General features: G+C 32.5%; 6 protein-coding genes across 11 annotated transcripts; 2 read left to right on the forward strand and 4 right to left on the reverse strand.

Annotated features, from left to right (window-relative positions):
* Positions 1-2731: 2731 nt before the first annotated feature.
* On the reverse strand, positions 2732-8080 carry LOC108469720 (protein ROLLING AND ERECT LEAF 2). 3 transcript variants are annotated; one of them, XM_017770724.2, is made up of 6 exons: positions 7612-8080; positions 5459-6636; positions 5179-5250; positions 4653-4861; positions 3961-4184; positions 2732-3830 (listed from the first exon to the last, which is right to left on the reverse strand). In XM_017770724.2, the coding sequence occupies exons 2-6, from the start codon at positions 6567-6569 to the stop codon at positions 3008-3010; spliced, it is 2439 nt and encodes an 812-aa protein (XP_017626213.1). In that variant the 5' UTR covers positions 6570-6636; positions 7612-8080; the 3' UTR covers positions 2732-3007. The 3 variants fall into 3 exon arrangements, with proteins under 3 accessions (XP_017626213.1, XP_017626214.1, XP_052887534.1); XM_017770725.2 differs by lacking the exon at positions 7612-8080 and adding an exon at positions 7372-7576; XM_053031574.1 differs by lacking the exon at positions 7612-8080 and adding an exon at positions 6870-7359.
* Positions 8081-23516: 15436 nt separating this feature from the next.
* LOC108468855 (60S ribosomal protein L30-like) lies at positions 23517-25023 on the reverse strand. The gene is made up of 5 exons (XM_017769714.2): positions 24873-25023; positions 24645-24750; positions 24253-24354; positions 23816-23884; positions 23517-23720 (listed from the first exon to the last, which is right to left on the reverse strand). The coding sequence occupies exons 1-5, from the start codon at positions 24891-24893 to the stop codon at positions 23680-23682; spliced, it is 339 nt and encodes a 112-aa protein (XP_017625203.1). The 5' UTR covers positions 24894-25023; the 3' UTR covers positions 23517-23679.
* Positions 25024-25283: 260 nt separating this feature from the next.
* Positions 25284-30969, forward strand: LOC108469573 (serrate RNA effector molecule-like). Of its 2 annotated transcripts, none has more exons than XM_017770472.2 (12): positions 25284-25907; positions 26752-26864; positions 27420-27477; positions 27655-27741; positions 27841-27915; positions 27993-28040; positions 28214-28282; positions 28382-29185; positions 29275-29323; positions 29421-29698; positions 29774-29950; positions 30442-30969. In XM_017770472.2, exons 1-12 carry the CDS (start codon positions 25501-25503, stop codon positions 30500-30502), a joined length of 2226 nt encoding a protein of 741 aa, XP_017625961.1. In that variant the 5' UTR covers positions 25284-25500; the 3' UTR covers positions 30503-30969. The 2 variants fall into 2 exon arrangements, with proteins under 2 accessions (XP_017625961.1, XP_017625962.1); XM_017770473.2 differs by having other exon boundaries at positions 27667-27741.
* Positions 30970-31070: 101 nt separating this feature from the next.
* Positions 31071-35686, reverse strand: LOC108469572 (protein FAR1-RELATED SEQUENCE 3-like). Of its 3 annotated transcripts, none has more exons than XM_017770470.2 (6): positions 35263-35686; positions 32435-34798; positions 32238-32327; positions 31971-32120; positions 31543-31659; positions 31071-31370 (listed from the first exon to the last, which is right to left on the reverse strand). In XM_017770470.2, exons 2-6 carry the CDS (start codon positions 34676-34678, stop codon positions 31326-31328), a joined length of 2646 nt encoding a protein of 881 aa, XP_017625959.1. In that variant the 5' UTR covers positions 34679-34798; positions 35263-35686; the 3' UTR covers positions 31071-31325. The 3 variants fall into 3 exon arrangements, with proteins under 3 accessions (XP_017625959.1, XP_052887535.1, XP_017625960.1); XM_053031575.1 differs by having other exon boundaries at positions 31971-32069; positions 32435-34777; positions 35263-35685; XM_017770471.2 differs by having other exon boundaries at positions 32435-34777; positions 35263-35685.
* Positions 35687-38846: 3160 nt separating this feature from the next.
* Positions 38847-41725, reverse strand: LOC108470238 (L-ascorbate peroxidase, cytosolic-like). Its single transcript, XM_017771522.2, has 10 exons — positions 41579-41725; positions 41347-41478; positions 41082-41256; positions 40865-40930; positions 40032-40080; positions 39839-39924; positions 39657-39736; positions 39450-39552; positions 39275-39333; positions 38847-39172 (listed from the first exon to the last, which is right to left on the reverse strand). Exons 2-10 carry the CDS (start codon positions 41463-41465, stop codon positions 39157-39159), a joined length of 753 nt encoding a protein of 250 aa, XP_017627011.1. The 5' UTR covers positions 41466-41478; positions 41579-41725; the 3' UTR covers positions 38847-39156.
* A 1180-nt stretch (positions 41726-42905) lies between these two features.
* On the forward strand, positions 42906-45593 carry LOC108467715 (L-ascorbate peroxidase 2, cytosolic-like). The gene is made up of 10 exons (XM_017768459.2): positions 42906-43166; positions 43261-43384; positions 43474-43648; positions 43748-43813; positions 44354-44402; positions 44510-44595; positions 44698-44777; positions 44907-45009; positions 45126-45184; positions 45287-45593. Exons 2-10 carry the CDS (start codon positions 43266-43268, stop codon positions 45300-45302), a joined length of 753 nt encoding a protein of 250 aa, XP_017623948.1. The 5' UTR covers positions 42906-43166; positions 43261-43265; the 3' UTR covers positions 45303-45593.
* Positions 45594-71577: the final 25984 nt, after the last annotated feature.

Genomic DNA, 71577 nt, shown 5'->3' on the forward strand with positions numbered 1-71577 from the left:
TATCTTACAACTATTTTCTAAATAAATAGTAAAAAATTGTTAAAAGTAAATGTTATAAAACGAAACATATATATTCATAATATGGATATTTTTATTAATTAACTTAATACTATAGAGTTTAATTATAACATAAAGTAGCGGGGAGACAAGGGGACTGGTAGAGGCCTGATCTCTCTAAAATGGAAAATTTTTATTTAGGCTCTTTATAATTTATAAAATTTTAAATTAATAATAGTAAAATTACACTTTGACCTCTTCAAAAAAAAAAAAAATTTAATCCTTTAAAAATTATAAAGATATATACTATTAGAATGGTGAAATTATATTTTATTATTGTAAAAATATATAATTTAATTTCGCTCCAAAAATTTTTTGACTCTGTCATTGACATAAAGTTAGATGTACAAAATCCTACAATTAATTATTTATAAAAATAATTTAGAATTTTAAACATATAAGCATCTAAATTTTTAATAAAAATACTAATTTGCATCTAATTATGGATATATGTTGGTAACTTTAATTTTATTATTAGTGATTGAGTGTAATAGTAAAACATATTATATTTTTAATGGGGTAATTAAATTCAAGTTTTGGAGACGATATCATTAAAAGGGGTATTCATGAACCCCGAATATAAACTATAAAACTAACATAAAGAAGAAATTTCAAGAGACGATATCTTCAAAAAAGATAACTACGAACCCTGAAAAATATACATAATTTTTGAAAAATAATTGCTGATATGAAATGATTACTACTGTTATAAAACATTGGCATTATGTACTGAAAAAGTTCAAAGGTTTCACCATCATCATCACTTCATTGACCTTAAAAATTTGACCACCGCCTCAATTATTATGATTCTCATTTCTTCCAATATTTACACGTATACTGTACATGCGAACAAACCCTAGCTACCTACCTATGAAACTATCCACCACGAGGACCATGTAAATATTATTAGATTTATCACATTTTTCCTTTTGGTGAAAACAAATATATAATAAATATATTTATTTATATATAAGCATGAATTTAGAGAAATTTTAAATAGATAAAAAATATTTTATTATTTTACCATATTATAAAATTTAAATTTAAAATTATTTATACTTAGTTTGTATTCCCGTATAATGACAGATCGATTGTCTATATTAAATATATAATATTTTTATAATATTAATTTTTGTTTAAAATTTTAATGTTTTTTAAAAAATCATTAATAAATTGAGAAAATAATGTAATTGCAAAATATTTAATAAATTGAGAAAATAATATTTAATGTTTTTATATTATTTTTAATATTTTTATATATTAATTCAAAGATAAATTTCAGGAAGAAAAAAATTTATACCATGTAGGTGGAAATTTTTACAATTCATAAAAGTGCTTGTTTTTATGATTTTGTTTGTTTTGGTGATGAGAGAGTAGATATAAATTGATAAAGCTAGATCTATATTCTGTATACACCTATTAGTCATCACCTAACTTCCCATCTGCTTTGCTTCCATTCAGTAACCAATTTTCAATTTTAAGTTCTTTATTGTCAATCGATATATCATCAAGTTCCAGAAAAAAATTCGGCTTAAGTTTTGACCTTTCAACTACTCTTCTTTCTTATTTGGGTAATTTTTCTACCCAATCTAACCATGTCTTTTATTTTAAAGTTATTGAAATCTGACTTGGGGCTCTAATTTCATGTTTTAATTTTCGTAGACATTATGTCTATTTGAATATCGATGGTTGTGTAAGGTTTTAGAATGACTTTGCTTCAGTAAGAAGAATTGTACAAAATTAAGTTGAGAGTTGGATCTTTGGTTAAATTGTGAGACATCTTAGATGACTTAGACATCTTGATTGACCGAGGCTACGATAATGTGCTAGTTAAGACGGATAGTCTTGAAGTGGCTACTATCGTACAGGAGGGACTTATAAGAGAACTAAATTCTGTTTTGTTTAGGAGAATTCTTCAGCGTGTTCCTCGGTTTCAACATTAAAACATCTATCATAACCCCAGAGAAGCGAACCAAGAAGCTGATAGACTCGTCAAATTAACTCATCTATATAGGTAAAGATTACGAGTTTTCCAAATATCCTCACCTGGGGAAATAAGTTATGTGATGTAATTTGTCCTTTTTATTTTCTTCTTTGTCATCAAAAAAAAAATTACTGATATCTAATAAAATGTAAAAGGTGTAATATTTTTATTGGATATCCTAAAACAAATTGATACGAAAATCAATGTAAAAGAAAATATTAGATGTAATTTGGGAGCTAATTCTTGTGGTTGGAACAAAGTCTTGTTCTTCATATAATTATATGCAACTTAAAGCTTATGTTAAGGGTGTTGAACTCTTTTTAAGTTGAAATTAGATTGGATTAATTAGATTAAAAATTGGAAGAAAAAACCTAGTTAACCTACAAATTTTAATATAAACTACTTCAACTGATATAAAAACACCAGTTGAGCTAACAATTGAACATTTTAATAGTTCAAGGTTAATGAGTTTTTAATGCATTGAAGCGTTTTCAAACAATTTCAATTAAACTTTTATACTTTATACTTTTTTACACTCAATTAGTATGACAGAAGCTTTTCGGACCAATTCGCCCCAAAAACATTGGTGTTTTCCTTGTGATTTATTTCCAGTTTCCAGTCACAGGCTTGGCATGACTGGATAATGAATACTTTGAATAACACAATTCAATCATAACCAAAATGAGAGTATAAGGGGTGAACTTTTTCCTTTTTTCGGTATCGGAGTTCTTATGCTCACTGTTGGGTGAGAAAGAGACTACAAGTTTTGTTTGAAGCCTCTAATTACAGCTTTGGCCTATAAATCACCCCCATTTTACAAAATCATACTTTCTTTATTAACTTACTGAATCTAACACAAGGATACCTAACCCCATACCCTTTTTATTCCCATCTCAAATATCAAAATGCCTCATGCTCTCACATTTTTCTTCAACACAATCCTACCAACATCTTCTCCACATGATTTTACACTTGCGGCTTCGGTTGTTGATCGCTGCCACTTTGGTTGTTGATCTCTGCGTTATTTTCTTCATTGGCAACCTCGACTCCTTTGACAGAGATTCCATAATTATGCTTGGCTTGTCGAATATCCCCGTCAAGTTCTGCGTACATCTTCACAGATGCTTCTGCAAAACTCTTCAATTGAGCAATAAAGAAAACTAGGCTTGTCTCGAAAGAATCCTTCAAAGCATCATTTCTGAACATGTTATACGCAGAATCACTAATTTCGTTGGATGCAGATGTGCTCTCTTTCATAGCCTCGTCTCTTGACATATTGATTGCAGAATCAATGTTGGAATCATTCCCCGATGCTTCATGTGGTCGCTTGGCATTCTTCCCCTCATTCTTTTCTTGGTGCGGTAAAAAGCCAGATGTATCAGCTGCCAAACGTTTGATGGAGTCTGAGACTTGCTTTATTGAAGGCTCCAATGCTTCAAGCTTGTCATACCAACCACCACAGGTTACATAAATTGGAGGGCCGCATCGTCTCAAATATTGGGTAACTTGGGTTTCAAAGTTTTTCTTCTTTGATCTTTTCCAAGATTTTCCAATGGTAACACATTCACTGAGCCAACTGTTTATGGCTTTCAGATAAGCTTTCAGGGCACCAATCCACTTTGTAAAACTCGAACACAGCAAGCTTAGTTCATGTTCGAGATGAGCGGTGATATGTCGATGTGATTCTGACAGCACAGAGATTCTCATGATGCCATTCTTGTATGCAACTGAGATGATTTGAAACTGACGCCTATGACATTCAGACATTACTTCCCACATTCGACTCAACCTGTGTTGGCATAATTAGAAGAGTATTTCAGATCCGAGCAAGAGAAAAACTATTTTAGGAAGTATAGGCTCCACAGGCTCATAAAAGCACAGCAGAAATTGCAAATAAGACATTATAGATGAAGACATACCCTTCAATCAACTCCTCAAGTTGTGGTTGCAGTTCATTGTCTCGTAAATCCTCAATCCTTTTTGATATTGAGTGAATTCTTTGGATTGCAACTCTAATTCTAGAGTGCAAATCCTTGACAACGGCTCGAGTCTTGTCAATTTTGCTTGGACTCTCTGCCCTTGACTCCAGCTGTCTTAACATTTTACACTTCAAGTCATACTCACTACGGACTGCCTCACTGGCCTTGAGTTATGAGAAAAACAACACAAATAAACTATCAGCAATCAGATATTCTAATGCCTCATAACACATCACCACTTGACTAGATAACCATAAGGATTCAAACACCTACAGGAGCAAAGCTGGATAACTTTTGACCTTGGAAAACAACAAACAAGACACGACCAGACTCGGATAGAATTACAGTAAACTATTTGAAGTGCCAGATACATAACTGTGCACGTCTCCACATACAGGCAAAGTTCATAAACATAAAACCAACTACAAAAGCATTCATTTTCCTAGGACTTCGAAGTTAAATTTTCAAAGGATTCCTTTTTAAATGACAATCAGTAGCACAGAAACAAAGAACGAGTACCTAAGCAAGCACATTCTTGGGACATCCTATTTCACCTAAGCTGGATTAAATATCCAAACGTGAAGGTACATAACGAAAGGGAAAAGAAAAACAAAAGGAAAAATGAATAATACCTTTACTTCATCATAAAGCTTCCTCTCCCATGCATATAGTCTATCCAAAGTTGAGGCATGACTGCCTGAAAACATGCAGGTATTATAGAAAATATTGTTGTTAAGTTCCTCAACATCATCCTTTGAATTTAATCCCAGAGGATTCCCAGAAGAAGATGATGACGTTGTCCTATGCCAAGTTAAGTACTTCACATCACTTTGAGGAGGTTCTATGTAAAATAGGAAAGGATTAGCATAGGATTCAGGAGCCAAGAATCAAGAACAAAATAAAAACTAGAATCCTTATGAAGAAGAATCATCGCAGAACTTGCCCTAAATTTTAAGATATAATGACATAACCCATTTATTACCTTTGCACATAGCCCTGTCTGCCAAGTATATGCTATTCGGTACATAGAACATGCAGTCACTACCAAGACATGTATTTCATTACTAAACAAAAATGCATGGCACTGAAATTTAAGGAGCTCAAACCGCTTCAACATGGTCATGATTTCCTAAACTATAATGGTTTGTGGAGATTTACCTTCTTTAACTTGGCTTGGATCTTCTCCACATGAGAAACATGCTCTGAAGAATGTGGATGCCATCAATCCACCTGAAACGGTACAAAGTCCTCTTACTAATAGCTTTCACAAATTCTAGCAGTATACAAAAACTATCAACCATTTTACAAAGACCCTTCAATGGAACTGAATGAATGGTAATTTCTCCTCAAATCTCCATAAGTTCAAATTTTATTTTACCAAATTTTCACATGCCAAGACTTCTATACATGACAGAAGAGATAAAAGTCTAGATCTAACCTCCTTTTCCAGGAAAAATAGGACGGAAATGCAACTTATTAGCCTCGAGCATCCTAGGAACTTCTTTTCCAGAGTCTGAAGCTTTTACAAAGTGAAACTCAATTTCTTTCATGACAGAAAGGAAATCTTTAGGGGCAACCTTGTTTTCGGAAGCATCTTCTTTTACAGGCATTTTCTTTATTCCAATCGGAATAGAAACACTGCTGGGTGTCCCCCTTAGCGGTGACAAATTGGGAGAATTGCTCTTTTCCCTACTGACAAAGTCCGTTTCTGAAGCTACACTACCAACAGACGGAATAGCTGATGGTCCATTGACTATTTTATGGTCATTGACTCTGTTCAGATTTTCAAAACTTCGAACCAGAGTATCTGCAGGGGGCTCATCATCAAATTCATCTTCTGAACCCTGAGTTTCTTCTCTATCATGTAAAGAAGACCCCTCTTCATCTTCCAGCTCAGGAACAACCTCGTCTTCCCTATGTTGTCTAAAATCATTAATGGCTTCTGGACCTTGGTTCAGCTCCTTCCCTTCTTGAAATGACAATTGATGGTCAATTGGATGCCAAAGACCAAAGAAATCCCATTCCGGTGTTCCTGACGGCAAAGAAGAAGCTTCAAATGGTGATGATTCTGGTTTTCCAGTGGAACGAGGAGTGGTACTCTGTGGAGTACTTGATGAGGTTACCAATCTGATATCAGGTAGCGGGGGTTTCTCTTCGACTTTTCTCGAAGACGTAACCCCAAACCTCATATGGTTCACCTGAAAATGACTAGAAGTGGGAGGAGAAGGTGATGGAGAAAAGGTTTCAGGTGCATCAACACGTTGTGAGAAAGATGGAGAAGAGTATGAAAAGTGGGAAAGCGACTTTTCGGTTAAAGCAAGGGGCTCAGGTGTAGCATTAGTTGAAGTGTAAAGGGAAGACTCGACTGGCGCTTCAAGCTCGACAAACTTCCTAAGAGCAGTTCCTGAACTTTTTAGTGTCTCAATGTATGCAACGTGAGCGGCAGCCAGTAAGCATCTTCCATCAAGTGCCTGACGAACATACTTCTTCCGCTCCCGGCATAACTGCAGGGCCTTATCCTCTTCCATTTTAGAGGCAGAGGCCCCCATATTACTACCCTCTACTGATGGATATTCCCCTTAACAATCAATCAAGATTCAACACGCAAGGATTCTCCTGCAAAATAAATCAAGCTTATGTCAAATTAAACGAACATCTTAAACCACGTAGCAATAGTAACCATGAATATGTTTATAAAACTTCATAAGCTAAACTAATTCAAAATCAAAGCTACCTCTACCGAAGCACATGCTAAAGAAACATTAAAACAATCAAGAAAGTTAAACTAATTCTAGAAGAACATGGGATGGTAAACACCTCATCCGACAACAAGAAGAAAATAGAAATACCAGTTCAAAATTGAAGCCAACAAAGCAAAAGACAGCAGGTCAATTAACAAGTTTAATCTCAAAATTGGGAATTGAACATGAAAACATTGCCTGAAAAAGGATTTGAATTATGATTGTTAACCCAAAACCTATAATAAACTCACAACCCTAGTGTAAAAGTTAAAAGAGCAAGTATGATTAAAGAATGCTCAGATATCTTTTAAGCGTTCACCACAAAGCAACATCAAAGGTGAGGAAAAATATAAAAACAAAAAGCTGCAAAGTTCAAAATTTTTAAGGCAGAAAAAGAAAAAGAACAAGAAAGGGGAAGATGGTAGGGAATCTATGTGGATATTCACGTGTGCAGCTTTCAAGAAAAAAACCCAGTATAATTATACCAACAATAGCTATCAAACAACATAATCCTAACATGATTTAACTTTTCTTTCAACTCAAAAACATTTCGCAAGAAGTAGTTCCTAATTTTAACAAACACAAAACCCCCAAAAGGAAAATAGTTTACTTAAAGAGTTTGGGACTCAAAAAGTTGAAGCAAAATAGAATCAAATTCAAAACCCAAAGGATTAGATTAACCCTGAAAAACAACAGGCAACAAACACAGTAACAGTTAGAATCAAAATTCATGAACAAGCACCAATCGTTAACAATAAAGAAAAAGCATTCAATTCAATGGAAGAGAAAACCCAGATAATAAAACCAATAAAAAAAACTTAATCAGACCCAAATCAATAAAAGCAATTACCTTGAAGGACAAAGCATCAAATTTAGAAAAATGAAGATTCATAGATGTCAGGCATAAATATGGAAAACAAAGAAAAGGCTTGGATTTCAGAGCAGGGTCGTCGTGTTCATGCAGAGGGATGAGTCATCTAGACACAGTCATCAGAGAGATAAAGGAGGGGCGAATCTGATGAAGGTTTCCTATATATGTATATTATTATTTTAATTATACTTGTAACTTTGGGTGTAAGAAAGAAAAATACAATGGCAATGGCAGGTTGCTTCCATGCAAAAGGGCACTTGGAAAACAAAAGGCCCATCCATCTATAGTCTCTTGCTTTGTGGATTGTGGTCCCACTTCGCAGGTAAAAACAAAAACAGAGGGTAAACATAATAAACAGCTGCTGCCTAGTACTGTAACTTGTTCTAACAAAAAACAAAACTTAATCTGATGTCCTAAACACAAAATCAAACCACTAACCATTTGTATAAGCCGTTGAAAGTTGATACCTCAACATCTATCTATATATTTTATGCCATTTTCTGACAATGAAAAGTACCGACAAGCTGTTCTAATGGGTAGTAATCAAGATTGTACATGATTGGGAAGCTAAAATTTGTTTTAGTGGATGAAAAATTAAATTATATATTTTATAATTTTTTATTATTTTAATAGCTTATATCTTTATAGTTTTAAAGGATTAAATCAAATTTATATTATTTTTTAGAGGTTAAAGTGTAGTTTTACCATTATTAATTTAAAATTTTATAAATTATAAAAGAGTCTAAAGAAAAAAATTCATTTTATGGGAGACCAGGGCACTTGCAGCCCTAGTTGTCTAATATAATTTAAATATATTTTGGTAACTTTTATATATATTTCATTATTAATTTTAAGATTTTGAGCCCTCTTAATAATATTGTCTTCAATTTTAAAGTATGTATTCTTTTATATTTATCATTACATTTAATAATTTTAAAATAAATAAAAAATATACTATAAGTAGATATTGAAATTTTCCATTATATTTTGTTTTCATTTATATATGTCATTATTGTTTGAAGTTATGAGTAAATTTGACATTCAACTCTTATGCGATTAAATTTTATCATTAAATTTTGAATTTTATTAAAATTTGTCACAAATTTTAATTTTTTAATTAAATTTTATCACTCAATATTAATTTTGATGATTTAAAATATAAATTAATAAGAAAAATTCTTTCAAATATTTTATTTTAATAGCTAACAATAATTTAACTTATAAATATTAAGAATTAGTAAACTTAATTAGAATTTCTATTTAATAAAATAAAACTTGAAAAAAAAGTACTTATATAGTAAAAGAAAAAAGTAATTTTATTTTTATAAAAAATAATTTTATTTAATTTTAATATTATATTAATTTATTATTATTAACTATTAAATTAAAATATAAAAATATTTATTATAAAAATTATCTTCAAATTATTTTTAATTAAAATTGAATAGCAACATTTTATTAAAAATAATAATTTTAGTGGCAAATTTCAATTAAATAAAAAAAGCCACAAAATTCAATATAAAGTTAAAATGTGTAATGATAAATTTATCTCTAGTTTATAAGAATAATAGTAAATATTTTGCATACTAACCTAATAAAAAAAATTAAACAAATCAATCCTTTAAAGGTTGGGTTATTAATTTAGTTAGGTGAATAATGAATACCTTGAAAGTCTCTCTCTCTCTCTCTAAGCTATTATATCTCATGAGGTACAGTAGTACCATTTTATCTGAGAAAAAACAGCTGGTTTCTACTGGAATTTTCTGAAATTATTCATGATTATTTAGGACCAAAGATCATCAATGGATCCACTATCCTGAAAATGTTCTTTTTTTTTCTTTCCAATTAAAGTGAGTTTGGGTTCTTTTATTTAATTATTTGTTTGGAGGATATATTTATATATAATATGATGATAAAAGTGAGAAAAGGAGGAGAAAGATGCATTTTTGAAGGGCTTTTAGTTGGGAGAGAATAAAGTGAGAGAATTTAACAAATCTTAATAGAATAAAGAAAGGGATGAAATAAGAAGAGCATCTTCTTTTCTTACCTCCTTTTGGAAAACACCTTCAAATGCTTGTTTGACACTACTTTTAGAGGGGGGATTTGGTTAAATTAGGTTTTAAGTATTTGTTAAAAAGTTTGACATGAAACCACTTCAACTATGGGTTCAAAGAGTTTGACCATCATTTTCAAGATTGGAAAAGAGATGTATGAAAGTTTATATACTTTGAAGTTGATGTACCAAAGTTAAGAGAAGCTTGTAACATGTCAAACAATTGGAGTTTAATTTTTCAAAAGGCATGAATACAAACTTCACTCTCAAACTTTTATAACTTGTGTTAACTTTTTATTTTAAATCAAATTGATGAGATTTTAAAAGTTTAATTAAAAAAGTAATTTTAAAAGTGTTGTAAAATGTATAATTTGTTAATTTCAAGTGTTTGATATTATTATATAAAATTACGGTAAAAAGTTAAAATATTTTTTTAAACATATTGTTGGAAAATAAAATTCTAGTTAATGGATAAACGAAGTCAATAGTTGCAAGACCAGGGAAGCAATGCTAAGAGAAGTGACAATTGCATTGTGAAAGAACAACAATGAACACAATGCAATTATTTACGCAGCTCGATTTTCTTACATTTGTGGGGTCTTGCTTAGGGAGATAATCCACTATCTTTTAACATCGTACAATCAGTTATTTAAGTGGCATTAAGCCCCAATATATCAACGTCTTTTTTGTACCTTAGATCTAGATCTCTCTCCACTAAATTTTTCGTCTTGCAAACTTAGTTTGTAACTTAAGTAACTCACTTGTTTACTTACAAAAATGTATTCACAATAATGAATTCTTAATGAACAGATAAAGTGCTAAACTCTCAATACAAAATTTATACAAAACTATAACTACCCATAAAGGCTATTTTTAGGACCTTGTTTTCCATAAACCAAGTCCGTAAATATTTAATAGACATATTCACAGAGTTATTATATTGATGAATTGAAATTTGGTTAAGTGATTTAACTAAAATTGTGAGTAATTATGACTCAAGGACTAAATTGTAAAATTATAATCGCTAAAAATTTTTAATTAGATTAAGGCTTGGGGACTTAAATAGAAATTAACCGAATGACTAAAATAAAAATAGAACTATTTTAAATAAATATTAGTGGATGGCATGATGTATGTTAATTAGTTCAAGTAATTAAAGTTTAAATTAACTAAAACATAAGTAATTAAATTAATTAACGTTTAATTAAGTATATATATATGAAATTAGTGGAAGGAGAGATGAATTTCATCTTCTACGACCATCTAAAATTTCAAAACAAAGGGGAGGATGCCATTGTAGGGTTTTCAAGCTTTTTTACCTTCATTTCAAGCAAGTCTCTAGTCATTTTTCTTTGATTTTTTATGGAAATTGAGTAATGAGAGCTTGATTTAGTTAAACCATGTACCAACTTGTAATTTTTTTAAAGTTTTATAAAGTTGGCATGATTGAGAATTGAATGATTTAGGTGTTAAAGTGTTAGAAATTAAGCTTAGTATATGACAAGAATTAATTTGTAAAGCTTGATTGTTTATTTCGTACATTATGGACTAAATTGAATAAAATACAAAACTATCATGAATTAGAGATAGAAAATAGAGGGTATCTAATGAGTTTTGGTGGAATCGGATCCCAAACCAAGGCCTTAAATTGGAAGTTATGTTTGTCTTGATTTTAGGGACTAAATTGATAATTTGAAAATTTTGTGAAATATGATAATTGATTTTGATTCTATTGGAATTTTATAATTTGGTATGTTTTATGATTATTTGTAGTTAATGACAACACCAAAATATCCAGAGGGAAAGGAAAAGCGAAAATGATTAAAGAGTGACGTAAGACCACGATTTGTACATTTATGATTTAAAGTAATTTAAATTGATTAAATTTTCATGTTAATTGCAAATGGGAGTGTCAAGGTGAGTATTTAGTGATAAATTGAACTATTTTATTGAGCTTGAATATGAATTGCTGAAATAGAGGACTAAATTGAATAAAATGTAAATATTATGAATTGTTTGAAATATGTTTTGTATTATGGAATTGGGTGAAAATATGTATTGAATGATATGAAATACATATGATATGTTAATGAATTGAATTATGATAGTGAATATGATTAGAAAATTATGTGTAGTAAAATGTAAATGGAATTGAATATTGACACCCCATTAACTAGTCGGGCAGAGTTGGATATAGCTAGTGTGCCATAAGATTGGTTTGTGTATGGGACTATGCATCACGGTGCACCTTGCATGCCAAGATGCACCTTGTGTTCCAAATATGTGCTTTGTGTGCGCTCTATGCGCCAGTGTGCACTTAGGTGTTAGTTTACCCTATTTCAGTTTTTCCAGTGATGCACTTTGATGCTAGTTTGGTGTTAGTTGGACGATCCAAGTATCCTTCTGAGTCAAGTTAATAGAGTTTATAAATTGTAAATTCAAATGATGCCAAAATGAGTAGATATATAGATAATTCTAAGAAACAATTTAGTAGTTTTTTTTGTAAAGTTTATCTTAATGCCATAAATTTTAAGATAAATATTTGATATATAAGTGGTTGAAATTTTTAAATCTACAGCTGGGATTGAGATGTTTTCATATGTCTTATTTATTTTTAAAACACATGGTAAAATCTTTACTCGACTTGTGAAGTTAAAAATTTCCACAATCAATTTATCAAATATTTATCCTAAAATTTATACTTAAGCTTTTGCAAATTAGGAACTTGGATTTTTTTTTTTTAAATTACACTTAGATCAAAGTACAAATATAATTTCGTTAAGAAAAAGTACAAATATAGATATTGTGCCAACAAAATCAAACCATTATAGCAGAGTCAAGGACAAACACAAATATATTTGAACAGATAGAATCAAATTATTACAACACAAATTGACTAAGAATTGAAAAATCCAAACTAAGCCCACTAACCAGACTAAAACTCACGTATGGAATCAGCGCATGATGTAACTTTTAAATCTATCTATATATATATAATCGCATATGATGAATTTCAAACATAAATATTCAAAATAACAACCTTAAATCACAATTAAATCTTAAATGTTAACTCTTACTAAAGATTCAAAATTTTACTCTAAATCCTTGTGAATTTAAAAGGACAGTAGAAAATTGATAATAAGGTTTTATTAATTTATATTATTCCATATAATATTGGATTCAACCTTAACATTGAAATACAATATTTGAGAAGTACTGTAAAATAAAATAAGGTATGTCCTTGGGAAACATTGTTTGGAATTTGGCATTAAAATACTAATAAACAAAAATGTTCTTTTTCAGATATTGGAAAAACATATATATAGCAAAAAGAGAAGGTAAGATATGATCATGATGATACATTGACAAGGAGACATTTTATGTAACATATTTTAATTTGTAGGGTCCATAAAGTAAAATGGGTATTGATAACTATTACTGACTTGTGGGTCCAAGAAACATTTTTATTAAAATTAATATATCACGGTTAATCACAAAATTTATTTTCTATAATTTATATGTATTTATTAAAAAATTCATGGATTTTTAATAAAATAAAATAATGTAATAAATATTAAAACTATACATGAATTTTGATTCTATGTACAATGTCATACATGAAATTTGATTTTTCGTGATCTTATATATGAAATTTTAATTTTGATTCAATTTTCACAAATTACTAACAATATTATCAAATTAGCATCATTTTACATTGATATATTACATACACAAACAATTATATTTATCAAATATAAAATAGATGTATGTATTTATTTTCTTAAATGTGTATAATTGAATCAAAATTAAAGTTTTATATATACATATAAACCACAGTTCAAATTTCATGTGTATAATTAAACCAAATCAAAATTCATATATTAGATTGCAGATTGAATCAAAGTTTATGCATAAATTTGATATTTATTCCCAAAATAAAATAATAAATTTTATTAACTATTGTACTAATTTTTTTTTTGTCGAAATCAAGGTATTCACCACAAATAATAATGTTGTTACATACTCACTAATATTATCACTTCATGGGTTGATTTTTATCCTTTTAAACATCAACTATAATATTTTAATATAAATATTGATATAAATATGTTATGATATTTTCCATTATTGACTTAAAATCCGAATATAATTCGAATTACCACCCCGATACCCGTACATTAGGGGTTCGCGAAGAGGGCTTGCAAGCCTAGTTTGCATGTCCCTAAGTGTTCATAGATAGATGGTGCGAAGTCAAATGAGTGGACCAGCGAATACGTGTTAAGACTAAGACAACATACGTGTTGGCATGCATGAAACCTACCAAAGACGTATTTCGATGAACTACCTGATTCTCCTCGTCTTAAAGACACGTAGCAAAATATTCAACAAAATAATATATTTACCTATATTAAAAATAGATAAAATCTTTAATTATTATTATTATTATTATTTTATGTTTTAATACCAAGATTAATTTTAAATTTTAATATTTAAATGAAACTATGCAACTTCTCAATATTTTTATGGACATATAATTTATGCTTTACAAGATTCATTCACTGTGACATTCTTAAACATATGATTCCATTCTTTTTATCAAATATTTAACATATGATTTTTGTCTCCAAATCCAAAGTCAAATAATTATATATAAAACTTTATCTGCAATATGATATTGCTGTTTGACTCACTTCCAAGTGAGCTTATATGGGCATTTTACCTCTTAATTTGTGTTTTAACCTACTATCCCAGGAGTTAACATCAAAAACTTTGTTATAGTATTCATGTAACTAAAGAAATTGGTTGCGACAAGCTGACGTCAGTTGAATTAAGGGTACCAATCCTAGATAATTTTTATTTTCTATCACAAATGGCAGACATACTTCATGGTAGGGTAGAGTTTGAATTGAGTTAATACAAAATCCAATTTTTTTTTATAGATTATCTGATTTGAATTCTATTATTTATTGAAGAAATAAATACAGTGGCAAAATAAGGGGATCTGTGGAGGCGAAGGGTCGAGGGCCGAAGTTGAATTCATATAGAATTTATTCTTCTTCTATTTGACTTTGATTAGAATATGGTTGAAAAACATTTAAACAGATATAGTAAAAGCTCCTCTTGAATTATTCATTTTTCAACATTAGTGAATTTTTTCTACTTTACCTATGATTTTTTTCCAAAAGGATTTTTAAGTAAAATCTATGTGTTCTTATTGCTTTACAATCGTTCTATCACTATTGTCGATATTTATTATAACAGTTTTTATATTGCGATAAATTTATTTCGAAATTTGTACGATTAGATTCCATCCTAATTGTAAAATGTATTCATATTTGATTTGAATGGTTACCATTATAATTATAAGCAATATAATAATAAATTCTTGATTTAAATGAGAAGGAAAAATTTCTAATATATATAAATAAAATTTTAATAAATATATTTATAAAATTGATTTATTAAAGCAAGAATTGGCCTTCTAACTAACAGGGATGAGCACATTCATTCCCTCATTAATTTATTGCAGGAATTAAGGTGTGGGGAAAAAGTTAGAAGCATACACAACACTTGTCCAATTATAGCTGTTTAAATGCTCCAATTACAAAAACTAATTGGCGTTCTTCTGTCAGCTTCTTACAATAAATAATTGGGGTTGGAAAATACATATGTTTTAAAATAATTAGTCATAAAATAAAAAATAATTAATATAGATTTAAACATGTAATTAAAATATGAATAAAATTCTTATAAAAATAAGATTTTTTAAAATTATATATTTGATAAAATTTTATACCAAGTTGAAAGCTGAAACATTTTGGATATCGACCAAAATGAAAGTTACTAACAATTTTAGTTTTTGAAGTTTATTAAAAGTTATATCTCAATATTTACATTTCTTTTAATTTTTATTTTAACATTTTGTTGTTTTTTTTAAATTTTATTTAAATTATCCCACGTAATATTTATTGTGTCATTTAATAATTAAATTAACTATTTTACTAATGAAATGACTTGATTAATATAACTCGATAGTTTAATTATGTAATTAAAATGTTTCAAATTTGAGAATTAATTTAATATTAGAGCCATTGTTTGGGGACATGTGATGCAATTAACTCTCTATTTATTTAAGATGTGAAGAAAATTTTAATCGTGTCAATTTCACTATAATTATTTTATCGGAGTAATTTGACGCTCAACTTTTTATTAGGGATGAGTATTTGATCGAATCAAGTTGAATTGAGTTAAAAATTTGAGTTAATTGAGTTGATAAGTCTTATTTTATCATCCTAATTCGATTTGAATTTTTTTAATCAAGCAAAGTGAAATAAAATTGAGTTGAGCCAAATAAAATAAAATTATTTGAGTTAAATTAAAAAATTAAACAAGTAATATTGAAATCTTGTTCACAATATGACAAAATTATAAATTAAGGAACATAAACAACATATAGATTTGAAAACTCTTTTAAAATAAAATAAGAGAAAAACAAGAAAATTAGTATGATAAACTTGATTTGATAATTTATTTGTTTAACACCTCAAATTTATCATTTTAATTTTTAAAAATATCATTTAGCATTTTTATATATTTTAAGATTTCATAGTAATTTTAATTTTTATAACATTTTTGGAAAAATATTTTAAATATTTAAAATTGTTATAAAATAAAGAGAGATGGAGAGAATAAAGAACAAAGAAAATATAAAAGCAACAGAGAAGGTAATTTATTCATCAAAGTCTCTATTTATAGATATAAAAAGTATAAAAGAAGTAGAGATCTAATTCTAATAACTATTAGAATTTAAAGTACATCAAAACTTTATCTTGATCATGATAGACATCTACTTAATAAGATATTCATAACACGATTATTTTAATTTTCTTTTCGATAATTTTTGAGAGAAACCAATTCGCATATTTTCAAATTTGTCAGAACCCAAGTGATATTTACATTAAGTTGTTATTTGAGATATTCAAATTGTAATATTCAATTCAACCTAAATTTAAAAACTTAAATTATTTATTTAAATTTATTTTAAAAACAAAATAACTCGAAAATTTAAAAAATTAACTTTTTAATCTAATCAAATTTTAGTCACCTTATTAATTGAGATTTTAATGAAATGTTGAATCAACCCTTAAATGTTTGACAGCTTTCTCTAAACATTAACATGGCAAGCCCACGTAGCCACATTTTAAATGATATGGCATTCCACGCTTACATGTGGGAAAAAAATTAAAAATCCAGAAAAGCTAACATGGAGAGAGATAACTTAAAATAAAGAAATGCATGATAGAAATAAAGCGATTTCCGCCTCCATACTCAACAAATCGAATCGGAAAACGATAGACAGAGAACGAGCCGAAAGAACGAAAGAAGAATAAAATACCACAATAGCAAATAGAGACGTGCCACAAAAGTATATTATAATATATATATAAAATAACCACGTCACGTTATTTGTATTTATTTTTAATAGTTTAATATTACATTAATATTTTTATTCTAAAAAAATTAAATCTAAATAAAAATTTTGAAATTTAAAATAAAATTACCAATATATCATTAAACTATTGAAAATGAATAATATACGTATTTCATACTATCTTTTCTTTTATAAAATATTAGGAAAAAATTACTAGGACTTATTTTTCACTTGTTGAGTAAAGTAAAACTCATTGTTTTGTATCATAATAACTTTTATTTTATTTTACAATTATAAATTAGAATTTCTCTGATCAAAATCAATTATTATAATTTATAAATATAGGGACAAATCCTAAAATTATATATGAAATATGGTTTAATGTGCAATTGTATATATGAAATTTTGATTTGATCCATTTATTATAAATTATTAACACAATTATTGATATAACATCAATTTATGTTTATATTTGTATATATAAAAATAATTATATTTATCTAATATAAAATAAATTGATGTATTTATTTATTTAAATGTGCATGATTAAATCAAAATTAAAGTTTCAAGTATATATTTAAACCACAATTACAGTTTCATGTGTATAATTACACCAAATTAAAGTTCATATATACAATTGCACATTAAATCAAAGTCACTCAACTTTAGAAAAATGACAAAATAATAACTAACGTTATCAAAAAGTGACAAAACAATCACTTATTAACATTTTCCGTTAGTGTCTTAACGAAACCACTGATGTGGTAAGTTAGCTAGTTGATGGGGCCAGTTAACTTGCTACGTTGGTGAAGTAGCTAAAGGGTCAAGGTTTGGGGTGGGTTTAAGGAAAAAATTTGAAGGGTTGGGTTGGTTTAGGGCAAAACAACAGAAATTGATTGTGATTAAAGAGAGGAGGAAAAGAAAATCTGAAGAGCTTGATTCTCAGCAATGAAGCACTGAAAATCATGGCTCAGTCGTCTACATTTCCCTTCTAAATACCTACTCTTCATCTTAAGATCTTTAACATACATCTTCTTCCTTTCCCTTGATCTCATAGTTGCATTTTTGTTTCTCGACTACCTGAAAAAGAAACCATTCAAATCCATCAATTGCAGTAATACCATTTATTATCTTCAGTTTTGGGTATTCGCAAAATACTTGCGTTTGTTTGAAATTTGGGAAGATCGAACAAGCTTTAAAAGAAAAACGAGATTGAGCTTGAGTTCCTCAGGTAAGCCATTACACCTCTTTTTCAAATTAGACATGCAACTTACAAAATAGAAACAAAATGAAGTTTCAAAGAACAATAGACAAAGACGATAAATTGGGAATATCAATTTATACCTTCTCTGTTTCTTAGCAATGGGATCATCTTTATCGACGTCAGTGTGGGTCTAACTCTGTTTGTGCAAACCACCATCGTCCATGCCAACCACATCCTTGTTGCTATAAGGAGGTGAATCAACTAGTAAATTGGCTAAGAAATCATCATCGGGGTCTCAACCCTATGATCAAAATTATCATCCTTCATCAAAACCTTTTTGATCTCCTCGATCCAAGAAGACACCATCAATTCTTCATCGGGATTCTGGATTGAACAAGGTTGAAGAAGAGGTTCTGTTACTTGTTCTGGTTCATTATCTAAGATATTCCCGAAATCGGGTAAGTCAACCTCAAGCAAAAGGGTATCCCAATTGATTTCCCCCTTGAAAACCCAAAGATTTATGAAAAGGGAAATTGAAGTCTAATAGGATTTACAAAGGAGGGAGTATGTTTTTCATCTGTTTTATCTCCAGGCATCTCTATTTTTTTTTCTCTTTTCCTTCTTCTTCTCCTCCTCCTCCTCCTCCTCCTCCTCCTCCTCTTCTACTTCTTATTCTTTTTCTCTTATTATTTTATTGCATAAACCCTAAATTGTTGTTGATATGGTTGTTTAAATTGGTGCTAACCGGCCAGCTAGACGGTTAATGACACCAAGCAAGTTGTTATCTGCCATGTCACTTTGTCTTTACGTCTGTAATGGAAAACAACAAAAAGGATTGTTTTGTCATTATTCTAAAGTTGAGTGACTGAAATGAAACTAATGTAACTATTATGTTAGCTACCTCAAAATTGAGTGGTTGTTGGTGTGATTTAACTAATGTTATTTCTCTCTTTAACTTCGTTCTTTTATCTTAAAGTTTTTCTTGCATGTTTGGACCACAAATGAAAAGGCTAAAAGAAAGTTGAAATTTTAATTTAGTCTTTCATCATTAACTTTGATAAACTAAATTAATTACTAAAAGACACAAAAGAAAAGATATTTGAAGAAAGATCCAAGGATAATTGATCAGAAAAGTAGTTAAACAATATTATAAAGGGTAAATTAAGCTTATCAAAATTTTAGAGTATTTTTATTTTAGTCACTTAAAATGAAATTTTTGTAATTTAGTTATCTAATCTTTAAGGTGTTTTCATTTTAACTACCTAAGTGTTAAATCTCTTACAACAGTTAACTGTACACACCATGTCATATTTTGCACTTTTATTTTAGTCACCCAAAAATATCTTTTTAAGTATTGATTGAGATAAAAAATCAATGATTAAAATGAAAAGGAGGTAGAAACTAAAATAATACACAAAATTATCAAATTGTACATGTTTATCCCACGATTCTGAAAATTCTAAATTTGAGTTTGGAAAAATAAATTTTTAAATATTACGATTCATAATTATAGTAACAAATTGGTTGACATTATCAATAGGTAAGTAATTTTCAACATTTTATTTAATTTATTTTGATGTTTTGAAATTATTTTAAAATTATCGATGAAAGTTATTGTCTTTAATAGTTCTCATGAATCCAAATTTCTTTTGATTATATGATCTTGGATCTTGCATGCTAAGCTAAAAGCAAACAAAATCCTTACAAGTAATTAAATTGATTAATTTTGACTTCCATCCCTAACAAAACTCTTAATTTTTCATCCCTTTTACCCAAAAACAATAAATTATTTGTCAAAAAAAAAGAAGAACAATCTATTGATTAATTAATATTATAGTAATAAAACGATTGACATTATCAATGGATAAAAACTTTCAACAATTTATTTGATATTTTGAAATTTAAAATATTAATTAAAAATAAAATTTAAAATTTCCGCAATGGGATAAACAAGTACAATTTAACAATTTTTGTTTATAGTTTTAGTTTCTATCGCTTTTTCACTTTAATCCTTGATTTTTTTACTCCAATCAATACTTAAAAAAATATCTTTTGGGTGACCAAAATGAAAATATAAACATAACGTGGCATGTACAGTTAACTTCTGTTAGAGATTTAACGTTTGGTTGATTAAAATGAAAGTGTCCTAAAAGTTGGGTGACTAAATTGCAAGAATTTCGTTTTAGTTATCTAAAATAAAAGCGTATTAAAAGTTGGGTGACCAACAAGGGAATTTACCCTATTATAAAAGAGAAACATGGTTTTTAAGTTTTAAATCAAAATTAGGGTTTTATATTTTAGCATTTTGCCATGCATGCTAACAGAATCTGAAGATAATATCAGCTTCTTCGGCATTATATATTATTTCAAAACAAAGGATTTTATATTTTAGTATTTTACCATGCATGAGATCAGCTTCTTGGGCAATAAGTTAATAAATTCCATTTATATATTATTTACTGTCAGTGGAATCTTTGATATCTTTAAACTATTAAAATCTCAGAGACCTTGCTACTTTTGCACATGTTTTTTTCTTTCTTTTTTGTGTGTTAAAGCATTGGGATTAATCTAAATCCTGTGTAGTTGACTCTTTAAGTGCTTGTAAACAATAATGAACCCAGGTTTTCTTCATTTTTATTAGCTTTCTTAGGCTAATGTGGTGAAATAAAATTGACAGTGAAGTTATTTTAGATAGACAAATGGGGGCCAACTCGGAAAGGTTGTCAATTTTAAGGGTTCAACTATTTAAAAAGGTAGGGGGGTAATTATGGTGAATGGTAGGTAAAACAGGAAGCATTCAAAGAGTTGGGCCTCTCTTTTCATGAAGAAGAAGTTGATGAATTTATACTGAAAGTATGGGAAGTAATAAAGGGGTAAATTAGTCTTTTTGTTAAAGTTTATCCGTTAAATGATGGTATGGAAAATTAACTTAAATGGTTAATTACTAATTTGATCCCTATAATTAACATATCATTTTAAATAATTAATTTGTACGTTTCAAAATGTAGAAAGACTAATTTACTTATTTTTCAGTAAAAAAATCGAAATACAATCCATCTCTAAGTACAGGGACTTCCTTCCTATATTTACCGAAGAAAGGTCAACAAATAGAATGAGAAATAAAGGAGCAAGTAAAAGGCTTTAAAGTTAATGTTTTAGTGACATCAAATAAGTCAGTCAGCTCAGTTTGTCAATCCCTAAACCTTTTTCTTTTCATGCCAACTAATGAGGTTTTGGACTTAATTTCTTTGCTTTCAGTAGGTAGGATACATGGGTCACTGCTAAGGAATCTTTGCTTGTCACTCACACATGGGTTGATGCCAATTTCACATGAAGGCAAAAGCCAATAAGGAGTGCTAATTTGGGTTATAAAGCAAAATACGTATAAATAACTGCATCATAAATATAAAATCTGACGCATGGTGAGAGTTGGTGTTTTTGGAAGGTGATCTCGATGGTCATAATTAGGATTTAGAAGTGGTGACAATGGGGACAAACCGACCCACAAATATGTTTGGTCCAATAATTGCGGTTTTCTTTCTTCTTTATGCATAGCATGGCTTATCTTTGATTCACTGAACCCTTTTTCATGGTGTTAATGAACTTGACAGCAAGACTATATAGGTTCCAAAGTTAAGAGGCACAATGGTTGGCTAGCTACGTGGAAAAGTGATGAGCTTCCCTACCTCTTGATTGACCTTTCGTTTAGGTTTGAACTTTAGGTCGCAATACGTTTATAATTGGCCCAAATCTAAGTACCAGCACCACACTTTCGGCAACTGCTCCACGTACTTCTATAGATCACAATGTCTATCGAGATGCATGAGAACTACCAACTCCAAAGCTTCTCTATTTATCAGAGAATCAGCATCAGGTTGAGGTCTCGCTCATTACCATGAAAATGAGCCTTTTAAACAACTTTGTGGACCTTGCAAGGTCTTCACTGCTACATCAGTGATTTGAGGATCTAAAATTGGCTCTACCAAGTACATTTTTTAATCATTCAAGAATTTGTCATACTAAATGGTTAATATCATATTACTAAATGGTTAATATCATATTAAAATCTCTATGTGTACATTTAAGAAAACATTTGGTTCATCGAATCTTAAATTACAATCCATAATAGGATTACAGTTAGAATGTGAGATTATTATTTCATTTGGCTGGAATGTAATATTGAAATGTTTAATTAATGAATATAAAATTACCTAAAACACATTTTACTCAATTGTTCTTATAGAATTTATTTTTTAAACAAGTTTAGTTCATTTAATTTTTTAATCTCAATTTTCATAAAATTATGATAAATTATTACAATTCTTACTTTTTATTACCATTTATATATTAATAAATAAATTACATTGAAATAAATTTATAAATCATAATTATTATAATTGTAATTTATAACATCTACTAGTTCTTTATTAAGAAGAGAAATACATATTTTTATTTTAATTAATCTTAATAAAAATGCACATTAATTCAAAATTTAAGATTGCACCTATTTTACAAAATTACTTAAAAATAAGGCGATTAACATTTTATATTACAAGATGGCCATAATGTGATATTACAAAATAATTAAAATGTTGAAATTCAAACACTATAATCTCATTTTAAAATATAACATTACATACCATAATGTTACATTTGATGAACCAAACATTTCATTAGTGATTTTAGAGTTTTGAGTGTACTCAAATAAATGAAAAGGAAAAGGAAAAAGACGAATGGAAATAGAGGAAAAAAATTTAACATACTTGGTAGGAAAAATAAAAATTAGAGATAATAAGAAATTGATATTTTTATTTAATACATAAAACAAATCATTCCTAATAAAAAAATATAAAGTAAAGTAAATAAATGTTAAAAATTATGTATTTTAATAATTTCTTTTCTCTTTATTTTTCAATTCTAAGAAATGGATGAAAAATTTACCTTTTTCTTTCAATTTTGAAAAATGTATCATGTTTTCTTACTACTTTTTTTACTCTTTCCAATCTTCTCCATCTTACTGAGCAAAGCTTTTAAGGCCTTCAAAAATGCAAGGAAATGGCAGAAACAATCAACCTTTAACAACACTACAAATGAGCAAATTGATAGCAAGATAGAACAGATTATCCAGATGCAGAAGTAAACCAGAACAAAATACAAAGATGGCAATAGTCTTAAAACGAAATTGACTCACAAAATTTCCAGAACATAGACCAATAATATCATCATCACAAGTCGAACATCAAGATGGCAACAAAGAAAGTTCTGAATTTCAGAGTATCATTAATGTTTCAAACTACCCAAAAAATAGAAGAAACTATATCAGAACAAAACCTATGAAGATATGTCATCCGCTGTAGCTTAGTGATCACTAGGCATGCTCTTAATAATATCAGAGTCACCTGGAAAACACAAGATGTTACCAAAATCAGAACAATATATAGATAAAGAGGATTATGAAAATCGATCATGTTATCATCAATGCCCTTATATTTACCAGGGTCAATAATGCTGAGGCAGCACACTCTGAAATATTTGCCACAAGCAGTTCCCAAATCTACGTTGTCTGCAAAAACAGAACACACATTTTTAAGGGAATCGTCAACCATTAAAACCAACCACCATCACAATTTACATGTGAAAACTAGAATAACAGTTAGCTTCCATCAAGATACAATATTACCAATTAAAAAAAACATCGTCCATATCAATAATTCATCAAATGGCTTCTAAGTGACATACAGATTAGACGTTCCTTCTACCATTTCCATCAGCAGCACTAGAAAAAGCAATTCTATCTGGCTTTTCACAAATAACTAAAACTAAAGAATTGAAAGGGCCAGGGAAGGGATCGTAAAATGGATTTCGATTCAATGTGATATGAAAAGTAACAATTGATTCTAAGTAATTATAATGGTGGGTTAAGGAACATACTTCCATTATAGTGGTGAACTCCAACTTTGCACAACATGGCATAATACTCGATCTCCGACTTCCTAAGAGGAGGGCAGTTGTTGGCAATAATAATCAACTTACCTACAACACATAACAAAATAAGTATACATGTCTTCCAATGCTCAATCAACATTAGATTAGCAACACAAATGGAAAAAATCGATTTTCAAACAGAATCTGTTTAAACACTATCTCCCAAAATGGAATTCATTCACTTTTAGTTTACTATTCAAAACAAGAAATCAAACCCATCATTTTTCATATAACAAAACAAACAACAAGTGACAGAGATGTTCAGAAAAACAACCAGATTGCTCGACATTTCAATATGGGAGAGGAATAAGTTCAATTTTAAAGAAACAATGGAAAACCTTTGGAGCTTCTGAGAGATTTGAGAACAGTTTTGTAACCCAAAGTGTATTTCCCACTTTTCATAACGAGAGCCAATCTGTTGTTAATGCTCTCATGGGTCTTCTTCTGCATCAAAATACCATCATCAACAACATAAAAATGAATTAGCATGTTTTCAGAAAATTTAGGTTAACTATTCAAAAAAAAAAAAAAGAAGAAGAAGAGAAAACGAGTAAAAGTGTCTTTACGGTCTTCTTGGCGGCAACCATTGTCGTCGGAGGACGGGAGATTTTCGGCGAAAAGGGAACTGCGGCAGCTACAAATGGTTCAGTTTCACCACATGCATAACAAACCCTAAAATCTACAACTAATAATATACTGATTCTGACACAAAGAGATTTAGGTTGTGGGCTAGAATTAAAGGCTTTGTTTCCTCGATCCAACCCAAAATTAACTTTTTACGGCCCAATTGTAGTTGTAGACCCTGAACCAATGTAATAAAAACCGACAATTGGTGTTCAATTAATTGAACTAACTGTTGAATCATAAATAACTAGAAAAAGTTGATAAAATCTTAAAAAATAGAAATGTCGGTAATTTTAAATTGATTAAAATTTTCAAAAAAATATTTATCTTTTTATCGCTTAATCTAACTTATTTAAATACCATAATTTTTTTTATTACAGTGATGGGTGTAAAAGAAAAAAAGGGTAGATGAGGAGATGTAAAAGATAAATATTTGATTTTCTCGAGCGGATCGGCTACTCATTTCTAGTTACTGAGGGTCCTCAGTGTCCGCAAAATAATTAGGAATAATTTAAGATTTTGTTCTCTATATTCTATCTTTCTAGGGTTCCGTTTAACCAACCCAACCCCATGGCCGAAGTCATAAACATGCCGGTCGATTCTCTAGATCGCCGCAGGGGCGGCGACCGTAAAGATAACAACAATAATAACAACAGAGAGCTTGCGCCATCTGACGATCCCAACTCCTCTCCCCCAGCTCCGCCTCCTCCTCGACGCCGCGACCGAGATTCGCGTGAGCGACGGGACCGCGACTACTACGATCGCAACCGCTCTCCTCCGCCTCCGCCTACCAGAGAGAGAGATTACAAACGGCGTAGTAGCATTAGCCCTCCACCACCGCCGTTGAATTACAGGGATAGGAGACACTCGCCTCCGCCTCGGAGGTCTCCGCCTTATAAGAGGTCTAGGCGTGAGGATGGAGGGTATGAAGGGAGGAGAGGGAGCCCTAGAGGCGGATTTGGACCTGGAGATAGAAGGTAATGTTTTATTTTTTTTTAGATTTCTGTCTGTAATTACAATTACAATTAAAATGTATTGATACTAAATTTGAATCTGTTTTCGAACTGCTTTTTTTTTTTTAACCGTCTTAGGTGTTTTGGTGTGTTTAATTCATGGACTTATTTCTGATTTATTAAACATTGTATTTTGCTTGGCTGGTTAAAGCTTGGAAATTTGTTAATCAGTAGTTTAAGTGCAGACCTGTATAGTTTTGTAGTATATACCTTGTTCGGCCATGATTGACTATTTGGAATGCAAACACTGCTAAGGAATCCTAATTGCTATTGCTTAAGCTGCAAATGAACCTTAAATGTAGGAGATTGGTCCATGGGGTATGTTTCTGCTAGATGTTTTTCTTTTTCCTTGTTAGGGTAACATTTTTATGGTCAATGAAGGGCGTGTAAGTGTTTGCTCTGGTTTCTTGAGGGTTTTGTGTATTTATTCAACTTTTGATTTCATTTCTCTCTTGATAATGCATGCGTGTTTCATGGATACTTTGTTTTTCATAACAACAATTGACTCTCCTTTTCTTATTATTGAAAGCTACATTGTTTTTGCAAAAAATACCAGAGTTCCTCTGAATATCTTGCATTTATTTGTTTTATGTAATCATTTAACGTTACCTGTGGAATGAATCATGCATTCTGTTTTCTCATTTTGCTTTCTATCCGGTGTGTCTTCTAATACGACTGGATTCTGGAGATCTGTTTATGTTCGTATTTGGCTTATATGTAATACATTCATATATGAATTATTATCTTCACTGGCAGTTTTGTTTATATTCAGATTTGCTCACGCTGTAACACACTTTTGATGGTCTAGGTTTGGTTATGATTATGGTGGTGGATATGATCGCGAGATGATGGGCAGACCCGGTTACCCTGATGATAGGCCTCATGGTCGGTACTTTGGTCGCTCTTCTGGTGGTTATCAAGGTGATCTTTTCCGGGAACTTCTTAAATGCTTCTATATTTCTTCTGACTTCAATTATTGCACTTGGCATAATCTTGAAGCACTTCTATTTTGACCTTTGTATTTTCCTTCCTTCTGCCACTTATTGTTACTATAGTTTGAAAGGTCCAGTTTTAGACCCATTAGTTTTTTTTTTTTTTAGTTATTAATATAAAATCTTGATTTATTATTTTTAATGATAGTTATATAAAGAATTTACTTTCCCAATATCTTCATGCGATTAATTATGATAAATGGAGATTAACCATGGGTTTGCACTTAGATTTCCTTTTTCCCCCTTCTTTAGATAGTATTGTCACTTGGAAAGTAGATCAGTTGCCAATGACCTATGTAACTTTGACCATCTATCAAATGATGCATAATTGCTATTAATTATGACACTACAATGAGTTGGTGTGTTCCTTCTAAAATTCCATCGAGTGATGATGCACGTATAATGCAGCAGCAGTCAACTTAATTATCCAACTTTTCAATTTATGATGTTTTATTTTAGTTGCTGAATGATGTTGCTTTTGCAGATTGGGATTCAGGCCGTGGTAGATATGGTGATGCTTCTAATTCAGGGACTACTCAAAGGTTGGCTTCTGTCTTGTTTTTGGGCTCTTGGTTTAGATAAGGTTTTAATTATTTTTCATTTCATGGCATTGTTGGTATCATTTATGTCCTCTTTCAGTTGAGGTTGATTTCGGGGTTGTTCATATCATCTAATTTTGGATCTTTATTTATCTGATTCAATGGTATGATATGATAAAGTAAAATTTTCAGAGAAGGATTGATGTCATACAAGCAATTCATTCAAGAGCTTGAGGATGATATACTACCAGCTGAAGCTGAGCGCAGGTGCAAATGTGGAATAATGTTACCATTTTGGTTTTTTTCATGTATGAGAATTGCAGCTTAATCTGGAATGTTTAGTAAATGTGGCGTTTTGCTGTGTAGGTACCAAGAATACAAGTCAGAGTATATATCTACCCAAAAAAGAGCATTTTTTGATGCCCACAAAGATGAGGAATGGTACATTTTGTTGTTAAGTGAATTTTCTGCCTCTGTACTCCCCTCAAATTTCTAATTGGACTTGCTTATGCATGTAGGTTGAGAGACAAATATCATCCAACAAACTTGGTCACTGTTATTGAAAGGTTAGTTCTACTTGCATATTTCATGATTTTCAGTTCATGAATTTGTTACTAAGTTGATGGATTTATGTCCTACATTATCCAGCATTGTGTTGTTGATGGATTTGGTGTCTTCTATCATGCTATCATTGGATTCTTTTCTGAATTCCATTTTCTTTTTGCCATTTATTTTTTAGGAGGAATGAGCTTGCACGCAAAGTTGCGAAGGACTTTTTCCTTGATCTGCAGAGTGGAACACTGGACTTGTAAGATCAGCTGTGCCCACTTATTTTATGTGTATATTCAACTTGGCTTTGTGCAAATTTCTATCCAGCTGCTCCCAATAATTTATGTTTGTGGTGCAGAACACCTGGTGTCAATGCTTTGTCATCAAATAAATCCGGACAAACCAGTGAACCTAATTCTGAAGATGAAACAGACATTGGTGGGAAAAGAAGGCGGCATGGTAGGGGACCTACTAAAGAAACTGATATTCTTTCTCTGGCTCCAAAGGCTCATCCAGTCAGTTCTGATCCCAGAAGAATTCAGATTGACATTGGACAAGCACAGGGCCTCGTACGTAAACTGGACTCTGAAAAAGGAATTGAGGAAAATATTTTAAGCGGGTCGGACAATGACAAAATAAGTAGGGACAAATATCATGGTAGTTTTGCAGGCCCAGTGATTATTGTACGTGGCTTGACTTCTGTAAAAGGCCTGGAAGGTGTTGAGCTTCTTGATACTCTTATAACTTACTTGTGGCGTGTCCATGGTGTGGATTACTACGGTATGATTGAAACTAGTGAAGCTAAGGGTTTTAGGCACGTGAGAGCAGAGGGAAAGAGTTCTGATATTACTAGTAATGGGTCTGAGTGGGAAAAGAAACTGGACTCATACTGGCAAGATAGATTGAGAGGTCAAGATCCTTTGGAAGTGATGACTGCTAAGGACAAATTAGATGCTGCCGCTGTTGAATCTTTGGATCCTTTTGTCCGGAAGATAAGGGATGAAAAGTATGGTTGGAAGTATGGTTGTGGTGCTAAGGGTTGCACAAAGCTCTTTCATGCTGCAGAATTTGTGCACAAGCATCTTAAACTGAAACATCCGGAACTTGTGATTGAGCTAACGTCTAAAGTGCGTGAAGAGCTCTATTTCCAGAACTACATGAAGTATGTTAGGTCTTATATGCTGCATATTACTTTTTTATATTTTTATTTGAAGAATACATCTATAAGATATTCATTGTTGCCATTCACAGTGATCCAGATGCGCCTGGTGGGACACCTGTTATGCAGCAACCCATACCGGTATGCTATAATTATTGTTGTTTGGTTTTATGATTGCTTAGAGTGCTTTTCTAATTTCACTTTCCCCCTTTTTTTCATAATTTGTATCTTCTTGCAGAAGGACAAGCCTCAGAGACGTAAAATAATGGAAAATCGCTTGAAAGATGAACGTGGCTTACGCAGAGAACGTGATAATCGAGCTAATGGTAGTGACAGATTTGATAGATCTGAGAACCCTCAATCAAGTGATTTTCCGTCCAACAATGATGGTCCTGATGGGGGGAACCATGATGATCCTATGTTTGACTCTTTTAGTGGACAAGGGATGCATGTTGCAGCTCCATTTTCTTCAGATATTGCACCTCCACCAGTATTGATGCCTGTTCCCGGTGCTGGGTAAGTCTTGTGCTGTTCTGCATGGAGTGGTAGTTAACTTATTATTTTTGTGATAACTTATATGTGTGATCGCAGTCCATTGGGGCCCTTCGTTCCAGCTCCACCTGAACTTGCAATGCAAGTGTTCAGAGAGCGGGGTGGTCCTCCTTTTGAAGGCAATAGTAGAAGTGGACGCCCTGGACCTAATTTAAGTGGACCGGCCCCCTTTCTTTTGCCTCCTGGCTTCCGACAAGATCCTCGGCACTTACGTAGGTAAGCATGCTTACTACTGTTCCCAAACCAATAGGATGTTTCAGCCATTGAACTTTCAGAGCATAAACTTAACTAAAATTTATAATTTGATAAATTCAGAAAATGTATGTTTATCATAAATGGTGTTGGGATCTATGCTGTTATTCCAGCAGTGTTTTTTTCAAATATAGGTGGGAAACTTGTTATTTATAAATTTCGAGGTGGCTCGTGTTCCATGTAACTATGGAATACAAAGGGCCGTATTAAATCTATATTCACATCGCAAGGTGGTCGCATGACTCCCCTCCCCTCTTCACTTTGACTCGTCGTTTCTTTCTCATAAAATCCGATTATCTATACTAATCAATGCAACAAGAGCGATATCCATTTTGATTTGTTTTTTGGAAAGAGAGAGGTGCTATGTTAACTCTGCATCAGCTCAGATGAATATTGTGCATGTTATTTTGGTTACAGTCAGACTAATAAACCTTCCCCTTTTTTCTTTCATGCAGTTACCAAGACTTAGATGCACCTGAGGACGAAGTCACAGTTATAGACTATCGGAGTTTGTAGGTACAAGCAATGGAAGGAACGATGCACCCGACTGAATCAGCGAGTTAATTCGTCAAACAATCCAAGGTCAAATGCTGTTATTTCACGATTCAAATGCTGAATCAGCGAGTAGCGTATTGACATTGCAGCATTTCTTAAACTTCGCTGGTGGGTGGGTACTATAGCTGTGCGATTAAGAGTAGTCCAAGTCTTGTGTGTAATTGCTGCGACCAGTCTTATATATTTTTTTGTCCCATATTAACCTACTTGAAAAGAGAGATTTATGAACAGGGGGATAGCGTGGGACATACAATGGTTAACAAATTTGTATTTGGTGAAAAATGGATTTTTTTTTCTCTTTTTAAGCTGAGTAGGTTTTCCGGGTAGAGGTAGCTGCTTATTGGTTTGGTCTTTGGATCTTCGTAGTGTTAAATAGAGGTGACCATTTCATATACTTGATAATAAAATGGTTCCTGCCTTTGTTGATATTTAGCTGGCTGTTTCTTACTTTTTATGAAACTAAAATCTTAAATAAATGCATAATTACGATTCACAGTTCAACTTCCCAAAATGGAAAAAAACCTGATCCTTAAAAGTAATGGTTGTATTCACATTATGATTGATTCACCTTTTTTCTTGTTTTCTACATGTATGTTGTATGTTGCACAACGTGCTTACCCAAACAGGAACAAATTACAGAGAAAGGGCAAAAAAATTCCATTCAATACACAAGCAGGAGCACTCCCATTATCATCATCATCATCATCACCTTGTTGCTATCTGTCACTGACGCACGATGGCATGGCATGTAGACGACCACTCATCCCCAACTTCATTGCCCTTTTTATTTCCTATGCTTCTTTGGTAAAGGCTCTGCTTGTGGTTCGCACTGCAAAAAAAAAAAGTAAAAATTAATTAAGATTATAATATGAAGGTACATTAAGATTTAGTAAGGGCCGGAGGATCCTACAATGAAATAATACCACGTATCCATTGCATCGTTTACGCCTATGAAATTCTAGGGTAAATTGCAAGTAGTTAGAAAAAAGGAGGATGCTTACAACACTCGAAAGCTGCTCCCGGATGTACGCCATTGATCTCAACATTGCTCCTAATGTATCCCTGGACACCTGGAATTTAACCTCCGACTCTCCTGTACTAGTCTCGGTGTCTTGAAGCTGTAAGAGAAGATGAAATAAAGGAAATTCTAGTAAGCAATAAGACAAAAGGGTTATCAAGAAAACCATGCTTTTGTTGTCCAAGGGACAAAGAATTTATGCACTAGAAGCAACAAAAGTAACAAATCTTCGAGACATGTTAATTGCCACTACATCATGAACAGAAATGTCAAAGCAAGACTCATATCGTAGATTCAACATAAATCTGTTTGAAATCCATAGATTAGTACAAAGTACACAACACCAGAAAATGAATCGTAAAATATCATAATCATTATGGAAGATTATGGCTTAACTATGGATTAACATACCTTCAAATTGATGACGGCAACCCTGTTAGCTGGGGTAGAAAGCTGTTCACTGATATAAGCCATTGACCTCAACATGGGTTCTAAAGTAATCCTTGAGAGCTGAAACTTAACATCCATTTCAGCTGATGGACTATTGCTATAATCTTGCAACTGTATCAATTATATATCAGATATGCATAAGAAAATGGCTTGACACAAGTAAAAAATTAAGTTGCAACTCGGGATTTTATGTACTCACTGACTATTAGAATTCTACTATGCATATACCTTTAAAATAATGACTGCCAACCTATTTCCAGGTTTAGAATTCTTGTTCTCCATTAACCATCTCATTGACTTCAAACAAGGAAGAACCGGCTACATCAAATATACCCATAAAGGTTCATTCAGTATACTGTTCTTCAATTCAAAACCAATGGATAAATGAATGACATTAAAGCAAAATGAATAATCATTTATTGTACCATGTTATCAGGATGAGTATCATCCCGATGAAGGGAAACAGGTGCCATGCGTGGCAGATTCAAATCTGAGACAGATTGAGCTGGAGTACCAGTGTCATTAAGATTGAAATGACGTGTAGTTTCATCTTGCTGCGGCCATAGCGAAGGGGCTGTATCTGGTGCTGATGTTGAGCTCTTCTTGTCATCATAGGCAGCACCAGTGGCCAGTGAGTCGGGAGATGCAAGTTTTGCAACAGTTTTCTTTACAACAGAAACCTTCTTCCCAACTTCGTTAAGAGCCGCCATTGCAACATTGTAAGTCTCAGTAGCTATTGCCCCATCTTCTGCATATTTGATTGCTTCCCGACACAAACTATTATACCTTGATGCCAAGGACTCCTGACCATGCAAGTCGCCACCACATTCATCAGTTCCAACCCCAGACTTTGCATTTCGTGTCCATCGTTTCAGAATGTAATGTGGTGGTAATGTAAGTACATTTGTCACAGTGAAGACCGTTAAAATATGTCTACAAAGGATGCCAGAATACTCAAACATTTGGCAGCTACAATTAGCTCTTATTTCAGGGTAGTTTAATGTTACTATGTACACTTTGTTGACATCCTCATACTTTGCAACTCTGAATGTGCTGATAGCTCCATCACCTTCAATTCTATTAGCAGTGTAAACAAAAGTTTCAACTAGTTCTTCTTGAAATTTTGTGAAAATTTTCCTTGTATATAGATCAGCTGCCTGTTTCTCCATAGGTGATGGTGTCCGCAGGACTGGTGTGGTGCATATTGTGTCAAAATCAGCTTCAATCTCCCTTTCAAACCAGTTCTCTATTGCTAGTTCATACTGTCTAAAGAAGATAGGTAACGTGGTCTGTTGATTCACAAATCCATCAAAAAAAGAGCCATCAAATCCTTGATTGGGAGTTATTGCAGCAAAAAAGGAATCCCGAAAATAAACAGGGACCCATTGAGCTCGAGCATTATATAGTGAGTGAAGCCAATCATGTGCCCCAAGATTATACTTTTCAATAATAGAACTCCAAGATAATTCAAACTCCTCAATAGTTTCAGTCAAATTTATGCAATTATACAGTTCCGCCTGAAAATTAGGATGCACATGAAATATATGTGTCAACTTCTCTGGGCCTTCTCTTAAAACATGCCACTTATTAATACAGTGCCGAACACCAGGAAACACCTGAGACATTGCTGTTTGTATGGCTCTGTCTTGATCAGTGATTAAGGAGACAGGTCGACGATCATTCATTGCCGTGAGAAATGTCTTGAAAAGCCAAACAAAAGATGCCTCAGAGTCATCAAATAGTAATGCACAACCGAATAAAATCACCTGACCATGATGGTTCAGCCCTGTAAATGGAGCAAACGGCACCCTATACTGATTTACCCTGTAACTTGTATCCAGTTTAACAGCATCACCGAAATGCATGTAGGCTGTCCTTGACCTTGCATCAGCCCAAAACACATTAGCCATACAATTATCCTCATCCAGCTGTATTGCATAAAAGAAACCAGGGTTCTCAGCCTGCATTTTCTTGAAATAATCAAGCAGATTTTGAGCATCCCTCCCCAGCGTTCTCTTTCTGTTAACTGGCCTAAGTACATAGTTCAGTGTCCCAACATTCTTGCCTGAGCAATTTGCTTCTGCTGGAGGAGTTTTCCTAATGCCACGGTTGTTTGCATCCATGGAGACATGGTTTCCATCCATAGAAACATACATCATACCACTAGGTACAACTCCAACTCCTTGGTAACTATCAGCCATGGTCTTTGCAGCACCAGCAAAGTGCCTGCGGGGACGAAGGTAATGCACTTTCCTGGAACTCACCACTGAATGGCTATGCTCCTTCACAAACTTTATAACAACCCACTTTTCTCCTTTTAACTCTATCCTAATCATTGCACTGCAGCTTTCAGCAGACCTTTTCAAACCCTCTCTGCCACAGACAAACTCCCTAGCAACTATTGTCCCATCAGTTTTATACTGTGAAGAAAAATGACCGGCTTTGGAGCTAAATCCCATACGTCTAGCATACTCATCATAGAAAGTTCTAGCAGCATCTTCAGAATTAAATTCCATGCCCACATATGGTTCAGAAATCCCATCTTCTTCACAAGCTAAAGAATTCTCCACATGATTTGCTTCTCCACCTTCACTAGGTTCAGCATCCCCATCATCTGACATTCCATGATGGCTCAAGCCCCCTTCTGAATCAATCACATGAAAATCCATACTAATCCAGCATTTAATACTATCTCACCATAGTGCATTACATTATCCCTTGGCCCTTAGAATATTCTATTATTTTTTTAAGCATTCTTCATTTGTTTTCTGTCAGACAATAAGAAGCAACTGAGTACAACATTATCAAAAGTCAGCCCTCTCATGAACACACACATAGACACAAAACTAAATGGGAACTCGCAATGAGTAACAGCTACCTAATCAACAAAATGGTATGAACACAACTTTCAAATAGAATAATGGCCCTAAAGTATCACTAAAAAATTGTTCTTTGCATAACTATGATGCAAATGAACACCAGTGTTCACATAAAATATATGAAAACCAAGGAATTGATATTTTTATATATAAAGTTCTTTCCTTTTTACCAAAAAAAAAAAAGTCCTTTCCTCATAAATAACAGCAAAGAAACCAATCAAGGTGCTGAAAACTGAAACTCCATGGATAAAGCATGAAAGCTAAATTCTGAAAACCCATTCATCAGAATCATCTACAACAAAAACCCATGTCGAGAAAGAGCAGAAAGTTGATCGAATTTTCCATGGAAGGAAATGAAGAGCGTTAGGCAGTACCTGGAAATGTAAATCTCGAGAACCCTGAATGACAAAACTGTGAGTTGAAAGGGGAGAGGAAAGACCTTCAAGTAAAAATAAAAATAAAAAAGGAGCCTTCGAAGGTTTGGGAGTGAAATTCTTTTTTCAAAGTTAGAAAACCCTAAACTCAGGCTTGTTTAAACATTTCAAATTTGCAAAAACAACCCCTAGGTTCTCTCGCAAAATTATAATGACATTGCTAAACAACCTTCAACACCAACAACAACAACAACAAAAAAAAAAAAGCCCGTTATTCTCGACCCGGTACCTATCTTTCCGGATCATTCCTACCCGGTTGCATTGAGTTAAAAAAACAAGTTTTCTTGATTAGTGTACAACATTCAATTTGAGTCGTCCTATTCAGTGATGTTATTATAAGTTACTTAGTTTTAGAAATTAAAAAATATTTAAAGCTAAAGAAGTCTTGGTATTGATGAAAACATGGTTATTAAGTTATGGTGTTCAAATGATTGATCCGGTTAATACTTGAATCAATTATTATTAATTGAATTATTTGAAATATAAAAATTTTTAACCGTTAATTGAATCAATTTTTTTAAACATATTAATCAAATTGAAATATTTTGGTTAATTTGATCGTTAATTGAATTAACCAAAATTTATATATTTTTGTCTTTTGATTAAAATAAATATTAAAAATATAAAATACACTGCTAATATTTATTTTCTTTTTAATAGTTAAATTTTTGTTTTAAAGGGGTGAGAACAATAAATAAGACATTAGAAACACAAAATAAATTTTAAAGTTAACAACCAAGCAAAAGTTAACATTATATATAATATATATGATTTATTTTGGTTAATTACTCGATTTCAAACTAAATTAGCTTATAACCAAAATTTTAAAAAGTCATTAATCAATTTCCGATCGAACTAAATTCGGCCACCGAAAGATTAACCGACTTAGATCAATTCGGTTTTAACCGAATTATGAACACCTTTAGTCTTAACTATAGGTTTAAGACCCATAATGTGTAAGTAAAATCATGAAATCCTGTACCAAAAACCCTAATGTTCCCACCAATGCTGCACAGAGGAACAAAAAAATGAAAGAGGCAAGTGTGCCCAATATACTAGCTGATGCTATTAAAGCAGCCAGAAAACGGGAAGAAAGAATAAGGGTTGAAGAACAAAAAGTGTTCCGAGACCCTAGCTGCTTCAAATGTTATGTCAAGTTGATCCTTAAAAAATTAATAAATGAACAGAATATAAATGTGGGGTCATTTGGAGATCATAGAATTGATCAAAATTTTCACAATGCAGGCTTGTTTGGTTCAGTCTGCTATGTAGAGGAATTATAGTTGAAGGCCACCCCTTCTACCACAAGATGTTTGTTCAAGGCAAGCGTCTTAACTTTGGTCCTGAATAGATTCATATGGCATCAAAATTGTCATACTCCTAATCTGGTTGAACTTGATGAAACTGTAGACCAAACTGCAGCAGCCCTCACAGACAACCTTCATCCCACTTGGCCTGTAAAGGAAATTGTCCAGCATGCTTATCTACCATGCAACTATTGTCCTACCCCTCTAATCTTCCAAGTGTTAGTTCTCTCAAAATCCAAAGATAGTTATAGCCAATGAACAACAAGAGAAACGAGTTCATATACTCAAAGCGTTCTCGTAAGTGGCTTGAGGAAAACATGTCCTAAACGAGTAGCAAGAAGCTTCTGACCATGAAGAAAAACAACTTGCTGAAGAAGTTCTTCCCCCAAAAGTGTTCACTGCTACAGACACTACTCCTATGTCTAAGGGGATGAAAGCTAGAACCATTGTTGAACTCAGTGCCGCCATAGACTTCAATCAACAATTATGTGACAGACTACGAGCAAAGGCCAAAACAGTCTGGGTGAATATAGACAAACAAAGGGCTCTTTTATCTGACCCACTAGCCCAGGATGATGAAAATTGATTTGACAGATTTGTTAAACAAAAAGGGGGAAAAGAAAGTTGAAGGGAAGGCTGGAATTGAGCGGGAGGAAGATATTTTTGTGGACACTCTTATTTTGGTTAGTTTTTTTTATTACAATTGCTAGATAACTGTATATTGTTAATACTCTGATACCTTACCTTTGGCTATGATAGTTTTTGCAGCTAATATGGACTATCTTAATTTTGATGCTTAATGTTTTATCTCATATTTACTTAGTGATGCATCTTCATTAATAGTTAATTCACTAAGTTATTTGCTAACTAATAATGAGAACATGCTCGGGGGAGCAGATAATTCATGTTAGATATAATTTTTGGGATTGTATAAGTTTTGTTTAACAAATTGTCAAAGGGGGAGAATGTTGAAAAATATGAAATTGGCCAGCTTCCCAAGCATGAGAGTTGAGTGACAATTTCCATATTTGAGTATTGACAAATTATTAAATGATTTGAATGAGTCGTGCTAATTGTTTAGAAGAAGTATAAGCCAACAATGATCATATTAGTTAGGAAATTAACATGGAAGATTAGATCGAATTAAATCACCCGAGACAATCTCTTTTAACATAGAAATTTAGATTGGATTGACACGCTGTGAGATTAGCTGCCAAAAGTCCATATTTGGTTTATTTTCTATTGTTCTAAATATATTATTATATTATTGTTTAAATGGAATTGTTATAGAGCTTTTATGTTAGTAAGTCTCAAACATAGATCTATTTAAGGAAGATCTGTATAGGTTTTTGTACTGAAAATTTTTAACACTTATCTTATTTATGTTAGGGAACTTTTCTTAAAGCGCAAATTGTTAGTAAAATCGGTTGTGTTGTAATTTCATTTGTTGATTTCACAGGGGTAAACTTAGTGGTGAAAGTATTGTTCTTCAAAATTCGAAAGTGAGAAGAATTATCACAAGATATGTGATAGATTAGGTTTACTTATTGTAACTGTTGAAGAGAGTGAATATTTTTCACTAAATTAAGTTTCACAAACATAGAGAAACTAAATTGTGTAAACAATTCTTATAATCTTTGTGCTTTCAATTTTTAGATTTAGAGTCAAAAAAGTACTCAGGAAATCATATCACTCCTAGTGTAAAATCACTACCAACGATTTAATAATTACAATCTACATTGCATTTTACATTTAATATTAAAAATTTGTACAAATTAACCTTTATAAGATAAATAAAAGTGTAAATTATTATTTCTATTAAATATTCCATCAATTTGTGTTTTTTTTAATAATGTGAAACTAAATGATAATTAAGATTGAAAATTTATATTTTCAATTACCCATTTGTCTTTTTAAAAGATTTTTTCCATAAAATGAAAAATTTAATTTAATTTTTTCAAATAAAATTAATTATATTACCTTCCATCATTGTTTAACAGTGAAATTTATTAACAAAAGAACTAATTTGCATTTTTCTTTCTAGCATACAAAAATGTAATCCTAAGCCTCCAAGTACATATAGCATGGAAACGGATCTTTGCTCCAACAGAAAAGTGGGTAACATTGCTACAAACGCGTGGTAACCGATTATAACGGTTCTCAAGTAACCAATTTGATACTGAAATAAGCATATCGAGTCACTGACCTCTTTTCCAGTTATTTTCATCAATGGTGTATCATTTAATTTATACTCCGCAAATCATTTCAACAACGGATAACAAGTTTCAACACAACGTCTACTTTAAGGAATGCATTCACCAAACATATCTATGGAGCATCCACTAATAAAGAAAATGCAACAGCTACGAAAAACAAGATGGGGAATGTGAGTTTAGAATAAAATTATCGAAAAAAGCTTGTCTCGGAAACCTCCCCAAATTCATTCCTTAAGCCAACTTTAGAGAGAAAACAAAACCTAAAACATCTGTGTCGTTGGCTTCTTCCTATTTTTGCAATCATCATCAGCTTATGCATCAGCAAATCTGGAAGTAGACGGAATAGATACTATCAGTACTTCTCATAAACAAAATTGAAATCAAGTACAACATAACTGAACTTCCAGTTGAAATGAATGCAAAGATTACCCTAGCTCAGAGAGCTTCAGGTGAGCTTCAGTGTAATCAGCAAAGAAAGCATCCTCATCCTGCAAATAAGAGATGATAATCAGAATTAACATTTAACTTTTTAATTGGTGATTGTATCAAAATCTTGATTCGTTGTAATGGAAAGAAAAGATGTCAGAAGGAAAGAGTTATGTACAGCTGCATATTTGTCAACCAATGGACGGAAAACAGGGTCGGAAAGGAGAACTTTGTCAGTTGGCAACTGTAACAGGCCATCCTTCTCTCCAGTCAAGAGCTCCCTATAATATATTATCCGATTAGCATAAACTTAAATCGATTCTAGGACAAATTGTTCATCACAACTCAAGGGAAAAACGCACAACTCATAAAAACAGAAACTCACTTGAAGTAAGAGTTGTCGAAGATAAGAGGGTTGGTAGTCCATGGTCCCTCAAATCCAGACCTCTCCTTGTGGCACCTTCCCTGCATCGAAAGCAAAGAAAACGTATATCATTGTAAGTGGGTAGAAAATTTCAACATTGCAAACTTCAAGAAAACAAGACAATTTGATATTTTAGAACAGACCAGGGTATGGCCACCAGAAAGAGCAACAATGTCCTGGTCGCTAAGACCCATTTGATTACTAAACACCTGCCTCAAGTGATCAGCTCCTGCAAAATATTTTTCAAAAGATTAAACCAAGATCATTACAGGCACTGAGATGTGTTTTAATTCTGAATAGAACAACAACATTAGAAGACAAATCAAATAGACTAACCCTCAGTAGCATTGGGAAGACGACCCTCAGGTGGTGGGTGAGGCTTGTCCTGCATTTATTTCCAAACACCTTTAGGTATGTATTAAAAGCAAATTTTTACGCCCCGAATTAGTAAGCTAAGTCAAGTAACGCCTCGTGCTCGACTCCAGCGACGGTCTCGGGTAAGGGGTTACCTGACTTAGCTTACTAATTCGGGGCATAAAAATTTGCTTTTAAAATTAATTTTTCTACCTCGGATTTGTGGTTTCGCAACCATTGTTCCGTTTAGGTCCTATTTCGGGATGTTACAAGGTAAATACAGTAACATTGAAATATACAGTTAAGTGTTGACAACATGAACAATTGAACAACTCAATTAAAATCCATTTAAGTGTTGTTGCTCAAAACAATAAACCATGCTCTAACATTTAACCATTTTATAATGAAGAAAATCTACAGAAACTAACTGACAAATCCCAAAACTAAACTTTGATTCATTGTATAATGTGATACAAAAACATTGATTTGCAGCAACTGCATAAAAAAAATTTTGGTACCATTTATCCAGTTACTTATGTGCCATCGTTTTATCATATGAACAAATAATAATATTCATCCGACATGACAATAATTTGTTTATTTGTCGTGTCTATGCTCTATAATTAAATTAAAATCAAAGTTTTATGGGTATAACTACACCAAATCAAAAGTATCACACTGCATATTGAGTCGAAGATAAAATGTAATTTGGGGATATATCCTAAAAGCACAGCATTATACACTAACCAGACCACATCATTGAATCATACATTAACTGTTGCTGAAAGTAGTGTGTAGTAGAGATATAGACTCACCTCTCTTCCAGGATGGAATGGAATTTCAGGCCCACCGGTGATCTCAACAGCAACAACACCAGCAAGCTACAAATTTTAAAACGCCAAAAAGAATACAGTCAAAACCAGTCACACTCTCAAACATAAAAAAGAATACAGTCAAAACCAGTCACACTCTCAAACATAAATCGGTTAAATCTGAAAGCAAGAACAGAAAATCCGATCAAGAGTTAGATACCTGATAGAAGTCAGCGTATGAAAGGATAGGAAGCTGCTCCTTGATCGGCTCGAGAAGCCTGACTGCAATATCGAGACCGTTGTTAGCAGCATGAGCGAGCTCAGCAGGTTGCTTCATGGTTCCAAATGGACCTCCGGTCTTGGTCTTGACATCAAAAGTTCCAGCTGAGTGCCACCTGTCCCCACCCATCACCATAACGCCGATCAGCTTCACGGATCTCAAAACCAAATTTCAAATCAGACGATAAAAAAAAAGAGAAGCTTACGCTAGACGGAGCATGAGTGGAGCACAGTTCTTCTCAGCGATGAGACCTCTTAGCTTCCTCTTAGCCTTTTGAACGGCGTTTTGGTAGTCCTCGCTAACGGTTGGGTAACACTTGGTCATTTTTCTCTGGTTTCTACAACAACAACAACAAAAAAAAATTCAAATAAACAATAAAATTTCAAATCATATCAACAATTTCCAAAACAGGATCCAAACTCAGATCGAAAACGAACCTTTCGTCGGAGAGTGTGAAGAAATGAAGATAGGAAAGCCACGCGATCGACACGGGTAGAGCACAAGCACACTCTGGTGAAAGAGAGGAGGATATATATATAGGGGAGAGTGAAGAGAGGAAATGGTGTTTGTTTTGAGAATGGACGGCTTTGATGTGGGTTGAAAATTAATGATGTACGGCTGTGCTTGTGAGTTAGGTGGGCTGATTTTTATTTTTTCTTTTTCTCATTCGAATAGTTGATTGGTCAATATTTTTTCTTACAAAAAAAAATATTTATTTTATTTGAAAATTCCGACGGGATTTAGGGAGAGCGAATTTAATACAACATATATCGATACCCATTCAATTATCAAACTTTTTTATTTTAGATATTCATTTTATACAGTTTATTTATTTTAATTATTTTTGTTAAAAATTTTATCGAAAATATAAAATGATATTTTTATCTTATAAACTAATAATCAGATGCTACATGATACAATTTACTACATTATAAATGTTTTTTATATTTTGAAGGACTAAATTATAATTTAGTCAATACTAATTATTAACCAAAAAAAAAAAATGGAATTATCAGTGTGAACACATTCAACTAGAGAAGATGCCTTTGGAATTGAAGCGATGATTACAACACTGGCAGTAGGTACGCCAACATTTATGACCCATTTATTTCTATGGTGGTAATATCTTGCAAATACATCGCCTTGAAAAACTTATTTTTAAAAATCAATTCCATATAGTTATATATTCATTTTTAATTTTGTGATTATAGACAAGTTTCGAGAATAATTTTATTTTTATAATAATATTTAAAATAATTATAATATTTAATTTAAAATTAACATATTTATATATTTAAAAATAATTATAATTTAATTTATAATTATTATTTAAAAGTTTGATGTAAATAAAGTTGCTAATTTTAAAATAAAATTATTATTTTAATAAAATTTAAGTATAAAATATAAAAATGTTGTGGTAATTATAATTTAATTTATAATTTTATTTAAAATAATTATAGTTTAATTTTGATATTATTATAAAAATAGATTTTTAATTTAAAAATTATCTTATTTTATTTATATAAAATAAAATTATTAATTAAATAAAACTCTAAATATCTTAATTATCATTTAATTAATATTACATTAAAAATATTACTATTAATTAATTAAATTTTAATTAAATTAATATAAATATTATTATTAATGCAGTAATACATGAGTTTAAGTTATTCTTTGAACAACAAATATTGAATCTGATAATTAAAATTTTAATTAGTATGTTTTTAATTTACTTTTTTTTAGAAAAAAATATTGACCAAGCTTTTTGAAAACCAGCCCACCTAACTCACAATACAGCCATACGGCATTAACCAAACCGTCCTCTCCCAAAACAAACGCCATCACTTTTCACTCTTCACTCTTCACTCTTCACTCTCCCATATATATTCCTCCCTTTGGCCAGAGTGTGCCATAAAATTTTTGGTTCAAGTCGTGTCCATAGTCAGGCCAAAAAGAAAACAAAGAACTCGTGTCCATCGCGAGGTTTTCCTATCTTCATTTCATTACACCCTCCGTCGAAAGGTTTATTTTCGTTCCAAGTTTGGATCCTGTTTGAAATTGTTAATATGATTTGAAATTATATTGTTTATTTGACTTGTTTTTGGGTTGAAACCAGAGAAAATGACCAAGTGTTACCCAACTGTTAGCGAGGAGTACCAAAACGCCGTTCAAAGGGCTAAGAGAAAGCTAAGAGCTCTCATCGCTGAGAAGAACTGTGCTCCACTCATGCTCCGTCTAGCGTAAGCTTCTCTTTTTTCTATCGTCTGATTTGGAAGTTGGTATTGAGATCCGTGAAGCTGATAGGCCTTACGGTGATGGTTGGGGACAGGTGGCACTCAGCTGGAACTTTTGATGTCAAGACCAAGACCGGAGGTCCATTCGGAACCATTAAGCAACCTGCTGAGCTCGCTCATGCTGCTAACAACGGTCTCGATATTGCAGTCAGGCTTCTCGATCCGATCAAGGAGCAGCTCCCTATACTTTCATACGCTGACTTCTATCAGGTATCGGGTTTTCTGTTCTTGCTTTCAGATTTAACCGATTTATTTTTGAGGGTTTGACTGATTTTGACTGGATTCTTTTTGGCGTTTTAAAATTTGTAGCTTGCTGGTGTTGTTGCTGTTGAGATCACCGGTGGACCTGAAATTCCCTTCCATCCTGGAAGAGAGGTAATCTATGATACACACTGCTTTCAGCATCGGTTAATGTATGATTCAATGATGTGGTCTGGATTGGTTAGTCTATAATGCTGTGCTTTTAGGATAAATCCCCAAATTATATATTATCTTCTACTCAATATGCAATGTGATACTGACAACTTTGTTTAGTGTTGTACACAAAACTTTGATTTTAATTTAATTACAGACATCTAAACGACAAATAAATAAATTATTGTCATGTCGGATGAATATTATTATTTGTTTACATGGTAAAACGATGGCACATAAGTAACTGGATAAATGGTACCGAAATTTTATGAATGCAGTTGCTCCAAATCAATGTTTTTGTATCACATTGTACATTAAATCAAATTTTAGTTTTGGGATTTGTCAGTTAGTTTCTATAGATTTTCTTCATTATAAAATGGTTAAATGTTAGAGCATGGTTTATTGTTTTGAGCAACAACACTTTTAAATGAATTTTAATTGAGTTGTTGAATTGTTCGAGTGTTACTGTATTTACCTAAAGGTGTTTGGAAATAAATGCAGGACAAGCCTCACCCACCACCTGAGGGTCGTCTTCCCAATGCTACTGAGGGTTAGTCTATACGATTTGTCTTCTAATGTTGTTGTTCTATTGAGAATTAAAACACGGCTCAGTGTCAGTGATGATCTTGGTTTAATCTTTTGATAAATATTTTGCAGGAGCTGATCACTTGAGGCAGGTGTTTAGTAATCAAATGGGTCTTAACGACCAGGACATTGTTGCTCTTTCTGGTGGCCACACCCTGGTCTGTTCTAAAATATCAAATTGTTTTGTTTTCTTGAAGTTTGAAATGTTAAAATTTCCTATCCACTTACAACGATATGCATTTTCTTTGCATTCGATGCAGGGAAGGTGCCACAAGGAGAGGTCTGGATTTGAGGGACCGTGGACTACCAACCCTCTTATCTTCGACAACTCTTACTTCAAGTGAGTTTCTGTTTTTATGAGCTGTGTGTATCCGTCATTGTTCCAAATACAAATCCATTGAGTTGTGATGAGCAATTTGTCCCAAAATCAATTTAAGTTTATATATGCTAATCGGATAAAACCTTGTAGGGAGCTCTTGACTGGAGAGAAGGACGGCTTGTTGCAGTTGCCAACTGACAAAGTTCTCCTTTCTGACCCTGTTTTCCGTCCATTGGTTGACAAATACGCAGCTGTACATAACTCTTTCCTTCCGACCTTTTTTCTTTTCATTCAACGAATCAAGATTTTGATACAATCATCAATCGGAAAAGTTAAATGTTAATTCTGAATATCATCTCTTATTTGCAGGATGAGGATGCTTTCTTTGCTGATTATGCTGAAGCTCACCTGAAGCTGTCTGAGCTAGGGTAATCTTTGCATTCATTTCAACTCGACGCTCAGTTATGTTGTACTTGATTTCAATTTTGTTTATGAGAAGTACTGACAGCATCTATTCCGTCTACTTCCAGATTTGCTGATGCATAAGCTGATGATTGCAAAAGAGGAAAGCCAACTACACATGCCTACACAGATGTTTTAGGTTTTGTTTTCTCTCTAAAGTTGGCTTAAGGAATGAATTTGGGTGGTTTTATTTGGGGTGATTTCCGAGACAAGCTTTTTATGATAATTTCTTCTAAACTCACATTCCCCATCTTGGTCATTATCGTTGTTCGTTGCTCTTCCATTGATATGTTTGGTGAATGCATTCCTAAACTTGTCATCCGTTGTTGGAATGATTTAAGGAATATAAATTAGATGATACACAATTGATGAAAATATCTGGAAAAGAGGTCAGTGACTTGATATGCTTATTTCAACATCAAATTGGTAATGAGAGCCATTACAATCGGTTTCCGCCCGTTCCTAGCCGTGTTACCTACTTTTTTGCTTGAACAAAATCCATCCCCATTTTCATGCAAGTTTGGAATATAGCGAATGAAAAGAAAAAAGTGCCCACAAGTGAAATTTGAAGGGAAAATGGAGAGAAGTAAAAAATCTAATGTCTCTTTTTGCGGTCTTTTTTATCTTAAAAATACAAAAAATATATATTTATCAAAATGCTATCAATTTAGAAGTATTTACTGAAATAATACAAAAGGAATAATGTTTCTCGAGTCTTATGCTATATTGTTTTCGACAGAAGTGATTTACTTTTATTTTCCTTGTCGATTTTCAGATATCGACAAGTCACATTGTCGAAACAATTCTATATTTTTGAAACATTAAATTACTGCTGGTTACATATTTTTACTTTTTTGTAATGTTTTTAAAGAGTTCGTCATTTCCTTTTTTCTTTTTTTTTTTTAAGATAAACATTCATATCGCAAGAAAAGGCTCCAGTAGAAACCGCCAAAAGATGCTAAAAAAAATACAAGCATGAAAAGATCAGGCCAAAAGGATCTGGCATTTGAGGCTCTTATCACTACTATGCATGTGAACTTAGAAGGGAAATCAAACTCAAGGTTTGTCAGCCGCGGGAATCCATTCGTTGTTTTCGGCTCCCCTAAGGGCTCCTTAGTTCACTAGAGAGAGTGAGGCACAAATGATCGTCCGATCCACAACAAAAGAAAGAAAACTAAATGCTATAGACTAGTCTACTAAAGGTGGGCATTAAAAGCGAAAGCCAATAATTGTCAATTACGAGGCGTTTATCATCTCATGTGATCATACATACTTCGAGGAGCCCTAAATATGTTCACCAGACTTGTAGATTTCAACAATGCGAGACATTTCATCTAATTCTAAAGTGGGATTCCGAGTATTGAGATGATGAGAAGATTCTTTGAAACTTGTCCAAAAGTTGTGGGAAGTGAGGTCAATTCTGAATTTCCCTTTCTGGAGTAGATTCACTCGACTATGACTCTTGCCTGTTAGTCGGGCCTCTCACTCTTTGAAGAGGCTTAAGTCACTTGACAGGGTTTCCATTAGAATAAGGCCTTCAATGGCCACCTCTGTGATCGTTTCCATGCTTAGGAAACTTGGTGCTTCCCATTACTGCTCGCCACACTGTACCAAACACCCACTTTCCACATCAAGCTTGGATTTTCTTTTCACAATCTTAGTTCGGCCTCCAACTTCCCCTGGGCTTATTAAGCGTTTAAGGCCCATTAAGATTATTACCTCGGCTTGATCCTGAGTGGGCTCAAGTGGCCGACCCACATCGCTTTCATAAATGCTTGGCATGCTTGACTTTCCCTTAATTGGACTAAGAATATTTTCCTCGGATGTAATGTTTGCATTAATTACTCTAGAATTGGTAGTTGGCTCGTGTATTAAGAGATTTTAACGTCTCTTGATTTTTTTGCTGTGTGCACCTTTACGTGCGTCTTTATCCTATTCCTCAATAAGAAATTTTCCTTTTTTTCCCGTTACATTTCCATGATGTTACAATTTTCTCGTAACCTACTTTTGTCCTCAATCAGGGTCCAAATATCTTAGCATCTTTCCATCTAATTTGACAAGCATTTTCGTTCACCATATCTTTCGGCGACCACAAATATAGTAAAAGTCCGAGAGCCTCTCGTATTGAAATGAGATGTTGATGCATAGATCCGAAGACAACCTTAAGTGGTTCATCAAATGGATTGTCACTTTAATACTTATGACTCCTCCACATTTGACATTCTTCAAGTTATCAACGTCTGTTTCAATGAGTTAAGGAAAAAATTCACCGATCCTGTGGACTGTGGAGTATGCTTTACATTTTGGTCAAATTAGGACACAAACAGAGAGTAACGTCGCAACGAGGAAGAGCTCTTCATTCCAATGAGTTGCCGACGTCATGACAAGAAGAAGACCATCATCTCGACGGCGCGACACACCTCGTTCTAACGACACGAATTTCACGTCACAACGTGGTGACGTGTCATGCAATTTTTTCGGCTTTCTTCTTCTAGTTAAACTCTAATTATTTCTCCCAATCGAACTCTGATTAATATAAATTATTTTAATATTATGTGGCCTACGAATTTAGCCTATAAATAAGCTTTTTTCTACCTTAGATAGATTGAACCCATTACATATTTAAATTTAGTGTTTACATTTTGAAGATTATTATTTTCAGGGTTTAGTTTTATCTTTATTTTTGTACAATTCGTTTTTGCCACGACAGTGAAATTATCTTTGCCAGTGATTTTTTATCCTCTTTAGAAGAGTTTTTCCACATAAAATATGTGTTTATTCTTCTCCACTTTTATTATCTCGTTGTTTATACATGTCGATCCTAACATATCCTAATAGCATTCTCATTTAAAATCATCTAAATAGGGATATTGTTAATGAAAACCCAAAACTTAGAGGTCAAAAAAAATTCTCTTCAAGTGTAGCTCCTATTGACTATTCTTTGAAGAGGTGGAATAGTTCATATTTTGGCAAAATTTTAGGCATATATTTTAGGTTGGACTGAGTTTAGAAAAATATAAAATATGTTAATATTATATTTAAACCCGACCCGAATCCAACCCGACTCGGTCCATAAGCACCTTGTGTATCAGATATTTAAACATCTATTGATTTTTTGTTGTGTGCACCTTTACATGCGTCTTTATTGTCTTCCTCCATAAGAAGTTTTCCTTTTTCCAATTCAATTTCCCTGATGTCACAATTTTCTGGTAACCTGCATTTGCCCTCAACCCGGGTCCAAATATCTTATCACCTTTTCCATCTAATTTGACAAGCATTTTCGTTTACTGTGTCCTAGCAGCCACAAATATAATAAAAGTGTGAGAGCCTCTCGTATTGAAACGAGATGTTGATACATAGATCCAAAGCTAACCATAAATGGTTCGTCAAATGGATTGTCATTTTAATCCTTATGACTCCTCCATATTTGACATTCTTCAAGTTATCAACGTCTATTTCAATGAGTTAAAGAAAAAAAATTGACCGATCCTAACAGATTCTCATTTGAAATCATCTAGATAGGGATTGATAAACCATAAAAGTAACACATTTTAATCTCATACTTAGCATATTTTTGGATGGTTTATCATATAATTTAGTGAATTAGATGCTCTTAATCCCTTAATTTCATGTTTTATACTCAAGAGGGCATAGGGGAACAAAAAGAGCATAAAACGGGCCAAAAATAGACAAAACGGGCTAATTGAAATATCCACACGGCCAAGAAGAAATTCTACACAGGCTGAGCACACGCCTGTGTGAGCCATATGGGCTGGCCACACGCCCATGTGGTATCCCGTGTCGATATCGCTCCCTGTTTCCCAAATACGCGAAAAAAAACTAAATTTTAGGGTTTCTGAGCATTCTAAATTCCATATAAACACATTAGAAGAGGACCTAAGGGAACACGCAGAGTAGAACACAGGAATTGCTCGAAGAACGCCAACGGATTCAGCTCGAAAGCAGGATCTCCTTGAAGACTGAAGATCTCTCTCCAATTTCTCTCTCGAAGTTTTTGGGTTTCTTTATGTTTTGTTTTTTTCCTATTTTTGAGATGTTTTTCTACTACATTATGAACTAAACTCCCTAACTACCTAGGGAGGATGAAACCTAAGACTGATCTTCTTATTTAAAGCTCTGAATTTAATGATAAATACTTGTTCTTGTTCTTAATTATGAGTTATTAATTCTTGCCTTAATATTTTCAGGATATTATTCCAAGTTTGATATGCTTATTCAGTAGAGCAAAAGTCCCTATTTAAGAGTAGATCTCGTATAATTAAGCGGAGTTGCATGCAACCCTAGAAATAGGGAGATATAAATCTACCGGATTAAAGTCAAATCTAATAAGGGAATCCATAGATTGAGTTAATGCGACAATAGGGGTTTTAATTAGAAAGAAATTTCAATTAATCAACTTAGAGTCAGTTGTTTTTAGTCTCGAAACAGATATTAACATAATTTAGGGATTTCTACGAATCAAGACAAGTGAATAAATCGTTGGTTCAGATTTGAAATAATAAGTGAGGTCTAGGTGGATTCTTCCTTAGGTATTGTCTTTATTATTGGTTTATTCGATTATTTTCTTCGCTCTCCATCGAATTCAGTAGTTAATTAGTTAGTTAATATTAGAATAAAATGAATCCATTATATTTTAGGTTAAATAATAGAAAGAAAGTTAATACTTGTACTTTTAGTCCTTGTGGATACGATATTCTGGACTCACCATAACTATACTACCATTCGATAGGTGTAATACCCTTAACCCGTATCCGTCACTGTAATAGGGTTACGAGGCATTACCGGACTTATACACTAGTAGTTATACAAAACTGAGTCATAAATTTGCATTCCAAATCAATTCTTTTCAAATTTTACCATAAAGTCCCTAATATGGGCCTACGGGGCCCAATACATGCTTTGGAAGTGGTTCGGGACTAAACTAGCAACTATGGAATTTTTTCCTTGAAGATAAGGGGACACGCCCGTGTAGCTTGGGACATGGCCGTGTGGCCAGCCCGTATGGAATTCTGACTTGCAATTTCTTAAGCATGAAAGGGACACTCAGCCTGGGCATATGCCCATGTGGTTAGGCTGTGTGGTAAACTGATTTTTCACCATTTTTAAGCCATTTTCACACGATTTTGACACACGACCATGCTTGAAACCCGTGCCATTCACACGACCAAGACACACGGTTGTGTCTAACGCGTGTGGCTAATTCGAAGCTAAAATTTAAGATGCGGGGGACACCCGACTGAACTACACGCCCGTGGGGCTGTCCGTATGTCACATACGACTTAGACACACGCTTGTGCATCTTGCCCGTGTAGACGAAATTAGGCTATTTTCCAAGCCATATTTCTCACCCAAGTTGTTACCCATTTACACTAACATATATGCGTATTGATAACTCATTTCAAGACAGTTAATTCATATCAAAATTAAGTCTCATACATGTCGTATAACTACATCCAACTAATGTACCCATAGTACCTCAAATGACAATTTATACTCATGTCTATCTACATTCCTTGTTCATATTTATGCATTGTAACGCCCTTTACCCGTATCCGCTGCCAGAATACGGTTTCGGATCATTACTACCACTTGAAAATCACTAAAAAAAAAATCACTTAAATACTTATCAATTCAATGCATCAATAAATATATTACCATTCAATCAATGGCTTGGCACTTGCCTAAGCATCAACAACAACACTTGTTAGTGTACTTACACATATTTCATATAAATTCTTATTTTCTCAATATGACATATTTGAATTTAATACTCGTCTTAACTTACATATTTTCCTTATGTTAACATAAAAAAGATAATCTCATATGTACATGTCATGATACATATCATTCTCTTACCGTTTCTTTAATAACATATATCATTCATTTCATTATATCAACATTTCATGCACCATCATTTCCTTATATCTTAGGTATATTTATTTCGGTAATGGTTCGTATTAAACTTAACATAATTTAAATTCCATGTACCTATATTGTTTTCATTTATCTATCTTATAAATTATTTCATACAACTATTTTGTACATTTATTTCCATATGACCAATTCCTGTAAACATTTCACATTACCATTTTGTATAACCAATTCATTTAACCATTTGTTATATTACCTGAATATTAGTTGTTCAACAGATATCTTGGCGTTTCTCTTCCACGATCTTATTTATCTTCGATATGATGCCATAGTGTTTTTCAACTATGGTCTTACTCATTTTCTGTCATGTTGTAACGCCCCCACGCCCGAAACCATCACCGGAGTCAAGCTTGAGGTGTTACTAAACTTATCTTACCTTTTAAACAACTCTAAATCACTTATTTTAATTTTCAGAATAAACTATTTTTCTGCGTCATGGTTACTTAAAAATTCATTTCTCGAGTTTCAAAACTCGAAATTAAGATCCGTAAATTTTTCATGAAACTAGACTCATATATATATCTACTAATTTTTTTCTAGAATTTTTGACTTAGCCAATTAGTACAGTTTATTAGTTAAAGTTTCCCCTGTTTCAAAACTCGACTGCACTAACCTCTTGTTACTTCGAACCATGTTTCTTCCTGTACAAAATTCATATCACTAAGCCGTTTGTTTCTCTTAAAACTAGACTCAACAAGTATTATAACCATATAAAGTATACCTTCTAATTAGTTTTGTACAATTTATGGTGAATTTCCAAAGTTGAAATAGGGGTTCTAGAAATCGCTCTGACCTTGTTTCACTAAAACTCAGATATATCATGAAATATAATACCTTTACCTATTTTTCTTATTCCATAAGAAAATAGACATAATAAGATTTAATTTCATATATTATTAATCTTCAAACTATGTTTATACAATTTTAGTAATTTTTCAAAGTTACGTCATTGCTGTTACTTGAATCTGTTTTTAGGTTACTTTCACATTTTCATAATTTTCATGTGATAATCACCATTCAATCATACATATTAATAAACATGCATATCATCGGCCATTTTATTAGCTAATCACTAGCAAGTATTTACACATCATTCATTGTTCATATTATACCAAAAGTGGCTAAGTTTCTATACATGCCATACACAAAACAAAACGCCTAATTATACCGAAGTTATTTCTTTGATAGTGTGATCGGCCTCCGACATTTCCTTCGATCCCGAGTGACTAGATAAGTACTATAAGAAGAAGAAAATAAAGAGATTAAGCACTAGGCTTAGTAAGCTTACAAGCAAATAAATCACAACATTCAACATAATGGATAATTATGCATAATATCATCTAACATCATAAATTTCTTTACTTCTCAATTTCTATCTTCTTCTTTATTCCCTTACCTTCTTTCTTACCGACCTTTCCTTTTCATAAGTATAATCTACTTTTCCTTTACTGTTAATTCACTGTAATTTAACTCGTATCCTGACCCGTTGAACCACTCGGAATACTAAGGATACTAGGGTCGTTCGCTATCAATATCTCGCCAATGCCATGTCTTTGACATGGACTTACATGAATTATTCCTGTCTCCAATGCCATATATAATATGGACTTACATGGCTCAATCCTGTCTCCAAAGCCATATTTCTAATATGGACTTACATGGCTCATTTCATTTCATCTGTCAACCCTAATATCCTAACATTCCTAGGGTTCAACCGGCTTTCTAACACTTTTCCTCTGTCACTTCACCTTAAATTCGACTTTAAATATTTTCATAACATAATATATAAATGCTGAAATTGACAATAATAATGTAAAATAAAAGAATATTGCATTTATTTACTGTAAACTTACCTCGATACAAAATGTGACTAAACTTTACAATTTAGTCCTTTACTTTTTCTTTTCCCCGATCTACTCTCGAATTTCGCTCTTCTTGATCTATAATAGCAAATTTAGCTTATTTAATATCAACATTTATCAAAACAACCCTTTACTCAAACTTTGGAAAAATTACATTTTGCCCCTAAACTTTCACATATTTGCACTTTTGCCCCAAGGCTCATAAATTAAACTTCATCCTATTTTCTTATGTTTTATGACATTCTGATCATTTTTCCTTCTATGGCAACATCAAATTCACACACTAACATGTACTTATGACTATTAGGTATTTTTACCGATTAAGCCTTTTACTCGTTTTCACTTAAAACCAAGTAGCACAAGTTGTCTAACATAATTTAAAACCTCATATTCCATCATAAAACATCAAAATACACAAATTTCACCTATGGGTATTTTTCCAAATTTGATTCCTAACTTAAATTATTGCTAGCATAAGCTTTATCGAGCTACTGGGGACTTCAAAAACGTAAAGATCATTAAAAACGGGCTTGGAATCACTTACTATGAAGCTTGAAAGTTGAAGAAACCCCAGCTATGGAGAGAGGTAAGGTTCTGCTGGTAACTTGAAGAAGATGATACAATTTTATCATCTTTTTACCTTTTTATTAATGTTAATAACCAAATGACCAAAATGCCCCTCCTTACTAAACTTTCAAAAATTCCTTCCATGTCCTAATTTTGTCCATGAACTTAAAATTGGTCAAATTACCATTTAAGATCTCCTAATTAATATTCCAAAATAATTTCATACTAAAAACTTCTAGAATGCAAGTTTTGCAAATTATTCGATTTAGTCCCTAACCTCAATTTAAGCACTTTATGCATAGAATTTTATCACGAAATTTTCACACAATCATGTAATCATACCATGAACCTCAAAATAATAATAAAATATATATTTTTTTTTACCCTGAATTTGTGGTTTCGCAACCACTGTTTCGTTTAGGCCCTATTTCGGAATGTTACACATGTTGCCATGGTATCATTCAACCATGCTCTTATTCATTTCCCCGTCACGTTGCCATGGTATCTTTCAACCATGGTCTTACACATTTCATGTCACGTTGCCATGGTATCTTTCAACCATGGTCTTACACATTTCATATCAGGTTGCCATGGTATCTTTCAACCATGGTCTTACACATTTCATATCAGGTTGCCATGGTATCTTTCAACCATGGTCTTATACGTTTCATATCAGGTTGCCATGGTATCTTTCAACCATGGTCTTACACGTTTCATATCAGGTTGCCATGGTATCTTTCAACCATGGTCTTACACATTTTCTATCATAGAGCACACTCCCGCGAACCTCATTCTTACAGTGGGATTACCAGTCCAGGCTAAATCCCTTGTAATATAAACTCATAAGGTATTGTTGGGATTACCAGTCCAGGCTAAATCCCCTGCAACGACAATTACTCTAATGAGTTTGGATCTGAATTATCAGTCCAGGCTAAATTCAGACCCTAATTCGGATTACCCGTCCGGGCTAAATCTATTTTACACATATTCTTCGGGAGGGCTATATCAGGTTAGGATCACCCGTCCGGGCTAGATCCTTTTTACCGTCAATTCCTTTTCAGAGATCTATCGAATTTTCCTTTCATTCAACCGGGATTTCTTCCCATTTTATCAAATATATCAATGTTTCATCAATTTTCATATAATGAACATTCAAATCATATTCATATTAAAAACATGCATTTCAAGCATTTAAGAATATAATTCAAGTTACACGAACTTACCTCATTGATTGTTCGTGTTTATGATTTCATTATTCTGATATATTTTCTTTTCCATGATCAAGTCTCGTATTTGTGTCGTCCGGATCTTTATAAATAAATTTGATCATCATTTTCATTCATTTCATATTCTAATGCATTTAATTAATGCTCCAGGCAAAAATTACCATTTTGCCCCTAAACTTTTAATTAATGACGATTTCATCCTTAGGGTCAAGAAAATAAAATTCTTGCAATTTAATCATTATTTCCAGCTATTATTATCATACATATCGATAACAGTCCATGAATTCTATAAAATATCAAAATTTTTCACAATTTCAACACTTTTCAATTTAATCCCTAAAACATGTTTTCCCCCAATCTTGAACTGAATTGATAATTTCGTTAAATTTTGTGATTTAAATAATAAAATAATCTATTTCATGCAATTTAGTCATTTTTGACATTTTTACAAAATTGCCCATAAAGTTTTACTTTTATTCAATTTAGTCCCTAAGCCTAAAACATGCAAATTAGCCATGCTAGATGAATATTCATACATATTGTCCTCCTCCTCCTCTCCATTCCACATCCTTAATTTATATAACATGCAACAAGTAACATTATCAATAATTTCACTATTTACTTATATGTACATTCAAAACTGTCCATTTGCGTCATAGTCACTAACTTATTTATATATTAAGCTACAGAACTCGAAATTAATATCTGTTAATTTTTCCTGAAACTAGACTCACATGTCTTCTTACCATAAAATTTTCAGAATTTTTGGTTTAGCCAATTAGTATAGTTTATTCATTAAAGTCCCTCCTATTTTGCTATTTGGCAGTTCTAACCACTCTTCACTAAAGTTTAATTATCTCTTTAAACAGAATTCAAATGATGTTATAATTTGTTTCTTATAAAATATACTCATTAACAAATTTAATCATATAAAGTATGTAACAAAATTATTTTTGTATAATTTTTAGTGATTTTTCCAAGTCGAACAAGGGATCTTGAAATCATTCGAACCAGTCTCACAAAAATATAAATATCTTAGAATACGTAATTACTTTACTTTCTCTATTTATTTTATATAAAATAGACTCAATAAGATTTAATTCCATATCATCCTTAGCTTATGATTCAATTTCTATCATTTTTGGTGATTTTTCAAATTTAGCCTATTACTACTGACTAAAACTATTTTAGTGCAACATATTGATTACCAAGTTTATAACACTCCTATTTCCATTTTCTACCATATTTCCCATTATTTTCTCTCATTTCCCTTCACTAATATATCAAAAACATGGAACCATATAAAAGAAAACTCTACATTAACATCAATTCCATGCCTTTTCAACAATATTAGACTTAAAAATATATTGAAATCTTAATGTTCTTACCTTTTCTTATTAACTTCAATCTTTAACTTGATTTTTCTCTCTCCTCCAGCTTCTATTTCTTGAATCCAACTTGATATTCTTGCTCCCCATCATCTCCTTGCTATCTTTCTCTCTTGATGGCTATGGAAATTCTTTCAATTTTTAGGTGAGAATAATGAATTTTTGGTGAAAGGACTAAATTGTAAAGAAAGAAAACTTCTTTTCTTCTTACTCTTTCTCACGTTGGTTTGCATGGAAAGGAAAGATGATGAAAATTCTTCATCTTTCTTTCCTTATATACTAAATAAATAATAATAAAATAATATTAAATATCTCATAAAATATTAATAAAATAATATTTATCTAATTAATTAATTTAAAATATCATCAACATAATCATTATATTCTAGAATTCCTCTCTTACTAATTGACCATTTTTCCTTCATGATCTTTTAGAATTCCATCCTTGAGTCATCATTTAATTTGGTAAAATTACAATTTAGTCCCTCATAGTTCTTCACTTATTCAATTTGGTCCTAATTTATCCATTTTCCTTAGTTTCTAGATCATTCTACCCTTAAAATATTTACACTATTGGTCCTTCAACTTTTCATATTTACACTTTAACCCCTTAAGTCTTGAGTATTTACTCTTAGGCAACAAAACTTTTCTAACTTTTACAATTTAATCCTTTCCTGAATCAAGATATCATAATTTACTTTCCAATGTTGCCATAACTCAAAACTTCCCTTTTTATCACTTTATTTCCTTATTTTATTATATCAAGGATAATATATTACTGTAAAGATTTTCGGGGTATTACATGCATATTGTGCCAAACATACAAATTTAATTTATTCATTCATTATCCATTTAAACTTGTATATCATGATATAGACTTTTGTACATAACACCAAGGTATGTCCATAGCTAGCCATTCCAATAGCTAGTCACTTTGAAGTATTTACATGTTAATCATTGTCCATTTAACCTATATATGCCATTATAACCACAATTGTTATACCTTTTCTACCAAATTGGAATGACGGTTAGTGTGAGTGATCTCCGCTGAGCTTCCAATCCAACGAGCTTTCGATTTACTATAAAACAGGGAAAAATAAAACGGAGTAAGCATATAATGCTTAGTAAGTCTATATAACTTGGTAATCAACTTACCAACCACTCTTACTCAAATTAAACATGCAAGGCACAATTATACCATTTGTTTTTATCACACATTCTCATCACCCATGTTAGTCATATGCATGTAAACCAAAATAAACATATATACAAGCTCATCCATATTCGGATTTTCATACACATGTTTTTCCACCTCATTTATTCATATACATGTATGTCAGTTATTTTCATGTATTTCAGATACATTTCATATTATTTCATCTTAATTTCCAGTATATTTATTTTCAGAACTTTATTCAATAATCGATTGAAGTAGTGATAATCACTCGGGTGATACGCTCAAAGTGTAGCAATATATTTTCATGAATGAATGTATTCATCAAACCGTTCATATTCAAACATAAACATCTCATATTTACATATCCTATTTCATGTAACATCATTTCATATTTTCCAAGTGAACACATGTAACAATCTCTTTTCTTTTCATGTCACGATTTTACCCATTGAATCATTGAAAACATCGATGGATATTTCCTTTTCCCTTAGTACACTAAAGGTGTACATTTCCTTTTCAAATGGTATACTTTGTGTACATTTCCTTTTCAAATGGTACACACAAAGTATACCTTTCCTTTTCAAATGATATACACAAAGTATGTCGTTTCAAGTGTATACACAAAGTGTACATAGCCTTTTTATGTGGTATACACAAAGTATACCTTTCCTTTTCACATTTGATAGCCGAAGCTATCCCTTTTCGCATTCGATAGCCGAAGCTATCCCTTTTCACATTCGATAGCCAAAACTATCCCTTTTTCACATGGTACACACAAGGTGTACATTTCCTTTTCATAATGAGAGCAAAAGATTACCCTTTCGGGACAACCTTTCTACAACACATGCAAGATTTCATTTCATATCGGTAACCACCTTTATTCATCGACTTTCATTTATTTAAACGGGATTTAGCATTTATCAAGAAATTGTTGGATATATGTCCAATCTCATAATTTTACGCATTTATGTAATTTACATTTCACATTTAATTCAAGCTCAACAATGACATTTGAGTCATTGATCACTTTACGAGTATTATCATTTATTTCAAATATTATCAATCATCGGGCTTTATCGGATATATAATCATTTCACATGTACATTTATAAAATCACAAATACAATTGAAATCAAGCACAAAGACATGCATAGTTAAGTTATACGAACTTACCTCGATGGATGTTCGTATACATAAAGTCTATTTATCCGGTATTGACTCATTTCCTCGTTCTAACTCCACATTCGATTTATTCTGATCTATAGGAGTAAATTTGACATCAATTTAATGCAAATCAACTCGATTTGGTCCAATTTACACTTTGGAAAAAATTACCATTTTGCCCCCAAACTTTTAATAAATGACGATTTCGTCCCTTAGCTCGGAAACTGAAATTCATGCAATTTACTCCTTATTCCAAGTCTAATAAAAATTTTCCATATAACTTTTACAGCACATGCATTTCAAAAATTTCAGAATTTTTTCAAGAATTTCACTAATTTTCAATTTAGTCCCTACACATGTTTTCACTAAAAATCACTTTGTAAATGTGATTTATCTATCAATAACCTTTCATTTTCTATCATAAACTTTCAATTTACAGCATATTCATCCATGGGTAATTTTCTAAACTTTTATTTCCTTTCAATTTAATCCCCAAATAGAGAAATTAAGCTTTACCGATCATAAAAATATGAAAATCGTTAAAAACAGGACATAAAACTTACCTAATTTGGCCAAGAAAAATTTTTTTCTCTTTCTTAGGGTTTCCATGGAATTTTTGGGGAAAATATGATAAAATGATATCTTCTTCATTTAATTTAATTAATAGCATTTAACTTTTCCACTTTCTAATTTAGTCCTTTACCTTTTTCTATTTTGCCATGGATGATTCATTAAAAATATCTACATATTTTTTATCAATAGCCTAATTTCCATATAAGGACCATACATTTTGAATTCTCCAGCTATATAATCCCTATAGCTATTAGTATACAACTTTAACATTTTATTCAATTCAGTCATTTTTTGCAATTAGACACATAATTGATAAAATTTTTCTATAAAAATTTTCATGCAATATTCCTATCATAATATCTATCATTTTATGAAATTTAAATAATTTAATTTTTCAGGCTCGGATTTGTGGTCCCGAAACCACTGTTCCGATTTTTACCGAAAATGGGTTGTTACAATAGATGCGCTTGCCTTAGTCATGATCGTAGTCTAGTTTAGTGTTCCATAAAACGATCATCAGGGATATTATTAATGAAAATCCAGAACTCAGGTGTAACTCCTACCTACTATTCTAAATCATGAATTCATGCACTTTCATTGAACCTTGAAGGGGCCAAGCTTTAGAAATGATGACATTGAATGGACCAATCCTAACATGTTTCTCTACAATGACTTTCCCCACCAAGGAGAGTTCTTTTATTTTTTGAGATCCATTTATCAAGATGGAGTTCCAACATTTCCATGTTAAAGAAAAATATCTTGTTTTCCGTGGTTGCTACTTGGGTAGACTTGTTCAATGCTCATGCTTTTTCAGAGATGCTTAAATACCTTTTAGATTCTCAACAAAGAATGTCGAAACCATTTTTTGAAAAAAAAAAAGAGGGGTCGACTTTGGTTTTGAAAGTGAAAATTAAAACGGGAGTCGCCGCCGATCTTTATTGGGTGTGATCGGATCACCCTTATTTTAATAAAACATTTTAGTTTACTAAAATGACATTTTGGTCTACGAATTTTGAGAAAACAGGTTTCGGAGTCGGTTATGTACGAGGAAGGATTAGCACCCTCGTAACGCCCAAAATTGGTAACTAATTGATTAATTAATGTCTTAATATTGAAAATTGAAAAGATTTAAAATAAATTTTGAAATACGATCCCTTTTTATGAATGTTTACCTAACTTGAAGTAGATATTAAGATTCTCTTATTTCGAAAGGGTAAAATATCACATCCAACACGTAGGACACGACATTTCCAACCTTCGATACCCAAAATCATCTCATGATTTCCAAAACTCATGCATTGAAATTTTAAAAAGGATATCCGTTTATTCGGTCAAATGATAAATCGAAACCCAACACGTAGGGCACGATTTCTCGAAATTTCCAAACATGAAATATTACCTTATTTGCAAAAAATCTTATCTCGAGGTAATAAGATGTCATATCCAGTGAGTTAGGACACAACACCTCAAATCTTAGAGAGTAAGCATTTTATTTAAAACTCGTATTATGATTTAAAAGAACATGCCGTTATTTGGGTTAAACGAGAAAAAATCAAAACCCAGTAAGTTAGGGCATGATTTCCCGAATTTTGAATACGGAATATTGTTTTTATTTGAGAATTTTCCTTTTATGAAATAATAGCAAATGTGCAATTTAAAATGATGTGTATTTATTTTGTTTGGAATAAAAACAGAACGATCCATATTGAGTAAAACTTTGGGACTTAATACACGATATGATTTAAACTAGATAAACAAGAGTGTAAATGGCGCATGGAATAATGAAACATGAATTAGATACAATATTAATGAATGCCCCAACATGAAAATGTCAATAAATAATTTCTAATGTATGTGATGGCAATATTCATAATGTATATTACTTTTTAATACTCATCAACAATAAAATAACATGCGAAAAATGATTCAAAGTGAATAGGATAAAAGTTTAAAATTGATAACAAATAAAATAACTAAGATTTAAAACTCGTAATACCAAAGAATGGTTCAAAATAAATGACATATGAAAAAGATTTAACATGGATAAAATATAAAACAATTTGAAATAAAATAATATATAAAGTGTTAGAATTAAGTGACCCAAATTCTTATTTAAATAAAATACGATGGAAAATAAAATAAAAGTAAAATCCATATAGAACTAGACTTCTTTTATTTTATTTTAGAATAAGGTTTTAAACCTTATTAAACTCCATCTATTTTATATTGATTAGGATAAGGTGTTTCAATCCTACTAGAATATGGCTTTGCAAGCCTATAAATAGACATAGTCTATTCCTCTTGTATTTGAGTAAAAATTTTTCGACATAGTGAATTTTCTTCTCCTCCTCCTGCGTGGTTTTTTTCCGAAAGGGTTTCCACGTAAAATTTATGTGTTCTTTATTTTATTTATTTTATTCTATTTTATTTTTCACAAATTGGTATCGAGCTTCCGGGTTATTCATCTCGATCACGGTAATGGCGTCTTTGAAGTATGAAATTCATTGTTGGATCGCAACACCGATTTGCGTTGTGGCAAATTAAGATGCAAGCGCTTCTTGCACAGATGGATCTAGAGGATGCCCCGCTAGGATAGATAAGATGCCTTCGACATTAATGATGAAGAGAAGAAGCGTAAGGATCGAAGGCATTAACACAATTACATCGCATTTGTCCAACGAAATTTTGCAGGATGTGATGAAAGAGAAAACCGCCATTGCATTATGGAAGAGGCTAGAACAAATATGTATGTCGAAAACTCTAACAAGCAAGTTGCATATGAAGCGGCGTCTTTATGCTCATCGTTTGGAGGAAGGTGCGTCAGACACGAACACTTAATGTTGTTTAAAGAAATTCTCTCAAACTTGGAGGCCATGGAGGTTCAAGATGATAAGGAAGATCTAGGGTTGATTCTACTTTGTTCGTTGCCCCGTCTTATTCAACCTTTAGAGACACGATTTTATATAGCCGCGAGTCTCTCACAGTTGATGAGGTTTATGATTCTTTAACCTCGTATGATAAGATGAAGCATCTTGTGGTTAAACCCAACTCTCGGGAGAGGTCTCATTGTTCGTGGGAGACAAGACCGGAATGTTGATGATGATCGTGGTAGAACACAGAACGGAATCCTCGTGGTAAATCTAAGGGTAGATCGAAATCTTCAAACAGAGGTAAAACTTGCAACTTCGCAAGAAGAAAGGGCACATTAAATCGAAAGTGCTATAAGCTACAAAATAAGATTAAAAGGGAGGTGCGAATCAAAAGGAAAACAGCCGGAAAATTCGGTGAAGGCGATGTTGTAGAAGACTACGGCGATGGTGAACTTCTAGTTGCTTCATCAATGATTCTAAAGTAAGCGAGAGTGGATACTTGATTCAGTCTGCACCTTCCACATGAGTCCCAATCGGGATTGGTTTACAACTTATGAAACAAGATTCAAGGTGTTGTTTTGATGGGAAATAATGCTTCATGTAAAATCGCAGTGTTGGAACAATTAAAGTTAAGATGTTTGATGGAGTTGTCGAACACTTAGTGACGCGGCATGTTCCGAATTGAAAAGAAATTTAATTTCGTTGAGTACTCTTGATTCAAAAGGGCAGATACACAAATTGAAAGTGGGGTTTTAAAGATTTCAAAGGGTCCTTGTTGTGATGAAAGGGCAAAGAAAGATTGCCAAGTTATATGTTTTCTGTGGTTCTATATTATGGTGATGCAATTGTCGCTTCCTCTTCCTTGTCGATGATGATATTACTAAACTTTGGCATATGCGCCTAGGGCATATGAGTGAGAATGGCATGGCGTAATTAAGCAAAGAGGACTTCTTAATGGGCAAGGAATTTGCAAACCGAATTTCGTGAGCACCTTGTGTTTTGGGAAGAAAAGAGAGTTCGATTCACTAGAGGAATCCATAACACGAAGGAAACGTTGGAGTATATCCATTCGATCGTGGGGCCGCCCGAGTGCCTTCGAGAGGTGGAGCTAATTATATGCTAACCTTTATTGATGATTTTTCCGAAAAGTTTGGGCGTTCTTCCGAAGGTAAAAGCGATGTGTTTTCCACATTTAAGTCTTGGAAAATTATGATTGAAAAACAGACGGAAAGCAGATAAAATACCTCCGCATGCACAATGGCTTAGAGTTACGCTCGATGAGTTTAATAGATTGTGCAAGTCGAAGGATCATGAGACACTTGACGCTTTGTCATACTCCACACAAAAGCGGCGTTGCGAAGCGAATGAATAGAACGATCATGGAGAAGGTTCGATGTATGTTGTCAAATGCCAACTTACAAGTCATTTTGGGCGAAGCGACCTCTCATCGCATGTTTTTGATCAACCGATCTCCATCCGCTGCCATTGAGAAAAGACTCCACAAGAGGTATGGTCGGTAATCCCGCTAATTATTTCGATTTAAAGATTTTTGGGTGTCCTGCGATGCTCATGTTGATAATGGAAAATTGGAACCGAGATCCATTAAATGCGTTTTCTTGGTTATAAAGTCGGTGTAAAAGGCTATAAGTTATGGTGTCTGAAAATAGAAAAGTTGTGATTAGCAGAGATGTTGTTTTTGATGAAACCGCTATGCTACCTAACTTATCTCTTAAAGACTCTTCCAATAAAGAAAACCAAAAGCGGTGGAGCATCGATTAATACGTAATCAACTCCTCAAGCCAAGACAAAAATTGAGAATAGAGTTGCTTCTTCACCGCAATACTCTATCGCCAAAAACAGGACAAGAAGAGAAATTAAACCTCCAAAGAAGTATGCCGAGGTTGATCTAGTTGCTTATGCTTTAAATGTGGTGAAGATATAGATGCGAATCAAGAGCCATTTAATTATTCGAGGCGATTAATGTGAAGACTCGTAAAAGTGGATGTTTGCTATGCAAGAGGAGATGGAATCACTCCACAAAAACAGTAACATGGGATCTTGTAAAACTTCCTAAAGGTAAAAAGGTCATTCGTTGTAAATGGGTGTTTAAAAGAAAGAAGGGACTCAGGAGTTGAAGAACTCAGATATAAAGCAAGGCTTGTTGCAAAGGGTTCTGATCAAATTCCGGAGTGGACTTCACAGATGTGTTCTCTCCGGTTGTTAAGCATAGTTCGATTCGAGCTTTGCTTGGTATTGTGGCCATGCATGATTTGGAGCTTGAGCGGTTAGATGTAAAACGCATTTTTGCATGGAGAACTTGAGGAAGATATTTACATGCAACAACCAGAGGGTTTTATAGTCTCGAAAAAGAGGACTATGTTTGCTTTTTGAAAAAGTCCCTTTACGGTTTGAAACAATCACCAAGACAAGTGGTACAAGAGGTTTGATTCCTTTATGACTTCTCATGATTTCAAAAGAAGTAGTTTTGACAGTTGTGTCTACTTTAAGAAAAACAGTTGATGGTTCTTTTGTGTATCTACTTCTTTATGTTGATGACATGTTGATAGCAAAGAAAAGATAAAGAGAGATAAGAAAGTTTAAAGCCCAACTAAGTGAAGAATTTGAGATGAAAGATTTAGGACCAGCAAAGAAGATACTTGGTATGGAGATTCTCGAGATAGAAAAGCAAGTAAATTGTACCTAAGTCGGAAGGGTACATTGAGAAAGTTCTTTGCGGTGTTCAATATGCAGAGTGCTAAGCTCGTTAGTACTCCTTTAGCGACCCATTTCAGACTTTCATCGCCCTTATCTCCTCAATCGATAATGAGATTGAGTACATGTCACATGTTCCATACTCTAGTGCGAGAGGATCTCTCATGTATGCTATGGTTTGTTCACGCCCGATTTATCATATGCATCAAGTGCAGCTTAGCGATACATGGCGAATCTCGTAAAGAACACCGGAAAGCGATTCAATGGATTTTAAGATACTTACGAGGCACTACTAATGTTTGCTTACGTTTGGAAGAACTAAAGATGGAGTTATAGGTATGTTGATGCTGATTTTGCTTGGAGACCTTGATAGAAGAAGATCTCTCACGAGTTACGTCTTTACAATCGGAGGTTGTGCAATTAGTTGAAAGCCACTTTGCAAACTACTATCGCTTTGTCTACCACTGAAGTGAGTACATGGCGATTCGAGGCTTGTAAAGAAGCTATTTGGTTGAAGGGACTATTTAGTGAACTCAATGAAGACCTTCAAATCAGCACATGATTTTGTGACGATCAGAGTGCCATCTTTCTTACAAAAGATCAAATGTTTCATGAGAGAACAAAACACATTGATATTCGGTATCATTTTGTTCGTGATATTATTGCTCGTGGTGATATTGTTGTGAGCAAAATTAGCACTCATGAAAATCCTGCAGATATGATGACTAAGTCACTTCCTATAACCAAGTTTGAGCATTGCTTAGACTTGGTTGGTGTTCATTGTTGAAGTTAAACCCTTAAGGGGTTTTTGGAAGAGGTGAAGAACTTGTTTATTGAAAGTTCGCGATGAAGAACTTGTTCATTGAGAATTTGTGTCAAGGTGGAGATTGTTAGAATTAAGTGACCCAAATTCTTATTTAAATAAAATACGATGGAAAATAAAATAAAAGTAAAATTCATATAGAACTAGACTTCTTTTATTTTATTTTAGAATAAGGTTTTAAACCTTATTAAACTCCATCTATTTTATATTGATTAGATAAGGTGTTTCAATCCTACTAGAATATGGCTTTGCAAGCCTATAAATAGACATAGTCTATTCCTCTTGTATTTGAGTAAAAATTTTTCGACATAGTGAATTTTCTTCTCCTCGCCTGTGGTTTTTTTCCGAAAGGGTTTCACGTAAAATTTATGTGTTCTTTATTTTTATTTATTTTATTCTATTTTATTTTTCACAAAAGCAAATTTCAAATAAATAATATGTTAAATTAGTTAAGATAAATAATTCACAAAGTAAAATAAAAAAGGGACCATTTCAAATACATATAAAATAGCTTAAAATAAATAATGTATAAATGAGAAATTTAAAATAAACAATATACAAAAATAGTTTAAATGAAAATTTATATATAAATATAATCCAAGTAAAATTAAAAAAAATTAAAACAAGTAATGTATATAGGAAGTTCAAAACAAATAACAATAAAAGAATTTAAAATCATTAACATATGAAAGATATATACAAAAGTTTAATATAAATAACATATGAAATTTTAAAATTGATAATAGTAGAAAGGTTTACACTAAATAATAAAGAGAATTTAATACAATTATCATATAAAACGATATAACTAAATGACATATAAGAAATTTAAAATGAACAATATATGTATATATACATAATAAGTTAAAATAAAAGACGATATAAAATCTCAAAATAAATAATTTGTATAATAGTTTAAAAGAAATAACATATGTAAATTTTTAACATTGATAATAATGTAAAGTATATGTTGCTCAAGAATAATAATAATAATAATAATAATAATAATAATAATAATAATAATAATAATAATAATAATAATGTAAATAAATACAAAAAGAAAAAAATATATAATGTAACAAAATCAATATAAGATTAATTAGTTTAATAATACGATGATAGCAATAGTAGTACGATAAAAATAATATTATTGGTCAAATCATAATATTAACAAAATAAATAAGATTGACTAAAAGATGAAATAACATGAAACGTATATGATGAAAATAGGTAAGTATCATGAAATATAAAATGAATGGAGCGACAATACATATGAGATGTATACATGAAAATAGTAAGTAAATAAACAATATAGATATACGTGATAATGATGGTACAACAAGAAAAATAAAAAGAATAAACAATTTTTAAAGCGAAATACGTGGTAATAAGAAATGAAAATCAATATAAAATAAATGAATAAATAAACTAAAATTAAAATGAAATTTAAAATCTTAAATAATAGTAAAATGAGTGATTGAACAAGATATAAATAGGAAAATGAATGAAATAATAAAATGAAAAAGAATAATATATAACTAAACATGTAAATAGACAAACTGATGAATAAATGAATTAAAAATAAGAGGACTCAATTATAACTTAAATAAAATTAAGAAGGCAAATTGAAATAAATAAATAATAAAAGGGTTAAAGTGTAAATAATAAAATAGTTGAAATAGGCTTAAGGACTAAAATGGAATGCGCGTGAATGCACAAGGGCTAAAGTGCCAATGTTCCCAACCCCAAAAAAACAGCACTCAAGCGGGGACTAAATTGGAGTGGCGCACAAAGTTCAGGGCAAAAATGAAAGAAATGGAATAGTATTAAATTAGAGGTGGTGCAAATGGGAGGGACTGTTTGCACAAATTCCCCCTTTAAGGTGGAAATGTGCAATTCCAGTCTAATGAGCAGGTCAACACGCGGGTTTCCTTCCTCTTAATTGCATCACTTTAAATTTAATACAACTTTTATTATACATTTATATTTTTAAAAGCTTACAAAACCATTTTTCTAAGCAAAAACCCCCGAAATTCCTTTCTTTTTCTCCTATTCTTCACCTTGGCCAACTCTTGGGTTTCACCGGCGCATGATACGCCTCCACCACCGTCGTGGTTTCAGTCAGACCCACAAGGATCTGTCAACTTTCAGATCGGAGGAGCCAACGTCGACTAAATCGACACCAAAAACAGTAAATAAACTCCTTTTTTAGATTCGTCAAGTAGATTAATAAAGTAAGAAAAAAGAATAAGAACAGAGAAAAAAATGCGAATCACCTTCGGTAAACTGTTTTTTTAATTGATTTTTTTTCAATCTGTCCCCCTATTTACAATCCATTTCCCCCTTTTTGAATTAGGAAAACCCCCCCTTACAATCGGTTCTCCCCCAAAGCTTTATAGCCGATAGTCCTCTTTACATTTCGCTACTGTTTCTCGCTATATCCTTTGTTGTTTGCACATGGTTTTTGTTTTTTTGTGTCTTCTTTTCTTGCTTGTTTGCAGGCTTTGAGGGGTGTCAAACGCGTGGAGGAGAGGGGCATGCGTGGGGAGGCCAGTGGTGGAAGCGCATGCTCGTGGGAGGAGCGGCAACTGAATAGGAGGCTAGGGTTTGGGTGGCTACTGAAAAAGTTAATATAGTGGGCTGATTTGGGCTTTAGGGTTTTAGGTTATTGGGTTTATTTTGTATTTATTTATTTGGTTTATTGGGCTTATTGGACTTGCAACTCGGTAATGGGTTTTGTAATTGTTTTATTTGGTTTTTGGGCCCCGGGCAAAATTTGGGCCTTACAAAGAAATCTAGACAAAATAATTACAAGAGAGAAAGTTGTAAAAACCTTTAAAATCTTAAACCATAAAAGTGATTGATCCTGTAACAATAGAGAAAGACATCAACAAAAAAGCAAGTTGACAATGGAAAATGTGAGATCTCTCTTAGACTTGAACTCTTACGGATTCAGATTTTTCTCTAACTTGAGTTCTTATGGATTCTAGCTTTTTTCGAGATAAAAAATGTTATTGGCTCAGGCTTTCTTTGACTTTGATCATTAGAGGCAAACTTTCGGCTCGGGTGTATTTTGGCAGCTTTAGAAATTAACCCTCAACATTTATAAATTTTTTTAAATTTCGTCCTAATTTAAAAAAAAATAAAAAAAACCCATGAAAACCAAACAAAAAATGGTGATTGGTCATACCCACAAACGGTGAAGCAACTAGCGATGACGATTGCTTTTCGCCTCTCTGGAACTTTGTACGTTGTTGTCGAAGCTTACCTTTCCTTTGTAAGTATTAGTGTTTAACAAGAACGCACTAAAGTTCGTAGCTAATATGTTGTGATTTGAAATTTAAAAGAAGAGAAGAAGAATTAGAAGAATTTGAATTCAGAGAATAATAGAAAAGAAAGAAAGAAGAAGAAACTGTTATGTAATTTTCACAACCAACTCATCCTCCTCCAACAATACAAAATGGAAAAAGTAACGACCAATACAGTCTGTCATGCTGTTAACCAACAACTGTTCAAAATGAACCGTTTTATTATAGAACTAAAACACAAATAGAAATATGCACCATTTTGACCAAGCTGCTATTACTACTAAACACAATGTTTTAGCTAATAACATTTAAAGAAAAAAATTAAAACAAAATAGAATTCATGACATTTTAAGTTCCAACGGTAAACTAAAATATTCCATAACAATACACCTACCCCCGAATGAGATCATTATCCTCAAGGATCAAACTGTGGATATTGTTGATGTAGATCACTCGAGTTCTCCCATATGAAATCTTCTGAAAATATATCAGCCCATTCCACAAGTACTTCAGTCATAGTTCAGTTTCCCCTTTTGATCATTCTTCTATCCAATATTCAAATTGGTTTTTTGAGCATAGAACCGTCTACATTAGTAGTTGGTAGAATAACTGAAGCCACAGTTGAATCAACATGCTATTTAATTTGTGAGACATGGAAGGTATGGTGTATCTTAGCAGTAACAGGTAAAGTCAATTTGCAGGCAATGTTTGCCAACTGGAGCCACCACGGGAAAAAGGGACAAAGTATCTTGGATCAAGTTTTTGGTTTCGAAACTGCCTTATGGAGTGTTGTCTGTATGGTTGTAATTTGACATACACTCAATTACCCACCTCAAATTCCTTATTAGATTTCTTCCTGTTAGCTATCTGCTTCATTCATTCTTGTGATTTTTTAAGATGAAATCACAACAGATTTCTCACAGCCTCCTATGTTGAAGACTCATATCCATCCCAGCCACTCGAGAAACTTCTGTTAAATAAGGGAAGTAAACTTATTGTTCCTGTCCATATAGGGTCTCGTATGGGGTCATGTGAATTGTAGATTGGTAAGTGGTATTGTACCACCACTCTGCTAGAGGCAACCAAGCAAGCCATTCAAAAGGCTTCTATCCAAACATACACCACAGGTAGCTCTCAAGACATTTGTTTAGAGCTTCAGTTTGCCAATCTATTTAAGGGTGATAGGCAGTAGACAAATACAGTTGTATACCTAGGTGTTTGAACAGATCTTGCCAAAAATGGCTCAAAAATACCTTATCCCTATCAGAGACAATGGATTCAGAAGCACCATGGAGCTTGTAAATCTGTTGGAGGTACGCATAGGCCACTGATGCAGTAGTGAAGGGATGGTGCAATGCCATGAAATGACCATATTTGGTCAATCTATCCACTACTACCAATATAATACTTTTACTTCGAGAGACTGGTAATCCTTCCACAAAATTCATACTTATGTCTTACCAGGACTTTGTAGGAATGGGTAAGGGCTGTAGTAGTCTAGGATAAGCTAAAGTATCTCATTTACACATTTGGCAGACTTCACATTCTCTAGTCCGTCTTCGAACATCTTTAGATAACCCCTTTCAATACACAATGCTAGTCAACATGTGTCTAGTTGGCTGAGTTCCAGAATGTCCACCAATAGCTCCTCCATGAAATAGATCAAAAAGGGTCTTTCTTAGTGTTGTGTTACTGCCCACCTCTACCTTCCCTTTCCTTTGAAGAATAATTCCATCCCAAGAAAATTTAGGATGTACTTATGGATGTGATTGAAGTTCTTGGCACAGTTTTTGAACCTATGGATCTTGAGTGTAGGGCTCTAGAATTTAAGACCAAATGTCTGACCAAGTGAGGTTGGCATGGCCTAAGTATTGAAACAATTGGCCCTCCAGCACATGAGGTCTTCGAGACAGAGCATCAGCCATAATATTCTGAGTTCCCTTTTATAAGCAATGGAAAAATTATATCCAATCATCTTAGCTACTCACTTTTGCTGATCAGGTGTAATGGCATGTTGATATGATAAGAATCCAAGGCTTTGTTGATCAATTTTGATCTGGAAGTGTCGACCTACCAAATAAGGATGCCACTTTCTAATTGTCATAATTACTGTCATCATCTCTTTATCAGAAATCGACAATGCTTGGTGTCTAATACCTAAAGCTTTGTGGAAATAGGCTACAGGTCTCCCTTTTTGTTGCAGCACTGGCCCAACACCTTGTCCACTCGCATCAGTTTCTACACAAAACTCTTCTTAAAATCAGGCAACACTAGCACAAGTGCCTTGCAAATAACTTTTTTAAGTTGCTAGAATGAAGATTGAGCAACTTCATCCCACTTCTAAGGAGTTTCTTTCTTGAGAAAACCAGTTAAAGGAGCAGCCTAAATACCATATCCTTTAATAAATCTCTTGTAATACACAGAGAGTCTTAAGAAACGTCTCAAGTCCTTCACTAATTGAGGTGTTGGCCAAGATAAAGCTCCTTCTACTTTAGTTCTATCTATAATAACAGTTCGAGCAGCAATGGTAAGGCCCAAATACTCCACTTGTGTTGTGCCAAAACTACATTTAAACTTTTTAGCATAAAGTTGATTATCCCTCAGCAATGTAAGAACCTTTCTTAAATGTTTCAAGTGGTCTTACTAATCTCTAGAGTAGATGAGAATGTCATCAAAGAAGACCATGACTGATCTTTTTAGTAATGGCTTAAACATTTGGTTCATTAAGGATTTAAAAC

This window comes from Gossypium arboreum, chromosome 8 (assembly GCF_025698485.1).
Source record: "Gossypium arboreum isolate Shixiya-1 chromosome 8, ASM2569848v2, whole genome shotgun sequence".
Taxonomy (NCBI): domain Eukaryota; kingdom Viridiplantae; phylum Streptophyta; class Magnoliopsida; order Malvales; family Malvaceae; genus Gossypium; species Gossypium arboreum.

Coding starts and splice junctions, on each gene's coding strand:
- LOC108469720 (XM_017770724.2), bottom strand. CDS start 6,569: ATGGGGGCCTCTGCCTCTAAAATGGAAGAGGATAAGGCCCTGCAGTTA. Junction 5,251..5,458: donor TATTTTTCCTGGAAAAGGAG/GTTAGATCTAGA, acceptor GTACCGTTTCAG/GTGGATTGATGGCATCCACA. Junction 3,831..3,960: donor CTTGAGGAGTTGATTGAAGG/GTATGTCTTCAT, acceptor ATGCCAACACAG/GTTGAGTCGAATGTGGGAAG.
- LOC108468855 (XM_017769714.2), bottom strand. CDS start 24,893: ATGGTTGCCGCCAAGAAGACC. Junction 24,751..24,872: donor TGGTTGCCGCCAAGAAGACC/GTAAAGACACTT, acceptor ATTTTGATGCAG/AAGAAGACCCATGAGAGCAT. Junction 24,355..24,644: donor ATCTCTCAGAAGCTCCAAAG/GTTTTCCATTGT, acceptor TATGTGTTGTAG/GTAAGTTGATTATTATTGCC.
- LOC108469573 (XM_017770472.2), top strand. CDS start 25,501: ATGGCCGAAGTCATAAACATGCCGGTCGATTCTCTAGATCGCCGCAGG. Junction 28,041..28,213: donor TTGGTCACTGTTATTGAAAG/GTTAGTTCTACT, acceptor TTTATTTTTTAG/GAGGAATGAGCTTGCACGCA. Junction 29,951..30,441: donor GATCCTCGGCACTTACGTAG/GTAAGCATGCTT, acceptor TCTTTCATGCAG/TTACCAAGACTTAGATGCAC.
- LOC108469572 (XM_017770470.2), bottom strand. CDS start 34,678: ATGGATTTTCATGTGATTGATTCAGAAGGGGGCTTGAGCCATCATGGA. Junction 32,328..32,434: donor ATACTCATCCTGATAACATG/GTACAATAAATG, acceptor TATTTGATGTAG/CCGGTTCTTCCTTGTTTGAA. Junction 31,660..31,970: donor TTGCCGTCATCAATTTGAAG/GTATGTTAATCC, acceptor CTTCTCTTACAG/CTTCAAGACACCGAGACTAG.
- LOC108470238 (XM_017771522.2), bottom strand. CDS start 41,465: ATGACCAAGTGTTACCCAACCGTTAGCGAGGACTACCAAAACGCCGTT. Junction 39,737..39,838: donor TTTCTGGTGGCCATACCCTG/GTCTGTTCTAAA, acceptor CTTTCGATGCAG/GGAAGGTGCCACAAGGAGAG. Junction 39,334..39,449: donor TGGTTGACAAATATGCAGCT/GTACATAACTCT, acceptor TCTTATTTGCAG/GATGAGGATGCTTTCTTTGC.
- LOC108467715 (XM_017768459.2), top strand. CDS start 43,266: ATGACCAAGTGTTACCCAACTGTTAGCGAGGAGTACCAAAACGCCGTT. Junction 43,649..43,747: donor CATACGCTGACTTCTATCAG/GTATCGGGTTTT, acceptor TAAAATTTGTAG/CTTGCTGGTGTTGTTGCTGT. Junction 45,010..45,125: donor TGGTTGACAAATACGCAGCT/GTACATAACTCT, acceptor TCTTATTTGCAG/GATGAGGATGCTTTCTTTGC.